At 35.9% G+C, this 72,089-nt stretch overlaps 4 non-coding genes across 4 annotated transcripts; 2 read left to right on the plus strand and 2 right to left on the minus strand.

Annotated features, from left to right (window-relative positions):
* Positions 1-11,521: 11,521 nt before the first annotated feature.
* Trnas-aga (transfer RNA serine (anticodon AGA)) lies at positions 11,522-11,603 on the minus strand. Its single transcript has one exon. It is a non-coding gene; the product is annotated as a tRNA-Ser (tRNA).
* Positions 11,604-12,795: 1,192 nt separating this feature from the next.
* On the minus strand, positions 12,796-12,877 carry Trnas-aga (transfer RNA serine (anticodon AGA)). The gene has a single exon. It is a non-coding gene; the product is annotated as a tRNA-Ser (tRNA).
* Positions 12,878-22,912: 10,035 nt separating this feature from the next.
* Positions 22,913-22,994, plus strand: Trnas-aga (transfer RNA serine (anticodon AGA)). Its single transcript has one exon. It is a non-coding gene; the product is annotated as a tRNA-Ser (tRNA).
* Positions 22,995-25,792: 2,798 nt separating this feature from the next.
* On the plus strand, positions 25,793-25,874 carry Trnas-uga (transfer RNA serine (anticodon UGA)). Its single transcript has one exon. It is a non-coding gene; the product is annotated as a tRNA-Ser (tRNA).
* The last annotated feature ends 46,215 nt before the right edge of the window (positions 25,875-72,089 follow it).

Raw genomic sequence — 72,089 nt, forward strand, 5'->3', positions numbered from 1 at the left:
ATTACTTTGGCCGACTTTGGTTTAGCATCATTTTAGGTACCATAATAATTCTATAGCATACTATTACAATTGCATAATTATTTTCTGCTAAGTAGGCATAATAGGATTGTTAGGTATCTTGCGTCCCCAACACACCCGACTCGCTATCAAAAAGGAAATACAGTCCCAGAGTCACCGTTAGGTACGACGACGAGCGTAGCGAGGAGGAGTGTTAGGTATATTGCGTCCCCAACACACCCGACTCGCTATCAAAAAATAAATACAGTCCCAGAGTCACCGTTAGATACGACGACGAGCGAAGCGAGGAGGAGTGTTAGGTATCTTGCGCCCTCAACACACCCGACTCGCTATCAAAAAATAAATACAGTCCCAGAGTCACCGTTAGGTACGACGACGAGCGAAGCTAGGAGTGTTAGGTATCTTGCGCCCTCAACACACCCGACTCGCTATCAAAAAATAAATACAGCCCCAGAGTCACCGTTAGGTACGACGAAGAGCGAAGCGAGGAGGAGTGTTAGGTATCTTGCGTTCCCAACACACCCGACTCGCTATCAAATGTTATTCGGCATGACAACTTTATGCCGCCTAAATATTATGCAAAAAAAGGATCTGCGAAAGTACTATTCGTTTAGAAGACAGTTATGCTCATAAACATTATGGCAATATAAGATTCGATATTATAAAAATCTGCGAATTGATTTATGCCAAAATTGCCAAAGCATACTCTGCCTAAGGTTTTTCTGCCAAACGTTAATTCTGCCAAGTATCATTATATTATATGTCAAAAAAGTTTCTACAAGATAACAGTGAACCTGAATATATAGGTCATACAGAGCAACTGACAAATCAAAGGTACTGGTGCGTACGCATCTACACGTGGCCCATTCCATTAGTGCGTGCTCTCAGCTATCCCGCTGGTCCAGCGTTAGGCCATCGTGTAGAGAAGGTATGAAGCGCGCAAGATTAATATTTCGGACCCACCTCAAAAAATGTCTGTTCGCCCGTTCTCGCCAAGCAAACGTGAATACATTGGTTAGAGAATTACTTGCTGAGCCAGCAAAATTCAATTCAAAATTGATATTTCTACAATAAAGTGACCTACCTGAAAAGTAACCTTAACAAAGAGTAATTAGAGGAAAGACAAACAAATCGCTTGGAGGCTTAATTACAGGTAAAAAGTCCGCGAGTAATAGTATTGTTGGTATTGTTTACCCTCTAACTCAATTAGAGGGGGGCTATTAAAAACTACTCGATATTACTTGACTTAATGTACTTAGTCCTCTAGATGGCGCAGAGGGCATCCACAGTTCGCCGCCATTTGGATCTCCCCACTTTCGAGTCGATATTAGGGGGGTACTAATACTAGAAAAAAATTAGTGGATTGTTTTCATCAGACTAATTTTTTACTAATGTAATAAACGCAAATGTAACTCAATCTATAAATCGTGTCATTCACGTATTATTATAATACTTCGCATAACAACTTATGTCATATTTTTAATTATCATAACACTTCATGCATAAAATTTGAAGTCATAAAAATCTTTAGTCAGAATTATTCCTGAGCATAACTGGTTTTTTTTTCATAAATGAGTTATGTCATAATTTTTAGTCGTAAATTTAATTCGAATAATTTTTTTGTTAGGTTCGTTAGGTATGCACAAAAAATATATGACAACTGCTATGTATGTCATCAAATATTATGGTTAAAAATGTATGACACAATATAATATGATTTTTCATTTGTATGCGCAATGATTATTATGACACAAGTTGTTATGCGTATCAAAGGCATGACTTAAACTTTTATGCAACCCAATATGGACCCATTTTAATGTTATTAAATGTTAGATTTGACATATCTGCGCGTCATCGTGATTGACACTAACTATAATATATTTTATAATTAAAATATCTATATTAATAAACTTTGGCAAGTTCAAATGTTATGTATTATTATTATTAAAGCCTTTATTATACGAACTGTTGGCAGTCTATTAAACAATTCCTTATTATATTAACAATTCCTATGAACATGTTCGTAAGGTCTTTTGACCTAGGCCTCTTCCGAATCGCCTTTTTCTATTATATTTAGGTATTTGTCCAGCATTTTCTTCCATTTTTGTCTATCTATTGCCATTTCCTTCCAGTTTTTTCCTATTGTTTCTATGAGGTCTTTTTCCCATCTTGTTTTTGGTTTGCCCTTTTTTCTTTTGCCAACTTTTGGATTCCAATTCGTAGCTATTTTTGTCCATCTGTTATTTTTCATTCTGGCTATGTGCCCTGCCCAATTGTATTTTTGCTTTAAAATATGTACTGCCGCGTCTCTAAATTTAGTTCTCCTTCTTATCTCTATGTTTCTAACTCTGTTAGTTAATTTTATGTTAAGGACACTTCTCTCTATTGACCGTTGACATACTTGAATTTGTTTGATGAGATCTCCTGTGAGTGACCATGTTTGACTGCCATATGTAAGACAGGGTAGTATGCATGAATCAAAGGCTAGTTTTTTGAGTTTCATTGGTATTTTATTCTTGAATATTTCCTTCATAGACCAATATTTCTTCCATGTCTGTCCAATTCTTCTTGCTATTTCTTTATTTGTGCAGTCTGTGAAAGATACTTGTTTCCCCAGGTAGATATACTCTGTGACATATTCCAATGATGTATTCTCTATTTGTATAGTCACTTTTTTTGAGTTAGTCATAACTTTAGTTTTTTCTTCGTTCATTTCTAAACCTACTTGTTGGCTCTGTGCATTTAGTTCTTGCAGTAGTGTCCTGAGCTCGGTTGCACTGTGGGCTAATATTACCAGGTCATCAGCAAAACGGAGATTCGATAAATATTTGTTGTTGATCTTGATGCCTTTTCGTCTTTCTTCCCAGTTAAGATTTTTAAAGATTTCTTCTAGGACAGCTATGAACAGCTTTGGCGACATTGGCGAAATGTTATGTATACGATAGACAAACAGTATTAGTAGTAGACAATTAGGCATTAGAACTATTTATAACAATTTATCGCTGTATATTTTATTTGAAATTAAATGTAACTTTTTTGTTTATCTAACTAAGTTAGTTAATCTCAAACTAAGGATTGACGACTTGCTTCTACTTTTCATATTAACAATAACTATTTTTTTTGGTCTGAAATGGCACATTACATGATAAAACAGTAATAAAATAGTTTTCGTGTCTTGAAATCGTATAATTAAGTATAAGACACACGCTTTTTACGTCATTAAACACGTCAGAAAGTAATTTTCAAAAGTTTTTTCCAAGCTTTTTAAGACATTAACGAATTTCTTAACTTTCAAATGTAACAATTTTAGATAATGTAGCTTTAATAATATTAATGTACGATTTTAATGTTATCCGAATTACTTCATAATTTTAACAAGGCATTTTTATTTATTTGTATTTGTATCCTTTTATTTTAATGTAATGTAGTTCAACTAAATAATTGTTAATTGTATATTTAATTTCACCTGACTATTTAATAAATATACTTTATTTACAATAACAGCTACTACTAGCTTAAGTATATCTAAAATAGGCCCTTGAGGCATTGTTCCAAGGATGCTGGCGGCATTTCCTCGTTGTATTGCAATACTGATACGTTGTGCGAGGAAGCCGCCAGCTCTTCGGTCACCAGTTACGTCAACCAGACGTTTCGCGATTTCTCCAAAAAACTTGTGCGCGCTGGGACCCCATGAACTTAGAGTTTCAAATATTTCAACTTTCTATTTTAATTGCTGACATGTAATATTATTTATTTACCAATAAACAAGTATGAGTATACCTTTTAAGTAATATACCTTTCTATGTGTTACCACTATCAGGGTCAAACAAAATTTTAGGAAAATATCACTTATGTATACAATACAATAAAAATTATCGACTATTTATCTCTCTCTTCACTGGCTCAGTGACCCAAACAGGATCTTGGCCTCTGACACAAGAGAGCGCCACTCTGCCCTATCCTGCGCCACTTCACGCCAGTTGGGTATTCAGAGGGCGAACAGGTCTTTTAGGACTTCGTCACTCCAGCGGTATCTGGGACGCCCAGACGGACGCTTTCCACCCGGGTGCCCCACATACGCTCTTCTCACGGCACGATCCTCTCCCATCCTCTCTAGGTGACCGAGCCAGCGGAGTCGTGTGGCTTTGATCTCGCCAATTATCGACTATATATTCTGTGGCCCTAGTGAAAAAGGGTACAAGTCTCTGGCAGCGCAGGTGTAAAGGGGTGTATGTTCCACGTAACACTTATGCCCTTATACACCTAAACTACCAGAGACTTGTACCCTTTTTCACTAGGGCCACAAATATATATTTTTATTTTTATGATAGAGGAGGCAAACGAGCAGACGGATCACCTGATGGTAAGTGATTAACGCCGCCCATGGACACCTGCAACAGCAAAGTGGGTAAAAGTCTTAAGTACTGAAAAAAATTATCCCGCCTGTAAGGGTGCAGCGTAAAAAAATGCTTTAGACTCCCTTTATATTGCGACGCGAACGACCCTAGACGCGAACAAGTTCAGCATACTGGAAAATGTATATGATTATGTCTATTTTCACTATATAGTGCAGAAATAATGTTTTGCCTTTTGCGTAGTTACACTAAATGAAAACTGTAGATATGTATATATTTTAAGGTAATTTAAGGCACTTGTTAGTATTGTGTGAATGTAAATACGCATGCATACGCTCACCCGTACATTGTTAACTTATTTACTCCTAATTCTCATGTAAGTGAATTGTAAAAAATTCTTATGAGAAATAAAAATTCTTTAAACCGATATCGAGTGCTACCCTAGTTGCCCCCCAGTTAAAGGAAACTAAACAAAGGCACCGTAACTGTCATCGGCCAGCCATGCTAATTGCACTGTTTGTAAATAGGAAGTCGAATAACTATAGAATTACACCAGCACTTAGGTCAGGTGGGGTAATTATAAGACACGGCTATATTTACCCCACCTGGCCCTACGACTTTTTGACTCCCAGCTTCAATGTCAAAGTATTGTTTGATTTATTGGTGACGAAATAGAAAAGTATTGAACAGAAATATGGTTAAATATACAACAGTGTACTAATACATTGTGGATCAGTATTAGGACCAAGTTTTTATTTGGTATCGAATTCTTTACGACAGATTTCGATATTAAAATTTAGTGGCTACCCACTGGCTATGGTGACAATAGACATGAGGAAATACGGTGAAATTGCGTTGATATAGTACAGAACAGAATTTCCATGTTGTCCCAATAAAAATTTATGAAATTTTCCACTGAATTAAGAAAATACTACTTTTTTCTTAACGCACGGGAAGATTATTTAAGACACATTGTCAAATTGCGCTTATATTGAACAGAATAGAAAACCATATCTATCCATTCATTATATCAAAATCTGTTTAAAAATTAAAATCGGTAACAATTCAAAAATTGGCACATTATACTCCATTCATTTTCATTTATCCCTAATGAATAATTGGCTACTTGACAGTTTTTTGTAAATAATGTTAATCGATCTTGATTTTCCTGAGGATCAAATGTCTATATAGGACTCATGGTATTTAAGCAACACAAACGTCAAAGATGAGAGTTAAAGTCTGACGCTCGCACTCGACGATTGAAACGCCTCTAACAAAATGATAATATGATGTGACGTCACATTATATAAGTCTGTCCTAAATGATTGGAAGATCAAGAAAATTGCTATTTTGATCCTGAAATATTGCGTTTATGTGTATAGTTGTTGTACAATTTATTTTTCAATAAAATGTAAGGAATCGAATGGTACCATTTTCTTTTCCATTTTTGAAAGACAAAAAAAATATTTTTTCAAGATAAGTTAGCAGCAGTTTTGACAGACCAGACAGTACAAGTGTTATATTAAACGTCACACTTCTATGAAATTATGACATTTACTTAACACTTGCACAGTCTCAGCTATCAAATTCGTTGCCAACTTAGCTTCGTCTGACTCTAGCCTTTGGCCTACAGTTTATCTTGCCTGTCGTAATATAATACGATAAAATATTTACCTACTAACAATATATTAACAAAATTACTAACAATATATTAAAAAGCGGTGGTGGCCGAGTGGATATGACGTCCGACTTTCAATCCGGAGGTCGCGGGTTCAAATCCTGGCTCGTACCAATGAGTTTTTCGGAACTTATGTACGAAATATCATTTGATATTTACCACTAGCTTTTCGGTGAAGGAAAACATCGTGAGGAAACCTGCATGCATCTGCGAAGAAATTCAAAGGTGTATGTGAAGTCCCCAATCCGCATTGGGCTAGCGTGGGGACTATAGCCCGAGCCCTCTCGCGCATGTAAGGAGGCCTGTGCCCAGCAGTGGGACGTATATAGGCTGAATTATTATATTATTATTTAATATATTAACTACAGCTATCTTCAGGTATGTGGGTGTGTTTGATAAAACTGGCGTTACTCATGTTAAGATAATGTAAGTATTAATTTACTACTATGTAGTTATGTATAGGTCAACGGTAATACCGGAGACGTAATACTACGATATAGAGTAATATAGATAAGCGAGAATCAGAAGCATTTTATTATCTACGTATAGAAATATAATTGTGTCACAGATAAGGCATTTACAATACGCAGTGGACTTAAGGATCTGTATTTTTTCAAACACTTTAAACACCCCATTCCTCATATTTCTCAGTGAACCTGCGCAAATAACTTTCCATTAGGGGCGCTTGTCTTGAGTGGCCGTTAGGGCATTAGGCGAAGGTTAAAATTGTAATAATCTCTGCAGCGCCCCCTAACGGGGCCGTAAATAAAGTAAATAGGCGCTGTAAGCCTAGGCGTCAAACTGTACGAGTGGGCGGGCCATGAAGTACGCGGACTCGTCGATTTTTTTTAATACTACGTCGGTGGCAAACATGCATACGGCCCTCCTGATGGTAAGCAGTCTCCGTAGCCTATGAACACCTGGAACCCTAGAGGAGTTACGTGCGCGTTGCCGACCCTAACACTCCGCACCCTCATTGAGTTCTGGCAACCTTACTCACCGGCAGGAACACAACACTATGAGTAGGATCTAGTGTTATTTGGCCGCGATTTTCTGTAAGGTGCCCATACCTCTCTTTTGGACGTAGTTTAAGGACGTACCCGGGTCCAAAATAACCAAGTAGCCGATTAAAACTATCTTTAGTAGAATCTTTATTTTGACAAAACAAAATAAAATATTAAGTACAAAACTACCTACTTAACGGATTTTCATGCGGTTATCATCTATGAATGATTCTTGAGGATAGTTTAGTTGTATAACTTGTTAAGATTTTGTGTAAATTGGTTGGAATAATGTCAATGATTGCTAATGATGTCGGAAAAAATCACGCTCTCCAGGAACTTTAATCAAAACGCTGCCTAATCCGTTTGAGATATAAAAACACAAATAACAGAACGTATCCCATGTACGTACGTAAATCCCATGGAATTGTCTTTTCTTCATTGGTCTATAAAAGAATTTGATAAAAATACATATTCCATAACCACAGCTAGTTTACTGGCCCGATTCTAAATAGCACCCTTTATTATTTGTATTTATTAGTATTGTTTTAGTTTGAACATTGTAGCGAGGCGGGTCCCACAAGGCTCTTGCGTATTTTTAACGACTATTTTTATAAGTACATGTTGTTGTGGAAACTATGTTCAGGAAACTAGCCTGGAAGTTTAAAATCATATTTAATATGTATGAGGTTTTAGTAAAAGGAAAGTTCAGCTATAAGTATTATTTTCTCTCTGTGCCTCCCATTTTGGTTGTGCCCGGCTGCCCGCTGCTACATCAGAGCTTATGGCTCGTTTTCATGTTATTTTTTGACAAAAAATAAAAAATGGCTGCCGATTCTTTTGGTGCGCTGTTGCAGGAATATGTCGAGATTTGGTAAATGTTTGTTAAGCTCATCTAACAATAAGGTAAATTTCATCTCACATTGATATTCTAATTTAAATAAAAAAATTAAAAAAAAAAACAATATTAGATGTATAAGTTACTTATTCCATTCTTAGGTAATAATTAAATGATCACAAAATTATATTACAATTTGTAACCCTGTTCTGATAATTAAAAAAAAATCCTCGTCTTTTTATTCTTAACAACATCCTCAAAGACCAGCATTTCATACCGAATCTCTTTTAAATCTCATATTAATTCATTGTTCTCACTCGGCTCTAGCATACGTTTTCAATAAATGAACATTTATTTAATTTTTAAAAATAAAACCCCTATTGACAGACACAAGTAACAAAAAAAGCGTAACTACTCATTTAACCTACCTTTTACAACGCTTTATCCTCGGCTAAGTCCGAGTATCGGTCCAATTCCAACAATGCTTATAAGATGTCACACCGATACGATACTGATCTGTCAGTATAGAAAGTGAATTTTTTTCATCCAAAAGCGTTACTTTATACACTGACAGATCGCCATCGTATCGCTGTGACATCTTATAAGGATTGTTCAAATTGTGCCGTATGTTGCGTGAGACACTCGCCATAAATAACGTCTAAGCCCGGTGGCAATTCAGTCCCAAACTTAAATTAGATAAAACTGATACTTTAATGACTTGTGGAGGTTAATATGACCTTAATACGACCAGGCTGTTTGTTTAGAAATCAGAAACGAGATGTACTCGTACTTTACTAGTCATCATCATAAATAAACTACGTCATCATCATCTTGTCTGTTTTCTAAATGCAAAATTGTACTTAAATATTTCGTGAATATGAATACATTGCTCTCACTCAGCCCAAGCACGAATACGTTTTCAATAAATGAGCATTTAAATCGTTAGACACAATGCCCCTGACAACTAAAGTTAAAATGGCGTAACTACGTATGTTTTACTTACGACATACGACGATTTCCAAAAGGTTATCCTCGCCAGAGTCCGAGTATGTTGCGTGGGACATCAGCCATAAATAACGTCTAAGCCCGGTCGGAATTCAGTTCCAAACTTGAATTAGATAAAGCTGTTAAATGACTTGTGGAGGTTAATATGACCTTAATACGTCCGGGCCGTCTGTTACGAGGTACTTTATAATGGATTACAAATACGCGGATTTTGGTACGCAATATATCATCGCTATTTATTTATTTAATCTTTATTGTACAAAAACACTTCGCTTGCGGTCACGCATAAAACGCAAACATAGTAATGATAAATTTATAATCAATATACAATATTTTATTCAATTAATATTGATAGTATTATTATTCTCCTCTCATCAATAATAGGTATTATGTCAATATTAAATCAGTAAATGACTTTTTAAATTCCTTTTTTTTGTCAACGTTACATAGGACAAATTTATATTTTACCTATTCAAAAGTAACTTACGTTTTATCTATTTATTTATTTAAGAACATGATGTTAATCAGGAGATACTGGTACTTATTTATTCCCGTACTTTGTTTTGACATAAACGATGAAATTGTTGACATAAGATTGATTCTTTTTAAGACATTTTTTGAATGATGTCCACTCATTTATTAATAGTACATTACGATACAAGTGCGAAAAATAGGAAATTCGAAACGAGTCTTCTTCTACCTCGCGTTGTCCTGGCATTTTGCCATGGCTCATGGGAGCCTGGGGTCCGCTTGACAACTAATCCCAAGATTTGACGTAGATACTAGTTTTATGACATGTATGACAATAAATATCTAAATCTATAGAACTGATCAAATATTATTAAACCGTTAATTTTAGTTGTGTCACAATCAGCATCAAAACTTGAGTATTGGACTATGCGTCAAAAATCTATACATTCTGGTATCTTATCAAAAAGTATTCGAGAGTGGTAGAGATCGTGTCATTCACGAAGACGCCAGGCCTGACTCATATTGTCAAGTTATTAAAGATTAGATTTGACAAATCCGCGCGTCGTCGCGAATGACACGAACTATTTTTACTTTTAGTGCGTTGTTTCATACGCTGCTTGAATGCCAACAACATACCAACTTGAATGACAAAACGAAAATGTGCCAAGTATATTTATCCAGCAGATGACGTTTGGAAATTCTGGTACATGAGGTATTTTTGTTCGGCCGAATCTCCGAACCTACGGTCCCAGAGGGAATCCGGTTTCTAGTCGTACACCTTAAGAGGGAACTTTACCTCGTCCATAGAAAAAGAGAAAACGTTTTTGCACTTCTAAATATATTCCATTCTCCATGATTTTTTAATAGTTATTTACGATACAAGTGCAGGAAATAGGAAAATTGCAACAAGTGGTGATTAATTAAAACACGTCCGAAGCATTTAAAATCGACACGAGTTGCGAATTACCTATTCGCACGTGTATCGTACAACGTTTTACAGTACATTATGGTTCTTTAAAGTTTCAACATATGCACGCAAAGTGCTCATTCCCGCATGCGTGCGGGAAAGTAGCACCATATGTACTGTATTAATGTATTATGCTGAAGCGATTGACTTCAAAGTCAAATTGATTTGTTAAAATTTAGTTAGTGGAAACCGTTTTCTCCTGAAATAGAATAAAATAAAAGTACCGTTATTTCGCTAGGATTGCAAAGCTATTCATACGGCCACGACGTTCCGAAATATTTTTGAATAGTAGTGGATACATTTGGTTCATGAATGAAAATAAATATACAAATAAAACCAAACCTTCCTTTTACAAAGGAAGAAAAAACATTTATTTTGGTAGATCATTTACATTATAGTCAATATTTATTACTCGAAGAATTTATTATGTTTGAGACCTATCTTAATATTTTCACCATCTTAATATACCTATTATATTTTTTAACTAAATTGAACCGCCTTAGCATAGATTCTTATCTTGAAAGTAAAAATCTATTAAAACGAAGTACCTACTTACAAGAAATAAAAATAATAATTCAAATTTTGTACAAAACCATTGGGGCCTAATATATAGACCGATTTATTTACTATTCATTATTTAAATGAATACACGATTCAAGCTTTATCGCCTCTTTAAAGTACAAAAAAATCGATGAATACAAAAAGGTGACGTAAACGCGCATGTAACTCCTCTAGAGTTGCATTCGTTCATAGGTTACGGAGACTGCTTACCATCAAGGGGTTCGTATTTTTATTTGCCACCGACGTAGTATAAAAGGTTTGTTCCTGGTTCATCGTATTCCTGGTTCATCGTATTCCTGTTTCTTGTATTCTTGTTTCGTCGGAATTATATGCATTTAATTAAATTATATGTCGTGCAGTAAACCAGTATTTATTAAATATGAAGATTTACTGCACGACATATTTAATTATATTTATATAATCCCGACGAAACAAAAATACGACGAATCAGGAATCTGACGAAACAGGAATACGACGTATAAAATATGGCTGGTCAATTTGCCATATCTAAGCGTGCCTTATAAAAGGGTTAAATCATATAGTTTAATTTTAACTGAAGAAAAAAGTGACAACGGAACATTTGTTTTCACGTCAGTTTACTTTTTATATTGGTATAAAAAAAAAGTCCGCAGTCGGTAGGATTCGAACCTACGCTCCCAGAGGGAATCTGATTTCTAGTCAGACGCCTTAACCGCTCGGCCACGACTGCTGCTTGGCGAGAGGTCGAAAATTGTGACTGCGTACCAAAGCACGTATGTGGTGAATACTTTCACTAATTAATTGTAATGATTGCTTAAATGATTTACAAAGTAAATCGACATTTAAGCCACATTTAGACGGATCAAGACCTTGCTTGCGATTTTCATTAGTTACATTGCGGTATTTGGTCGATCGACTAAATTCTATGATTTAGTTCCTTCATCATTATTCGGTCATCAAATATTTAAAACCCCATTTGCATGCAATATTTGATATTGCTAACTATACATTTAGCAATATAACTATAGAGTTAGCGAAATATCGAATATTTGCAAATATTCGATATTTATAAACAAAGAAATAAACAAACATAATAAAACTTGGCCTGGCATGGAGCGGTGGTGGCCGAGTATATCCATGACCTCCGACTTTAAATCCGGAGGTCGCGGGTTCAAATCCTGGCTCGTACCAATGAGTTTTTCGGAACTTATGTACGAAATATCATTTAATATTTACCTAGCTTTTCGGTGAAGGAAAACATCGTCAGGAAACCTGCATACATTTGCGAAGAAATTTAAAGATGTATGTGAAGTCCCCAATCCGCATTGGGCTAGCGTGGGGACTATAGCCCGAGCCCTCTCGCACATGAGAGGAGGCCTGTGCCCAGAAGTGGGACGTATATAGGCTGAATTATTATAATTATTATAATAAAACTTAGTAAGTACTAAAGATAAACTAATGATAAAAAATTTGGGCCAAATCGCCGTCTATGAGCAAGGTGCCTAGAAGGCTGGCCGTATTTCCCCGCTGTATGGCGATACTTATACGCTGTGCGAAATAGTGGCCAGCCCTCTGGTCGCCCGAGGCCTCTATTAGGCGCGCCGACAAATCTTTAAAAAACAGAATAATATTTATCTTGATATTACTGAAAGCGTCAACTTCCGGCCCGCTGCGCTCGAACAGACAAAATAATATACACGAGTCAGTAAATAAGAAAACCTCAGCTCGCATAAAATTGTCTAGTTGTGTGTTTCATTCTTCTACCGAAGCGAAGCCGAGCCATTACTTACTTGATTGCCTTGATTGAGGTAATGTAGGTATGCGATACAATATGAAATATGTTTTAGAGTGCCACAGTTTTGTTGACAACGAAAACTTCAAATTGAAGTTATTGACAGACTATGTCTCTATTTAAAAAAGTCCGCAGTCGGTAGGATTCGAACCTACGCTCCCAGAGGGAATCTGATTTCTAGTCAGACGCCTTAACCGCTCGGCCACGACTGCTACTTGCTAAGTGGACGAAATATGCGTTCAGTTAAAGTTCGTTAAAAGTACATACTTTCACCATCGGACTTCTGATGAGGCCGAACGTGACACATGTAGGTCAACTGGTCTGGTCATTACACCAGTATAACCTTGAGCAGCACAATTGATCTCATTCTTTTTTCAGCTCGCTTGCACCAATCTCTACGTACGAGCGGGATGCACTAAAATTGATATCAAAATGAGATAAAATTAGACTTAACTTGTGAAGTTCAGATCGCTTCCTTGCTATACACGACTAGCTTCAAACGTCGCTAGCTTCTTTATAACGATTCTTGAGATAAAGCCCGCTTACTGACAGAAGACAGACAAACAAACAGATGAGTAAGAAATTAACGGACGGAAGAATGTCGCAAATACAGTAGTATGGTTCCCATCGTCACCATTAGAGTACGTATGAACTCTAAAAGTATATCTTATTAATTACCTACATATACTTATATAAAGGTAATTAATAAGATATACATTTTCCGCAACCGCAAGTTGGGAGGAGCTTACGGTTCAAAGATCAGAATGGCGCAATAAGGTAAGAGAAGGTCTAGCTACTTTCGAAGAAGATCAACTTGAACACCTGGACCAAAAGCGCCTTCAACGGAAGTCTCGACCTAAGCCGTCCTACGCATACACATTACACATACTCCTCTGTGTTATAAGTGTCACCTGTATTCTAATTAGTATTTTGATGTTTCATGTCAACTCTTTCCAATTATACATGTCTAGATTGTCTAGGTTCAATATGTAATTTCACAGTGCTTTAGTTTTAACTGTTATACTGTGTTAATTAAAATGAATAAAAAAAAAAAAAATATAACGACCAAGGGCAGCTTTATTGTGCACAGTGCGACCGGGCATTTAAGACTAAGTTCGGTTTTGCGAGCCATATACGTGCTCATCAGAGGAAATTGTAAAGGTCGCCGTTGTCGGATACGACATGGAGGACTATTAAGTAAGTATAGTATTTCCTGTTTTTGAATTTCGTGATATTTAAGAGAACGAAAAACATATTATAAATCAAAAACGCTCAGCGGTCTCCTCGCCTAGGACCGTCATATTTGTTCGCTGATTGCCCTGTGTCGCTGTGTGGCTTCCCTTACAATGTACCAAGTAGTGTGGTGACCGCAAACAAGCATACGGCCCGAATCAGAATCAGAATCAGAATCAGAATCAGAATCAGAATCAGATTGATTCTGATTCTGATTCTGATTCATACGGCCCGCCTGATGGTAAGCAGTCACCGTAGCCTATGGACGCCTGCAACTCTAGGAGTGTTACATGCGCGTTGCCAACCCTTTAAAAACCTGTACACTCCTTTTTTGAAGAACCCCATACTGTAGACCCTCGGGAAAACCTCGGAAGGGAGCTCATTCCACAGCCGGAGCGTCCGCGGGAAGAAATTCCTCTTGAACCGCACAGTACGCGACCATTTAGGTTCTAAGGTGTGAGGATGAACACCCTGCCGACGGCGAGCTAAAATTTGGGAGATTAGAGCGAAAAATAGATATGTGCAAAGTACAGTCATGTCTGAAAACATCGACACGATCGAAGTGCCCAAAAATATGACATGACCTTATGGCCCATATATTAGGGTAGTGTGTACATATTTTTGGCACTTTGTCCGTATAGATATTTTCAGACGTGACCGTACAAATATGTCCAGCGAACTCCTCATCTACTAGTACCGTACGAGTGGCACGGCAATGTTTGTTCGCTGATTGCGCTGTTTCGCCGCAATCAATCAAGTTGCAGTGGTCACGGGGCCACACAACTCGTCAATTCTTTTCAGCTTTTCAAAAAAAACGGCCAAGTGCGAGTCGGACTCGCCCATGCAGGGTTCCGTACCATTTATGACGTATTAAAAAACTACTTACTTGATCTCGTTCAAACTAATTTTCGGTGGAAGTTTGCATGGTAATGTATATCATATATTTTTTTTAGGTTTATCATTCTCTTATTTTAGAAGTTACAGGGGGAGGGGACACATTTTACCACTTTGGAAGTGTCTCTCGCGCAAACTATTCAGTTTAGAAAATAAATATATTACAATCTTCAATATCATTTTTGAAGACCTATCCATAGATACCCCACACGTATGGGTTTGATGAAAAAAGATTATTTGAGTTTCAGTTCTAAGTATGGGAAACCCCCAAAATTTATTGTTTTTATTTTTCTATTTTTGTGTAAAAATCTTAATGCGGTTCATAGAATACATCTACTTACCAAGTTTGAACAGTATAGCTCTTATAGTTTCGGAAAAAAGTGGCTGTGACATAATCGGACAGACAGACGGACATGACGAATCTATAAGGGTTCCGTTTTTTGCCATTTGACTACGGAACCCTAAAAATGGCGAGTTTTAGGCAGTCGTCGCTTGTTAAATAAGAAAATATGGTACACACGAAAGAGGTTGCTACAGAGTTTTGATTTAAGAGGCCTTATTCCTACAGACGAGCGTATTTTGTAAAATGCTTCCTTTTTCATTCAAGATTACGACGTAACTATTAGTATTTATTCAAAAACTGATAACGTAATTAAATAATCGTTTCCTAAACTAGGGGCTCCAACAGTTCAAATTTTCATTTTCTCTTTTAAACCTCTTTTTTAATGAGGTTTTTTGGGAGTCTTTTCCAAATTTTGCAGTGAGATGTGGCGTTTCGGTTCTCAATTTTGCTATAAACTAGAATCATTTGGTACATGAATGACTACAATTTGATTCAACATATCTCGTACGAGGGGCTGGAATGATTAACAATCGAAGATTCATTTGAAAAAACTGATAAAATACCTTCCGAGTTTTCTTCATTTTTTTGGCGAAAACAGGGTTTTATTATATTTTATTTCTGCAAATTGTACGCATATTTTGCTTTAAAAATAATATTATAGCAAACTGTAACTTTATGTTAACCTATAAAAAAAAAATCGTAACTATGGGACCTACATTGCCGTAAATTTATATTTTTTTAAAACACGTATAAATCACGCAGCAGCGACGCCCCGCTCTCAGTCCGCGCGGAGCGCGCTTAGAGGACGGACCTGTGCTCGATTGTCAGGCATTCGTTGCGATCGTAATCAGCTACGGAGTTCCGAGAAGTGCTATATACTGCGATTAGAAAATCTTAATACAAGTTCATTTTTTACAGTATGCCTAACAGACTCGCTTATTGATGGATTTTCAGTGTTACTTTTTTTTTTATACTAAGTCGGTGGCAAACAAGCATATGGCCCGCATATGTACGCCTGCAACTCCAGAGGAGTTACATGCGCGTTGCCGACCCTAACCCCCTCCCACCCCTCGTTGAGCTCTGGCAACCTTACTCACCGGCAGGAACACAACACTATGAGTAAGGTATTCTTTTATTGTTATTTGGCTGCGATTTTCTGAAAAACGCATTTTCACTTGAAATTACGTTAGGGTTTGCATTATTATTTTTGACCCGGATGAAGTCCAAGTTCTCATGATGGAGTCAGGAGTTGGTCACCAGAACTCCTAATCTTCTAATTATAATCCCATCGTGTTTGGGCTCAAAAGATTTGCCCTGACGAACACCATCGATCTAGATGAGGTCCAGGGTCTCATGATGGAGTCAGGAGTTGGTCACTAGAACTCCTAATCTACTCATTATAATTCCATCGTGTTTGGGCTCAACAGAGTTGCCCTAACGAGCACCTTCAATCTAGATGAGGTCCAGGGTCTCATGATGGAGTCAGGAGCTGGTCACCAGAACTCCTAATCTACTCATCATAACTCCATCGTGTTTGGGTTCAATAGAGTTGCCCTGACGAGCACCATCAATCTAGATGAGGTCCAGGGTCTCATGATGGAGTCAGGAGCTGGTCACCAGAACTCCTAATCTACTCATCATAACTCCATCGTGTTTGGGCTCAATAGATTTGCCCTGATGAACACCATCGATCTAGATGAGGCCCAGGGTCTCATGATGGAGTCAGGAGTTGGTCACCAGAACTCCTAATCTACTCATCATAACCTCATCGTGTTCGGGCTCAATAGATTTGCCCTGACGAGCATCATCAATCTAGATAAAGTCCAGGATCTCATGATGGAGTCAGGAGTTGGTCACTAGAACTCCTAATCTACTCATTATAATTCCAACGTGTTTGGGCTCAAAAGATTTGCCCTGATGAGCACCATCGATCTAGATGAGGTCCAGGGTCTCATGATAGAGTCAGGAGTTGGTCACCAGAACTCCTAATCTACTCATCATAACTCCATCGTGTTTGGGCTCAATAGATTTGCCCTGATGAACGCCATCGATCTAGATGAGGTCCAGGGTCTCATGATGGAGTCAGGAGTTGGTCACCAGAACTCCTAAACTACTCATCATAACCTCATCGTGTTTGGGCTCAATAGATTTGCCCTGACGAGCATCATCAATCTAGATAAAGTCCAGGGTCTTATGATGGAGTCAGGAGTTGGTCACTAGAACTCCTAATCTACTCATTATAATTCCAACGTGTTTGGGCTCAAAAGATTTGCCCTGACGAGCACCATCGATCTAGATGAGGTCCAGGGTCTCATGATGGAGTCAGGAGTTGGTCACCAGAACTCCTAATCTACTCATCATAACTCCATCGTGTTTGGGTTCAATAGAGTTGCCCTGACGAGCACCATCAATCTAGATCAGGTTCAGGGTCTCATGATGGACTCAGGAGTTGATCACCAGAACTCCTAGTCTATTCATCATAACTCCATCGTGTTTGGGCCCAAAAGATTTGCCCTGACGAGTACCATCGATCTAGATTAAGTCGAGGGTCTCATGATGGACTCAGTAGTTGGTCACCAGAACTCCTAATCTATTCATCATAATGGTAATTTGATGGTGCTTGTCGGAGTAAATCTATTGAGCCCAAACACGATGGAGTTATGATAAATAGATTACGAGTTCTGGTGACCAACTCCTGACTCCATCATGAGACCCTGGACTTCATCTAGATCGATGGTACTCGTCAGGGCAAATCTTTTGAGCCCAAACACGATGGAATTATAATGAGTAGATTAGGAGTTCTAGTGTACAACTCCTGACTCCATCATGAGACCCTGAACATCATCTAGATTGATGGTGCTCGTGAGGGCAAATCTATTGAGCCCAAACACGATGGAGTTATGATGAGTAGATTAGGAATTATGGTGACCAACTCCTGACTCCATCATGAGACCCTGGACTTCATCTAGATCGATGGTACTCGTCAGGGCAAATCTTTTGAGCCCAAACACGATGGAATTATAATGAGTAGATTAGGAGTTCTGGTGACCAACTCCTGACTCCATCATGAGACCCTGAACTTCATTTAGATCGATGGTACTCGTCAGGGCAAATCTATTGAGCTCAAATACGATGGAATTATAATGAGTAGATTAGGAGTTCTAGTGACCTACTCCTGACTCCATCATGAGACCCTGGACTTCATCTAGATTGATGGTGCTCATCAGGGTAAATCTATTGAGCCCAAACTCGATGGAATTATGATGAGTAAATTAGGAGTTCTGGGGAGTTCTGGTGACCAACTCCTGACTCCGTCATGAGACCCTGGACCTCATCTAGATCGATGGTGTTCGTCAGGGCAAATCTTTTGAGCCCAAGCACGATGGAATTATAATGAGTAGATTAGGAGTTCTGGTGACCAACTCCTGACTCCATCATAAGAACCTGGACTGGACTTCATTCGGGTCAAAAATAATAATACAAACCCTAACGTGATTTCAAATAACACTGAAACTCTATAGCACTAATGTGCGCAAACGATTGGCATCTTGACTAGGCAGCATGGGTGCGTAGCCACCATGCCAATCGATACGACAACGAAACACTATCTGTCTCTCTCTCGTACTAATATGCACAAACGATTGGCATCTTGGCTGGGCAGCATGGGTGCGTAGCCAACATGCCAAACGTTTACGATACGACAAGGAAACACTATGTGTCTCTCTATCGCACTAATATGCGCAATCGATTGGCTTCTTGGCTAGGTATCATGGGTGCGTAGCCAACATGCCAATCGTTTACGATACGACAACGAAACACTACTCTCTCTCTATCGCACTAATATACGCAAACGATTGGTATTTTGGCTAGGCACTAAGCAAGTGTGTGGCCAACATGCCAATCGTTTACGATACGACAACGAAACACTACTGTCTCTCTATCGCACTAATATACGCAAACGATTGGTATTTTGGCTAGGCACTAAGCAAGTGTGTGGCCAACATGCCAATCGTTTACGATACCACAACGAAACACTATCTGTCTCTCTATCGCACTAATATACTTTATTTATACCTGCCGTCATTTACTAACTTCTTCATTTTCCATTGGTGTGAAAGAGACAGAATAAAGAGCAAGGGTTATAGTACACTCTGTAGTCTGTACACTTAGTAGTAGTGTACATAAAAAAAAAAACTAATGTGCATATACAATAAAATAAAGAGTGCCCATATGATATCATATGACACTAAAATTAATGTTGCTTGAAATTATATTGAAAACTATCAAGATTATTCTAGTCTGCATTGAAACGCGCGTCGCGTTGCCGGCGCTCGCGTACCGAGCGCCAACGCCATCTATCGAGCGTTATTTCGTGAAATCGGAGAACGCTCCAAGGATTAAGGGCTCTTAATTCTTTGGACGACATGGCTATCGTGTGATTATGCACCTTGTTAGAATGCACGAAGATTGATATTGGGTTGTAGCCACGCGCGTCAGTTGGCGCCTTTGGCGGTCAAATGTTTAACAATCTTTACGTTAGGTATAATATTATACTTGAAACTAATTTTCAAGAGTTTCTTTACGAAACCGAAAAATAAGGAATATTGGCCCTAGCAGGTAAAGATCGGAAAGTAACAATTCGATCTTTACCCATTTAAAATACAGCAGTGATTGTCTAACTTTAATTTTCTATGACCGTATAATTCTGTTTTTAATGTAATTTTTTTAGTTCTATTATTTTTATTCGACAATAATTGAAGTAGTCATTGAAAAGGAAGAGATTTTAGCAGTGTATGTAGGTACATAATATTAATCTATTATGAATGGATGTATTACTTAGGAAACTGTTTCTATTGACATATCAAAATGTGAGAGTTGCAGATTTATCAAATTTTCGTATTTAGGTCAAGATCGGATGCAAAAATACAAAAAAAATGGAGGCGGTTTAACATAGGATGTATCCTATTTTTCTCCGTCCGATCTTATTATTATTGTAGTTTGTGGGCCTTTCATTGCCACGTCGACCAGGCATTGGTCTATTGTGACAGCCCTTTAAAGTTCATTACTGATGCCCGTTGAATCCAGGAAATACCAGATTCTTTGGGCCGTAATGTTCTGTACCTCATAGGGTTGCAATACGTGCCGCCCTAAGTGGGTACTTCCTTTTGACATTAGTGGTCCACAGGAGCAGAGAATGTGCATTGCAGTCTCCTCTGACTCATGGCAGAACCTGCATGTCGCGTCTTGTTTCTTTCCAATTTGAAACATGTGTTTGTTCAGTCCGATCTTAACCCGTGATGACAAATTCTTCGATACCCTCGAAAATTTCTCATATTTACACTGGTACAAATCGGAAACTGTTGAATATTGAAGGTTGCCAATATTCAGGCCTGTATTTAAATTTGCACCATATTTCTAGCATCTGACACATACCGAGATCGAAAAAAAAATCTTCTTCTTCGCTAGGTCTCTCATTAGTCCCAAATTTGTCCGGTACCCAACATACCTTATACCATGACAATATTAAACTAAGTATCCTAAATATTGATGTTTCCTTAAAGTATTTTTCAATGTTTCTAAGAATATTTCAAATGTAATGTAATAAACAATATGTACAGTATATTTATGTAACATAATTTTATAAAAATATATCCGTTCCCGTAACATTTACGAAAACAGATATTTAATAATAACGGAATTATTGAATAACGTAATTTACATACGTCACGATACATGACGTCAAACCTGCACCATTTTGCACACAGTATTAAACAAACAATCATTGACACCATTTAATAAACATATTCACTTTATTTATCGAAATGATGAGACAGCTTTATAGATAGGTATATGTAGTAAATGATACACCTGTATCAACAAAATTAACTCATATTGTTTTACATTTCAGCATTTAACATAGTTTGCAAGACAAGACGAAATAAAAATTACTTCGCAATTCTTTAAAGCGTAAATATTGAGTTAGATATTAAGGATATCTCGAACGATTTTTAATTTTTATTTTGTCAAGTGTTTGACAAGTGACAGATAGTTTTGCCGCGGTTTTGGTAAAATGTGACATTGACAGTTAGATTACGACTGAGAGGAAAAACTCAAGCGATTGAATAAAAAATTTGTATTGTTTTAATTGTAGAACACTCAAATATAAATAAACTATTGTAAACTAATTCAGTATTTCAGTGAGAGATCTATCAATTAAGAAACTTATATATCTAAATTTAATAGCTATGGACCTATTTCATATGTGATAATATTTTAATATTTTTACAGTACATCTTTTTTTACTTTTTACTTATTAATTATTTAATTAATCATAAACATAACTGATTAAATCAATTAAAAGAACCCCTAGTGTAAATTTATTCGAAAGCGTGACGCGACGCACGAGCTTGCGTTAAGTCTCATTTTGTGTGGGATTTAGAAACAGCGCGCCAAGCGGGACGTTTTGGAAACTCAAAATCCCATACAAAAAGAGAAGGCAAACGCCACCGTCACGTTACGATATGGCGCTAATTTACCGCCCTAGTGCTGTAACTAGCACTATACATGCGCATGTCGAAAATTTAAAGAGCCATATCTACTGTAAAACGTTGTACAATACACGTACCTACCTACTTTTCGCACTTGCATCATAATGTACTATTATTATCTTTCTTTTATCTTGTAATCAGAACTTATATTATGTGCGGGAATGAGCACTTTCCGTGCATACGTCGAAACTTTAAAGAGCCATATGGACTGTAAAACGTTGTACGATACACGTGCGAATAGGTAATTCGCAGCTCGTATCGATTTAAAACATCACAACTCGTAGTGAATTTCCTGTTTTCTGCACTTGTATCGTAAACAACTATTTCCTACCAATAAAGTAATGAACAAGTTAAGTGATCTTATTCAATTAAGATAGCTTCATATTTCGAGGTCATTTATATTTAATCATTTATTTGCAAGTATTTTGTATGAATAAAAAAGAATATATATCCAAACTATACGACCATGAAATCGATATTTTGAATACATTGACAACTGATTTGAATATATTTATATAGGATACAGAAAATACTTAAAATAAAACCGGCTCCGGGCCAGTAGAGCAAAATGTCCCTTAGGACGAAAGTGGGTCCTGCAAAAGCGAAATAGCCTATTCATATTAAATATTTTGACACAATTTGTTGTGCATCAACCACAGCTATGCTACGTTTGAGTTAGTTTGGAATTTTTAAGTATTATAACAAATAAAAGCAATTAATTTTTTTAATGAAATATGTTTTCACTCCGAATTTTTACAATAATAAAAAAACACACGTAGAAGCATAGCTATAGTCAATATACATCAAATTATGTAACAATATTTTCCATAATGTCAATATGCAGAGGGGAAAATGGGGACTACGTTTGTATGGAGAAACAGCCGTCCCCTTTCCTCTTAAGAGAAAGGCGGCCCGAATCAAACTTTAAGATACGTCAAACATTTGCTATAGAATTTAGATCTTTTAAATTTTGTCCCTTTCTAAGAAACACGACATGTCATATAAGGACAAACGATTATCAAGTGTTTATGAATAAAGCCATTTATGTTCATATATAATTTCTATATCCTTACTATTCTTATCGGTAAGTACAACATGTAATTCCATTCATAATTCGGTCATCATTAATCTAAATGTCTAAATTGTTATCAATTACAATTTATTAGTGAAAGTATTCATCACATACATGCTTTGGCACGCAGTCGCAATTTTCGACCTCTCGCCAAGCAGCAGTCGTGGCCGAGCGGTTAAGGCGTCTGACTAGAAATCAGATTCCCTCTGGGAGCGTAGGTTCGAATCCTACCGACTGCGAAACTTTTTGTATTTTTTTATGAGTTATTTACCTCAACTGGAACACGCCAAGCCAATTGCGAGCAAAATTAAATTACCTTATGTATATATAAATATTTTTAAATAATTTTAATTCTTAAATATTTTTTTTACACTTGACAGGCCGATTCGAACATACACTGATATTAGAATGACATCGGAATGATGTCATCCAGATGTCTGCATTTCGTTCGTACGTCTCGCACAGACGCACGATATTTAAAAAAAATATCATTCAAATATCATTCTGATATTAGTGTACGTTCGAATTAGCATGTGAGTCTTAATCTACATCCGCAATTTTCCAGTTAAAATGAACTGAGATTTCGCAATTACTTAGGCCTGAGGAAGTGTCCTTAGTTCCTAGGAGCTTGGGACAGATGTGGTGTGTAATGCCACCTGCGTAGAGACAATGGCACCATCCCACCTCCAACGGACTAATGTAAAAGCGGGCAAAGCGGCGGAAACCTCGGACGACGGAAAGAACCTCGGTAGAGAGTACCATTTTGTACCACTTGGCGTTGAAACAGCTTTTTGGGGACATCGCGAAGCGTCTGGTTGACGCACCTGGTGACCGAAGATCTGGTGGCTTCCTCGCACAACGTATCAACATTCGATACAACGAAGAAATTCCGCTAGCATACTTAGTACAATGCCTCAAGGGCCAATTTTAGATTTTTGCTGCTTATAGTAACACCACTGTATATATCTATTATGTATCCTGTTATTAACAATTACGTCATCTATATTTACCAAAACCTACATCCGTACCTCCTCACATAAATCAGTAATCAGGTAGTTAATAACTGTTTGATTAATTAATTATTAATCGCGTGATGCGCTTACCTGTCATTAATTACCGCGGAGCAATAAATACGATTATCGTTTCATCATATTAAGCGATCGGTCTTCCGTTTGTACGGAGAATAGTTATATGGATTAATAATTATGTTTGGTGTATATTCCATTACTCACTGCCTTAGATCGTACATACTTTATTGTGTGGAATTTATTAATAATAACATAATATATAGCCCAATATTTAATTCATCAATTTCACCTAATGGACCAGTTCATTTTAGATTCCATCAACTCTCAAATAGTCTTTACACCTCTGGTGCTGCCTATACGTGCATCCCATGACAGGGGCAACTTACTCCTTACATTTCATTAAAGTATGAAAAGGGCATCTATGTGTTGGCTTCGGCTCTGCCCACGCCTCCCAGAGGTCCGGATCACCGTTGTTTCGTGATGGAAAAGGCATGTTATGCATCAAATTTAATAATTAATTTGAAAAATGGTCATCGTACTTTTCATTTTTTACAGTTTCATGAATTTGAATGCTATATAACAACTGAATAATGCCTCACGCAGCGGCTTACGTGAGCGAATAACTCGCGATGCGACTAGCTTAAATCTTTAAGGCATTGTACCATTATATGATTAGGTGTGAGTTATTTTATATTAGATCTCTTACTTCACTGCGGGGGATATGAAACAAGTCTAAAATGTAGCAGCAGCTGTTTTTGATTTTAAGGAACATTGTAACAACTAAGAAAAGGTAGCTACCTCACACAGGTTACTTTGCAAAGTCAAATAAGCCCTCTGGCCGTGGACAATAAAATACAAAACGCATATTTACAGTTCGAATGTACCGGATGACAGCTGGACAGACCTTAACCTAACAATATGGGAGAAAGTAAAGCTCACAGACTCCGTTTGTTTGGCCACCTTGAATAGATAAAGATCGGATCGTGAAAAGAGCGTACCTGGGTCACCTAGCAGGAGGACGTCCTATCGGACGCCCTAGGTATCGCTGGAGCGACATAGTGGAGGCGGGTCTGCGCGAACTTCGAGTCAACAAATTGGTGAAAAGTCGCACAGGACCGAGAATAGTGGCGCTGTCTTGTGTTGGAGGCCAAGACTCATTTTGGCTCGCTAAGCCAACGGAGTAAGTATATTTACATTTTAAACGTCTTTAATAATAAAAATGCAGTAAAAATCTAACAATAGATGAAATAAAATCGTATCAATAATTACAAGTCGTAATTTTCCTTGTCTTGAGCCAAACGAAAACTGACTGTATGTCATTACATCAAAGTATATATTTGTTTAAGTATATAAATACTTGATGAGACAATAAGTTTTAATTACTGCTACAGATTACTTACAAGTAGAAGGAACATATAAGTCGATTCGTAGTCACCATGCATTGGTGCTCCCGAACTAATTTAGTATAAGATAATGACCGCTAATTTTAACAATCAGGGTGTCGATACTATAGAAAATATATTTTTAACGAAACCTCACTGCTATGAACACGTAATCACCCTTTTCCTGTAAGAGGTGAGTTTATTGCAACAAATCAAAACATACCTTTTTTTTGACGAAACGTGAAGTGGATGAGTTTTTTGTAATGCCTGCCTGTGGGTCTAATGGTATTCTAATTTTTTTTTGTTAATAAGGGTTAATTTTTAATAAATATGGTTTTTTAAAAGATGTTAACAGATAAGTCTAGTACAGGTCTAGTCTAAAAAATATCGAATAAACCACAGTTCTAAGAGTAAGGTTGTTATATTTCTATAACTGAGAGACTGACTGAACTCAAGATGTAAACATTTTTGTCGGCTTTCTCTTTGCGTCGTAATCTACAAGCATAGAGAGCTTAAATGTGACCACGCAGTCTTGGTAACTATTTTAAAAAGCGGTATCTATTGTAAGTAGTCTGTGATCACAGCATTTGTCATTAAATAATGGCGGTTTTCGTGCAGTCGTCAACAGCTGAGGTGTCCGAGTGGTTAAGGAGTTGGACTTGAAATCCAATGGGTTATACCCGCGCAGGTTCGAATCCTGTCCTCAGCGGCATTTTTTGAATCTTAATTGAATTTTTATTAAAATCTTTCGATATCACAATCATGTAAAAAAAATCACTCTTAACTAGAATAAGTTCAACTTAAAAAAAAAACGGCCCCTTTTTTTCGGGCTAAGGATAAGGATGGACGATCATTCGTACAATATGCAGATCTCTACCTTATACTTAGTCCGAAAAAAAATGGCCGGTTCTTTTTTTAAATTGAACTTCTTCAAGTTGAGACTAACAAACAAAAAACTGTTTAAGCAAAAAGGTGTATTTCCGCGGTACTTGCGTCCTTCTATTTAACTATTGGCTCTGTGAGCTATTCACTTTGCAAGTATATCTAAAAACTACATAAATATAATTATAATTCTACCATAAAAAAAAACTATAATTAAATCGACAAAAAATCATCAAACCTGTTCACAATATTTCATAAGAATCGCTTGTAAATTGGAGCTATTTTTACCCACGGACATACGAAAATAATTTTAACGCCCGATCAAAAAGAAGTTTTTGAAGCAAACTAAATAATGGCTCTACCCATTTTTGCTACGGAACCCTAAATAAATCTGCATTATAAAGATGACAATCTGACAACTGGTACCGAGTAAGGTGTAAATGCATTTGATTTATGTCGCGAAGGTTCATTTAAAGTTATAATGCTGTTTTCATGCTCGACAACATTATGAACGGCGACAGAATGAACTTCATGCACAGAGGGACAGGTCTGGGTTTATATTTAGGTACTGAATATCAGACAAATAAGCAGGTACGTAAATATTACGCACGGAGATTAGGTGTATAGAATTAAAATATTTAATTAAATAATGTAACCCTACAAAACTTTAAATGATTGGTAATTCAATTCTGTTTTAGCATTATATGAAGCTAATTTCTGTCAAAATTTTAAGCCGTAAACGTCTGTATTCTTTAATATTTTTATCTGTAGTTTTTTCATATGACGACAACGTACTAACTTAATTAGTAATTATCTACTAACCCAAACTCAAGCAAAAATTGATAGATAAAATTGATATATTTTTATCTAATCGCATTCGATTTTCAAAATGTTATACCTACAAAGAGTTTTCGCCAGTCAGAATAATGCAAATTTTAAATTTTAGTTTCATCTACCTATCTATTTTAATTTATGGGACGATCTGCTTTTTATTTAGTATAAAAATTTGGATTTATTATATAGGTTTTCCTATTTTGCCACCTATGACCCCCATCATACCATCATCATTATAAAATAAAACTATTTACGTCGGGATGTATAATAAATTCATTATACGCGATATAATATAAATATAAACAATATATTAAAAATTTCATTGTAATTACTTTTTGTATACGAGTAGGTGCTAACATAATTTAAGGAATTGTAACTAACATTTTTCTTTATGGGCCCCGGCCTAAATTAAACGGATATTTAATTTAATTTATAATCCGTTTACATAGTTTTATTTCAAAAGTAACTATCGCGGTAACCGACGAATTATTAAGATTAACTTCAGTTATAACTATTAATGAATTCTTATACCTACTATTTCAGCTTGGTAACGTACGAAAAAATTAGCTTAATATTACAAATTCAGCTAATAAGCATATAAATCAAAGTCCCCACGAAGTTTACTAGTAGTGCGGACTTATGTCATCTAAAACAAAACGACCAATAAAATAAAAAAAAACATCAAAAATATGTATACTATCTTACATCTTATCACATAGATAATAAGGTAAAAAAATGTGTAGATATTTGTTACCATGACTATGTCAAGCTTTTTCGTCGTTAAGGCGTTCTTCTTTGGGGAGCAATGTGCCTTCGCGAGCAAGATTTATGTACAGCGTATTCACAGAGCCGGTAAGTTTTGATTTGTTGCAATAAACTCACCTCTTACAGGGAAAGGGTGACTACGTGTGCATAGAAGTGAAATGAAAAGTTTTAGAGGTTTTAAATATATTTAACACCACCAGTTCGACGACCAGTTTGGCCTAGTGGGTAGTGACCCTGCCTACGAAGCCGATGGTCCCGGGTTCAAATCCTGGTAAGGGCATTTATTCGTGAGGTGAGCATGGATATTTGTCCCTGAGTCATGGGTGTTTTCTATGTATTTAAGTATTTATAAATATTTATATATTATATATATCGTTGTCTAAGTTCCCTCAACACAAGCCTTATTGAGCTTACTGTGGGACTTAGTCAATTTGTGTAATAATGTCCTATAATATTTATTTATTTAACTTGTATAATTTGGCTCTAATTGTATTAATCTTTCATCAATGCTTATTCATATTAGATTCTCTTACTTTTCTTCTTGCAACGTTTTTACGTCATTGTAAACAATGACGGCTTATGATTGAGGGGTAAGGAATGCCCAAGTCCGCCATTTGTATATTATTATTTATTTAGTGCAATAAAGTTTAAATAAATAAATAAACTTATTCATCTTGTACATTATGTATGTACATAATACATTATACATAATACACTTTAGAAATTAGAATACATAAGATAGGTGGAAATTAAAATAAAACAAATATATGCAATGTACGCCTTTCGCCTTCGGCTCTAGCTCCTCAACCTCGAGTCCGCGAGTTAGCCTTTGTACATTGTATATTTTTTTTTTAATTGTGTCTTATCCTGTCTTATGTACAATAAAATGTTTACATACATACATACATATATATGCGATGTGTTAAGGCGAACTTATAGGGATAAGTCGGCTTCTCAGGGTGATCAGAGGGCTAAGCCAAAAGGGATAAGGGATCTCTTCCGGTTAGTGCAAGATTATTAGGTATGTTGTAGTTTCAAACCTTAGCATTTTAAATGGGTTATGTTACTGCTTTATTTATTATGAACCAAAAACAATAAGTAGTTTTGATCCATAATGTTGGACTCAGAAAGAGCGGGTAAGAGAGAATTTTTCAACCCCAATAGGCACGCGCTATGTTCAAAATATCAAAGCACAAAGAAAATATTTAATAATGTTTACTAGCTGACTAGAATATAAAACAAATGGAAAATAATAACAAACAATTTCCACATAAGCGGTTTTTAGTATTTCAACTGCTCTGTTTGTATTCTCATACATTCAACTGATTGAATTTGTGTTATGACTTTAGTGTACGGTCCTAAAAGCCCATTGGATAGTGCATATTTTTTTCTGAAATATGATTAAGTGATAAATAGATACATACATACATTATTAGGTTTTTTTTGCTAGCAGAATGAAAAATTCATAATGTATGTGTAAGCTCTATATGTTTTGCCGTTATTTATGTATATATTATGTATAAGTATGTTAACGGTACCAATGATGGGACATTTAAGAGAAAATCTGGAGTATCTTTGATATTTCACCGACATCTGTAAAATTTTACCGCTGCTTTAAAAGTTGAATGTCCGATTCGTCCTTTATGTTTTCTATGTAAGTATTGAATGAAAGCTACTGCAATTGGTTTCAATATTATCAACCAGTTAAAACTATGTTTTTTTGCTCCAGTCATGAGATGTATGGCGCCATTAATTTTCAAACTAACAAATATCAATGTAAAATTAAACTGTTTAAATTGACTTGTTTATGGTAAAATGTTGCCAGCGATTAAAAACTGATGGTAAATACTTGTTTTATAGGATTTTTCTATACCATCCCATTACTGGTGTCTGTTCCATTATAGAGGTGTTTACATGATTTCGTTGAATATATTTTATATTTTATTTATTTAACCCTTTCATTTTGCTATTAATTTATAATTAAACTTACCTAATCTATAATTTCTAAACATGTTTCTGATTGTAGGTATTAAGCAAATTAAACCTCTATTTCTTTACCAAATCGATGTTTCCCAAAGATTTTATGTTGGTACTTATTTGTTCAGAAACAGGTTTCAAAATATCCTTCTATATGCTTACGACAGAGTCACCCTAATCATATAAATCGGAACATTTTTCTAACTCCTGTAAGTTTAAAAGTTGAGCGCTGACACATGGAGCATTAAAGCAGACAGCGCTTTATTTTACTGAAGTACCGAAGTACCCGTATTGACGGATCTAGTGTGTAGAGTTCAGAACTTTATTCCGATAGGTTATACGGGAAGTTTTATAAGATAAGACCAGGGTTACATTGGTGATGGTGACCCAGGTTACGAGTGTCCTTGTGAGTTAAGATTCGTATTATCAACATTTTTTATACCTAACGTTGTTTACATGAATGATGTGATGAAGCCGATGGTCCCGGGTTCAAATCCTGGTAAGGGCATTTATTCGTGTGATGAGCAATGGATATTTGTTCCTGAGTCATGGGTGTTTTCTATGTATTTAAGTATTTATAAATATTTATATATTATATATATCGTTGTCTAAGTACCCTCAACACAAGCCTTATTGAGCTTACTGTGGGACTTAGTCAATTTGTGTAATAATGTCCTATAATATTTATTTATTTATTTTATTTTTATTTATGACTTCGAGCAGGTTCGATTCCCGGTTATGTATGAGAGATGTAAAAAAAGATTGAATGTCATTATTATTAAATTTAAAATCGAAGCCATGTTTCCTAAGAACAGATGTAGCTATATCACATAGTTTCTGACTTCTCCATACTGACCGTTTTGGATTGATTATTAATTAAAGCGTCTTTAATGCCTAAAGCAGCCCACTGACTACCAGTTCGCCGGACGATATCGGCCTGTCAGTTATTCGTGATATTCAGCTTTTTTCGAATTACTGACAAGCTGATATCGTCCGGCGAACTTGTATATAGTTAACTAGTCGTTCTGTGATCAGTACCCCTAGTGTAAATAAATTCGATTTCGAAACGTAACATACGCGTTTGCGTTTAGTCTCATTTTGTATTGGATTTAGAAAGAGCGCGCCAAGCGGGACGTTTTGGAAACTCAAAATCCTATACAAAATGAGACTTAACGCAAACGCGTTCGTCACGTTATGATGTCGATCAAATTTACACTAGGGGTACTGTAGACCTCACGATAAGCTTAAATATGTTAAAATTAAAAAAAAAATATACCTCGTTGAATCATTATAACAACCAACTCACAATAGGCTTAAGCGCCATAGACTCTACTGGTGCGTTAATCCTATATGACAATTTTTGCCAATTCGAACATTTTCAAAAAAGAAATGACAGAAAAAGCCTGTGGAACTATGGAACCTGCCCACAAAATTTATCTAGAATCGAGTTAGAAATGCGACCTGGAGAAAAAAAAAAATCAGACATACTTACTACATTTTTATTTGTAAATTTTTAATTTTAATTTTATTTTGATATTGTTTAAAGTAATATAATGTAAACGTTTATTGCAGACACACAGTCCATAATATACACAGCAAATTACAAATGAAATAAAAAAAAAATTAATTATAAAATCACATACACCAAGTCAAATAAGTTAAATTAACATTTAGATAATCACAAATAATTCAAAAATTCACATGAAAACATTACAAATTGAAAATCAACATTAAATAATAACAAAATCCAATCCAGAATAGCATTGCACCACATGTGACCAAAACCACTGCCGTAACGGATGTACAGAATAGATTTACGCATCAATATAATAACGCTATTTATAATTAAACCAAGCCTATGCATCAATTTCCCTTACTCCAGTATCTGTGCTGTAGCAGGCCTGGTGAAGGCTTTTGAGTTATATCCGCCATCGTTGCGAGGACTGATTCATCATCGGTGTAAATTATGTGTTAGGACAAATACCGGCCACCGCACAAACTTTTATATTCGTTTCCTTTGATGAAACTTCACTTATTCACACCGCGATCAGTTTAAGTAAATTAGGTATATAGAGTTAAAATATTCTTAAAAAAATATGCCCCACCACATATTCGTTTGTAAAATTATTAAATTTAAATAAAAAATAATGACTTGGCCTCGATAACCATTGTTTTTGTTTAAATGTAAATATTTTTGTTTCATATGAAAAAGAGAAAATAAGCATACATTCAATTCAAAAACTCGATGACAGGTTAGAATGCCACTTTTTTTAGAATTACTCTTACACTCGTATTCTATTATCTTCAAGGGAGTAAGCTAAAAGTTTAAAGAATTTATTTAATTTTACAAACTCTATTCGACAAAAGAAATATTAAACCCAATATAAGATAAAAAATACTGTGTCATATTGTACTTATTAAATTATTTCTTATAAACATAAACTCGTCAAAACCCGTTTAGCCTAACCTAACCTAAGCTAGGCTAGTAAGCACTACGAACGAGGAAAATTTAACCAGAAAACTAATTTTGAAACCTTAGCTGTTTATCTAAATTTCATAAAAATGATTTGCGCGTTATATTTAATCAAATTATATACTCAGCCTTTTTATATCGCGGTTAATGTACTTACGTGTTTTGTTTTTATTATTTGGCATGACTGAATATCATGTTTTGAACGTGTTTTTTTTATTATTTGGCACGACTAAATATCATGTATTTAAGCCATCGCCATCTGCATTAAGAATTCCGTTTTCATAAACATTGTCGTCAAAAATTCTATGAGGAAGCGGTGTTGAAGGCTCCACGGTAACATTAGGGCCTTCGCGAGCGTCCGATAAAACCAACTTATTGATGACCGCGTCAAGCGGGCCGCGTCTGACGCTTTATTTTAACACCAGTGTCTACGTAACGAGTTCCTAAATATGTGTGCGGCCCTGATATGAAAGCACCCGTTTTTCAACAACTACAATTTATGATTATCAATATTTCTTATAGGGTGCCACGTACGGCTCAGATGGGGTTGAATTTCTTAGAAATCACGTAGGTATCTTTAGATACTTATGCTTTCGACTTTTCGACTAGACTACACTCGTTTAGTTTTAGTCTCGAAAGTTATATATAAAATATGATACGAGTATTACGATGTGGACATTTTCAGACTAAAGTGTACCCTATACTTTCTTTTTATACCTAAATTTTTTAGCCTGTTTCTGCACAGAACCACGAGCGCTATCGATTTTAAAAATAAAAAAATGGGACACTTTTAATTGTCTCTTTTAATTCATAAGATCCTTATTGCTCATATATTACAATGAATACAGACCCTGCAAGGTCAGACCAATATATTCTTATACAAAAAGTATTTATACTTAACATTAATCTTATTAAGTACATTGCACAGCTATGTTATTAAAAACAATTCTTAAAAAAATCTAACATTCTACTTTTTCGGAAAGATTTCATCAAAAAACTCCTGCAAAGAATTATAACTTTTATCTAATAAATAATTATTTAAGACGGTTTCAAATGATTTATTTAGGTTTTGCTATTGATTTTATTGCTTGTGGAATTTTGTTATATATTTTAATGCACATCATGTAAGATCCTGAATGACGATGATGATGTGATAATGTTGGGTTGGATGGATATGTATGGACCGTTACAAAACTGACTAATACGTTTTGTACGGAAAATTAAGAAGTAAGGCAAAACGGTTTTTTTTTCCGAGATGCCATGTACACATTGCTCTTATGAGGAAACTGTGATCAGTGAAGAATTTCAAATCTACACATAGAAATTCACTGTGAGCTAGTGGATGGAGGTTTGGCCCAATGGGGAAAGGCTTGTACCCAGCAGTGGGTAAAAACGGAAATTATACTGTTATAAGAATCAGATAAATCTGGCATGGCATTAGTAACGCCAGTTAGCTGAAAACTTGAGCTAGCTAAAAATGATATAAGGATAACCGGGAGCTCAGAGCATCTTTAATGATTTGGCCAAACGGCTGGTTGACATTATAGGGGACAAAAGAGCTGGCAGCTTCCTCGCTCAACGAATAAGCGTTGCGATTCAGCGAGGAAATGCTGCCAGTATCTTTGGCACTATGCCCCAGGGGCTCTCTTTAGATATCGATTTTTAGTTTTTAATTAGTTTGTATTGTACCTTTATTTACATTTTACTGTAATTCTTATTAATTGTTAATTTTTTAAATAAATTAGCATCTCAAAACGATATTGATTTGAAATTGATCGAGTATTAGACTTATTGAATTCTCTGATACCAAATACATACAAATATAAGCGATATCCACTAAGGCGTGTATCAAAGGAATAGAAAATCAAAATCATAGTTTAAATTGAAATGCGCCTTTAGGGGAAAATTGCTTTTTGTCGACGCAGGCCGAAATCCGCTTTGAACCATTGATCTTAGAGCAAGTAAAGCAATATTTTCCAGAACCCTAGCTTAACTAGCCGCTTTAACAGGCCAAATAAATATTAAACTCCAAATTAAACTCGTATCACCTAAGTTGGATATAATAGGTTTAATAACGAGCCTACTTGTTATAACTAAATGCGTAAACTTGTAGTCATAATTCGTGGCCCTAAATTTAGCGTAAGTTGCAAATAACAAGTTAATCACGATCACATCTTAAATTAGCGTCTTCAGTTCCGTTCGCGTTAATTGCGTGTTTTAGTGTGAACGACGTACGGAGGTGACACGACACGGTTACGGATTGGGCACGAGTTGCATTCGAATCATACACATTTTCTAGTATGCTTAACTCGTCTAAAGCTATTTTTTATGCTGTGAAAAATGATATACGTGTATGTAAATACCAGTCGCTAACTTTTATTGTATTGCCTACAGACTACTGTAGGTGTCGTGTCACCTCCGTACGTCGTTCACACTAAAACACGCAATTAACGCAAACGGACGGAAACACATTTTATTTACTAAAATGTGTTTGACCAATTTTTTTTTTTTTTTTTTAGTTTATTTATTCACTATTAATTTTTGAAAACCTCTAGGGTTTATGTAATAGTTGGCGAGATCGCGCGGACCGATCCGCGTTTCCTTAATACTATTATTACATACTTAGTTATATTTTCCTGTCGAAGCTGTTATTGTATCTATCGTTGTATCTATTGTTAATTCGGAAGAGTATTTGTTATTTTTAGGCGGGGTAGGGGTTTTTCATCTGTACTGTAGGACTAGCAGACCCAAAGCGCCAAATTTTGATGAGCTATTACAATGATCAGATCACATGAAGCGATGCCGCAATATTAAGCCCCCTGAATGAGAAGCTCAAGCAGGAAAGCATCCGAGGTAAAGGCAGTAGGTTAAAGTTGCAAACTTCGAAGAGCGACGGATTTAGTTGATCAGAGTTGTAATTGACGATATGCTCTAATGTACCTTTCGTCACCTACCTAACTTAGAATAGAATAGAATAGAATTTCTTTATTTGCCAGAATACGTATGGTACAAGATGATAACAGAAAAGGTTTTACATGTTAGTATCAATATTCAGTCGAAGACACGACATGCAAATAATTAACATAAAAAAAATCAATATAGAAAAATTAAGAAAATAAAACAGTGGCTAAATGTTTCATAGTAAAAATAAATAAATAATAACATCCACTTGTAACAATTTGAAAATGAAATAATAGAATGTCCAAGAATAAATAAAAGTTAGAATTAAAATTTCATATTAAAAGTCGAATTACGAAATGGATGTCGTGTATAATTTATTTAAAAGTTATCATTATTAAGATGAAGTCCTCACGTGCCCTCAATGTAATCTGCCTTAACTCGTCATTTTGCAGGAGTCTTGACATGGATTAGTCAGCAATACTACTGTACGGTACTGTAGATTGTCCCCATATTGGGGCCCACTGATTTCCAGTTCGCCGGACGATATCGGCCTGTCAGTTATTGGCGAATGTCAGTTTTTGCGATAACTGCCGATATCGTCTGGCGAACTGGTAATCAGTGGGCCCCTTAAGGATATTCAAGCAAGCGGACCAGCTTTCTTAGGTCTGTCAACTAAATAAAAATAGTTATTTGTTTAACCGCTCGTGCTATTTAATATTGATACTAGAGTAAGCGAAAATTCCTAAATAGAACCACTAGCGTAGTGAATCTGGATAATCGAAAAGTAGAATCTTGAGCGTTGCGAGAGTTTTAAGGCACGAAGGTCAAACAAATTTTGCCACCGAGTGAAACAAATTTTTCACCACACCAACACGAGTGTAAGACATCAAACGCAATCATACCAAATCATATCCTAATGAACGTTATCAAATATTTATCATTTAAAAGTCAATTCAACCAGCCAAATTACTTTGCCACACATGTGAATAAAATGCAAGTTTCTGATCTGTTTTTGAACAATCAAGAGAGCCTTACCAACTGGTCTGGTGAAAAAGCAATTTCTGTAACCATTAAGAGTCTAGAAGAAATGGTCAGTGTAAATATTTTAAACTATACCTAATCTAACCTCATGGACATTCGCATTCTCTATGCTCATCTAAGGAGCACAGACTTCGTCTTTGACAAAAGTCAAGAAATGCAAATTAAATGCTTGTTGTCGAGCAATAGAGCGTAGTGTTTTGAGCGTGAAGTTAACCGATCGTTTAACAAATACTGGTGGGAGACTTCACTCCAGTATGTACCCCTTACTTCTCTCTCTCTCTCTCTCTCTCTCTCTCTATCTCTCTCTCTCTCTCTCATCTTAGCGTTTATCCCGGTGGTATCATCAGCCCAGGTTCCGCTATCCTGTTTTTTTCCCCACTTTGCACGGTCTTCGGCATCCTCGTTAGTAAGACTATTGGAACGCATGAGTATCCCATATTTTACTATTTATTTACTTTACTATACGTGAATGAAAAGAGAGTAAGTCTTTATCCAGGTTCTTAAATAAATAATAATAGTTTGTTATTGACCTTGGGGAATGAACTGCCTGCGGTATTTCCGGAACGATACAAGCTTCAAACCTTCATAAAAGATCGTACTTTTAAGGCCGGCAACGCACAAACAAAAAAAATACAATTTATAACAGCAGCCTCATCTCCGAACCGTCTAAATCCCATAAATCGGGACTTACGTTAGCACTTCACATCAGCAGCACAGTTTAGAGTAAGAGTAATTAAAGCCGACTCCGAACCCCGCGCTAAGCTCAAGATAATTGGCCAGATTGTCTCCATTGCCGAAGTTTAAAGAATCGACTACAGACTGTGTTGATTGTTTGTTGAACGGAGGCGAGTCGAGAGGTAGGGAAAACCAGAATAACTGATATCTAGATCTCGCGCCCTGTGGGCGTATTATAGACGGTTTTATCCACAATTTTGTTGATTGTTTGTTGAACGGAGGCGAGTCGAGAGGTAGGGTAAACCAGTATAACTGATATCTCGATCTCGCGCCCTGTGGGCGTATTATAGACGGTTTTATCCACGTGATAAATTGGGTGACACTTTTGTTGTTTGTTTGTTGAACGGAGGCGAGTCGAGAGGTAGGGTAAACCAGTATAACTGATATGTCGATCTCGCGCCCTGTGGGCGTATTATAGACGGTTTTATCCACGTGATAAATTGGGTGACACTACACCACAAGGACAGACACAGTCTCTTTCAACCTCGTGTAGGGTGTAGCATGCAGGTTGCTGACCCTTTGAATCCATACACTTATTTTTTAAGAACCCATACTGTCGTTCAGGAAAACCTCTTTCTCTTCTTCCGCTTCTCCTGTCCCTCCTACTTCTCCTTACCTCTTCTGCATCCGCCTCCTCCTCGTCCTCATGATATAAGGCGCGTTATTAAAAACAAAAACACCTTTATTCGTTCTATTTTTAACCGACTTCAAGATTTCAAAAGAAGGTTATAAATTCGGTGTGTATGTTTTTTCAATGCTTGTTACTTCATAACTCCGTCATTTCGAACCGATTTTGAAAGTTATTTTTTTTACTTGAATCTATATATATACAGATTGGTCCCGTTTTTGTGAAAACTCAGTTCTGATGATGGGATCCATGAGGAATCGAGGGAACTCTTCAAATATGAAAAGCATACATAGTGATTTTTGTATTTTCATCAACAAATCAAGAATGGAACTCTTCAACGACGCATTGTTCACGTTTGGCGATTTGTCCTCTTCTTATTCTTATTTTTTCTTTCACCGGTGAGGGATCATTGAAGTCGGTTTCTTTTTTCTTAAATTTTTTTTATAAGGATCAATATCACCTGATCGTTTTCTACAAGCAATCGGAATAACAACCGCAGTTATCTCGATTCGAATTTGGCAAGGGTTGGATAATTAAAGTTGGTTATCCCGTCGATCCCGGATCCGGATTTTTAAATGACTTCTCGGCGGACTAAGCCCGGTCTGGAGAGTTCGAATCTGCGGGTGCTGTGTGCAATTTAAGAGGATCAGAGGTTAAAGCTCGGGGTCTGGTAATGATTTTCGTATCTATTTACTTAATTGGCGTTTGCGGATCGTTCTTAAGTGGTACCTGCAACCAAGAGGAAGCAACAAGGAAAGGCTCAAGAGTAGTAGTCCGTTCAGTATTGCAAGGAAACTATAGGAGTAACTGGCATCCAGAACAGACTCATTCATATCTATACATTCTAGTAAAGTAAAGTTGTTTATTTGCGTTTAGTCTGTTCGAGTCGCTCAGTGACTTGCGTGCTATGCGAGCGGTGGCCCACGCGACTTATCAAAATATATACCTAGGTTTAGGTTTAAGATGTTTATTTCTCAAAAGATTACAAATAATCACTTACTGAGAAATACATATTTCAACTTAACATAACACAAAGGAGAGGGTAATTATGCAACTTTCAAAGCCAATTTTAAACTAAATATACAACTATGTAAACTATACTACTACATATTAAAACTAAAGTGGGTAGATATAAGCAACGAAAATACGCATGCGCTTCTACTAAGTTGTATTATACCAGGTTCGGTTAAACAAGATCTGTACCTAGTGGTTAACCGCCGGTTAAGTACGGTAAGTTAATTACATATTTAAAGTACATTAACATTTTAGTTTTATATAAACATAATATTATTTATACACATTTATTATTGTTATATTATATTATTGTGTTTTATTTTGCATAAAGTTAAAAGTTTTTAGTGTTAGATAAGTATATTTATTTTTAGATTTTTACAAATTATAAATTAAAAATCAAGGTAAGTCTTAAGAATATATTGTTTAAGTGCCTTTTTGAATATTTTCAGGGATTTAGCGTCTTTAATGTCTTTTGGCAGGTTATTATACAGCTGTGCCCCTTCATAAACAATACTTTTTTTGCCGTAGTTAGTTCTTGGGGGCCGAAGTAATAAATTATTTGCCTGACGTGTAATCCTTTTTTGCACCTGCACTCGTTTCGTAAACGTAATATGACTATGTACGTCCTTATTTATTAGTTTTCTTACTAAAATACATGTGTAATATACGTATGTCTGTGATATGTTTAATATTTTTGTTTCATTATATATTTTTCCTGTTGGAGTCCTGTGATGGTACTTAAATAACATTTTAATCAATTTATTTTGGGATATCTGAAGCGCACGTAAGTTAGTCTTACAGGCCGAGCCCCATACTTCTATTAGGTAATCTATATGTGGCTTCACCAGAGAATTATATATGGTATAACAAACATTTCGTGGGAGACAGTGGGCAATACTTCGCAAAGCACCAGTGAGTGAAGTAACTTTAGATTGTATTTTCTCTACGTGGGGTTTCCAGGACAAGCGATTATCAAGAAGAAGACCGAGGTATTTTTCCTGGTCGGTGGTAAGCAGTTTCACATTATTTACTGTTAAAGGGAGGTGGTCGGGTATGATTTTGTTCTTTGCAGCAAATATCATAAACCTAGTTTTTGATTCATTTATTGTGAGTAAATTTGACACTAACCATTCCTGAAAGATATTAAGGTCAGTTTGGGCTTCTGTTATTATGGTAGTTATGTCTCTGCCAAAATAAAATAAGCATGTATCATCTGCATAAAGTGTTATATCGGCTTTTAAATTGATTTCGTGAACACTGTTTATATAAACAAGAAAAAGCAATGGCCCTAAAATGGATCCCTGAGGAATGCCGCATGTTATTAATTTAGGACTGCTTTTATTTTCTCCAATTTTTGTCACTTGTACTCGGTTGGTTAGGTAGGATTTGAATATATCTAGAGCACTTCCTACTACACCTATTCTGTATAATTTCGATATTAGTAGCGTATGACTTACAGTGTCGAACGCTTTTTTTAAATCAATGAAAATACCGAGAGCTATGTTTTTTTCGTCAATACCAACTTTAATTCTTGTTAGCAAATCAATTGTAGCGGATAACGTGTTAGATTTTGAACGGAAACCATACTGTTTATTATAAAGAAAGTTTATACTACTTAAATGTTCTGCAAGACGTTGATGGAGAATCTTCTCAAATATTTTGGACATAATCGGGAGAACAGATATAGGTCGGTAGTTTCCAGGATCCGATGTTTCACCTGCTTTATAAATAGGACTTACTTTTGCTACTTTTAGGGAGTCTGGAAACATTCCTACCTCTAGACACTTGTTGATGCAGTTTGTTATATCATTAGAAACTAAATGTTTGACACTTTTTATCACTTTAGTGCTAATACCGTCCAGTCCTGCACTGGTATTCGTGTTAAGTTGGTCGATTATTTTCAAAACTTCTCTTGCAGTTGCGGGTCTAAATCCTGATATTTCATTTGTTTTTCTTTCTTGAGTCTCCAACTGACTAATCTTTTGGGCTATAGGAAATCTACTTGCTAACATTGTTCCTACGGTAGCAAAATAGTTATTAAAACATTCACAAATAGCTTGTTCGCCCGATATTAAGTCTGTTCCCATTTTAAGAGTCGTTGGTAATGGATTTGATCCCGTTTTGTTTCCGGTAAGGTCATTAATTAATGTCCACATTTTTTGTGGTTTTCCTTTACATACTTGGAAAGCATTTTGATAATATTTATTCTTCGTTGTCCGTATTAATTGTGCAGTTACTTTCCTATGCTCAGTTAGTTCTTGCTTTGAAGATGTGTCCTCTGGCTTCAATATCGTTTTCTTCCACAGTGCATTTCTTCTATTGATTGCATCAATTACTTGTTTACTAATCCAGTCTTTATTAGGGGGATTGTGTATCTTTGTTTTCCTTTGTTTGTCTTTGTTTATGTTGTTTATTAAAAATGATTCCAGGTTTGTGTAGTCATTATCTATGTTGCATGTTTTTATCGATTCTATAGATTTGTACAAGTTTTCATAATTTATAGCTTCATATGTGACTCGTTGTACAGGGGCTTTCTGAAGTTTCTTTACTTCGAAATATATTTGTTTGTGGTCGGAAATATTGGATTGTATAATTGCCATGTGAAAGGGGTGACCTTTTATATTTGTAATTACATGATCAAGAATTGACTTAGTATCGATGGTTTCTCGTGTGCAATATTTTTTATCAATCTTGTTCAGAATATGATATCCAGCTTCCCGTAACATTATCTTGTACTCTTTTGTGGTTAAAGCGTCGTCTAAAAGATTGAAATTAAAGTCTCCAAATAAGAGTGCTCGTTTTCTTTCTTGTAGTTGTTTATTAAGTGTTTCTAAGAAATGTTCTGTGTTTGTGCGTCCGGGTTTGTATATAACTCCTATGTCAATACAGAATTTTCCTATATGAATCCAGAGGTAGTGGTTTTCATCATCGCATTTTTCCTCTATAATGCTGTGTTTTAAATCATTGTGAACGTATATTGAAACGCCTCCACCCCTGCGTTGTGTCCGGTAGTTGTAATAATGGGTATAGTTTGGGAGTATAAGCATTTTTGCCTCATGGTCCGATTTGATCCAAGTTTCCGATAATGCAATTATGTGAACTTTTTGTATAGCTTCTATGATGCACCTTAATTCGTCTAACTTCCCTGGCTTCACTAGGCTGCGAATATTGACATACAAAATCGACAGGGACTTCTTGTGAGTCGCAAGGTCATCGTAATTTTCAACAATTTGGTATGTGGTCTTTGCCCGGGTGCTTTGGTGACATAGTTGTGGTGTGGCTAGTTTTTTGGCTCCATTGTGACGATCTTTGGTACACCTTTTATATACTTAATGCAGAGGTTAGTTTCTCCATTCTTATATACCTAGAAACGTCCAGTCGGCGTTGCAGCCGACGCAGTGCATATTTGCGAGCTGTGGAAACCTTACCATGTGGAAAGATTAAATATCAACAAAATAAGAAGTGGTGCTATTATAACTATGGTCATCTCCAGGATAGACAAATTTTCCCAGCAAAGTCTAGAGACGACTCATAGACCGCGAGCCAGGAAAAATTTCCATGACGAATCGCCTCCCGGGTGAAAACTCGTGTAGTGGTTAACGGGTAGGTATGATAAACCCCCGTGGACGTCAGCTGCCGCTCCATTGGTGGTTGAGGAATGGCAGCCACTGAAACACGTAAAACAAAACAAAAATTGTCATCGCCTCCCATTTGATACAATATCAAACGATAGTTCAGATATTGTTGTTAATTAAAAAGTCAGCCGGTTATATCGCGGTGGTAAGAACATCAGCTGGTCGCATGAACATGTAAAAAATAAGCGCTATACCTTTTATGATAGCAATAACAAATCATGAAACTATGCATATAGCATTTCATAAGGCGTAAACGCCTGAAAAGTCATCAACGGATTATGCAATTTACACATTACTAAAGGTTGTCTGGAAGAGATCGGTTTTTAGCGATAAGACCGCCTGTTGTTACCTGGTTCTATTTTCCTTTAAAAATTATTTGTAGTTTTACATATATGTAAAATGTATATTAAATTTGTTGGTGCAATAAAGAATATTTACTTACCTTAAGGCGCATTTTTTTATGTTCATTTTACAGCTGACGGTCATTCCACCGCGATAGAGCTGGCTGACGGTTTTTAGTTTAAAACAGCATCTAAACTATCATCAGAAACAGTATCAGCCGGGAGGCGATGACTGACGAAATATACTCCTGGCTCGCGGTCTGTCAGGCGAGATAATATATAGCCCATAATATATAGCTTTTGATGGCCCAGACGGTACAAGTGTCAAGTAAACGTCATAATTTCATAGAAGTTTGACGTTTAATATAAATAGCTAATAGCTAATAGCTTAGTATGTAAATTAACTAACCTAGTCTTTTTAAGTTTTTTTTTTTAAGTTTTACTAATACTTATATGGACACATGTCTGAAATAAACAATTTTTTTTTTTATAACCCGTGCATCGACTCTTGACTCTATGTTATGGGGTAGTTTGCATATGTTGTGTGTATATCGTTACCTTTCATACCACAGCGACATATTTTTAGTATTAAATAGCTAGTAATACAACCAAGAAATCTAATCAGCAAAATTTTAACAGAAGTATATTTTCAGAGGAAATAATTAAGTTTAAAGGTAAAAATCACCGCGATGGTCATTTCTTCCGTCGAATATTTTGCGCTGTGTATCAAATATTTAATATCCATCTAATTTCCTGACTTTATACCCCCTCTTAAAAAGAAGCTCGCAAGATACATTATAATTATTATGCTCGTTAATTTAAAATATAATGGAAATGGCATTTTTATGACAAACGGCATATTTGTCCATTCGTTTCCCTTATTACTTTATGATCCCGTCTGTTATACAATATTATTTTTGTCATTTGTTTCTGAATCTATGATTATTTCGAGAGAAATGAGTTTTGCAACTATAAAGACAAAAAGCTCATTTCTTTCACGGGTTTTCCTCTAACAGCGAGATTATATTTAATACACGGCAGCCATTTTGACTCCGCCATTTTCAATTATCCAACGTGACTACAGATTAATAAATACCATAAGCAGATACGTAACTTAAAAAATAAAAAATATACGAAAACAGAAGTGGGTCTTGATAAGAATACAATTATTAATTTTTATGTTCGACATTCACATAATAGTCATATACTTAATCTAAACATTTTGTAAATAAAAAATATAAGTAAAAGTAAGTTTAGTAGAAAAACGTAAAAATCTATTTGTACAAGTAACTACTAAGTAATGAATGTATCAAATATTATGATTTCTACGACAGTTAAACAAACATAACGGACATAATTTTTAATTACGTTACATAAAAACGTGTATTTGGTTAATTCTGGAATGGGACTCTTATTATGATGGAATTTTGGGGGATCCATCTAATTTTCGGAATCGGATTTTGGAAAGTTAAAAAATGAATACAAATGAGCACTTCTCCAAAATATGGTTTAGGTAAGTTGATTATTTAAAAATGTTATCACTTCAACCATATACAAAGACGCTAGTTATGTAAACTTATTTCAATTGCAGTTGATTTAAAATGCTATAACAACAAAGAATACCGGAAAAGCGTCTTGTTTTAAATAAGCAATTTTTTTATTGCGAAATTTGACAACATAAATTTTACATGAGAAAATATTAGAAGTCTCTTGACTTGTTAAGAGCAATTCCTAGCTGAGCAACTTTTCAAATCTCGAATTTTTGAAGTTATGTTTCTGTCGCGCTGCGGTGGGCGGGAGCGGGAGCTATCTAAGTGTGAGTGCGCACACACAGACGCGAGACGTGAGCGCTCACTCATTGCGCGCCGTTGCGTCGACATGTCGACGTCGCCCGCGAGCCGGACGGAATTCACCCTGCGCTGCCCGAAGCAAGTTGTTTTTGGTCTCATATCACAGATCTCATATTTTGATCACATAATATTGTTTTTCATTTTTATATTATACTGTATCTATTAATTACCATATAGGTAAAAACTGCAAAAAAGAATGATGTCCCTGCTTCGGTCGTCGTCGTACAGTCAAGTGCAAAAATATGTATCGAAAGAATCTTCTCATAAATATGGTACTACGCTCTTATTACACTGGTATAAGATGCTATGAGACATATTTTTGAGTAAGATGTGTACACCCATATTTTTACACTTGACTGTACCTATCCGTGACAGTAAGTTGGGTGTGATCACGGTGTGTTGTGAAATTTTGTAAGTAGGTATAAATATATGGTTAAACTACAATCTATTTTACTTGTAGTACGATGGGGCTAAACTTGGGTAGCCTTATTGAAGAACGTATCGCAATGACAATCTGAGTAAAGTATGTTGGGGTAATGCCGGACAATTTTGGGACCAATTGAGAGAACTCGTGAAAAAACGTTTTTCAAGATCTCAGCACATGATAGATTCTTGAAGTACGGAGCAAATCGTTAAATAATAACCGTAGATTCGGCCTGAATTTTGGTAATTTTCAATATAGAACGGTTTCAGTTTTGTACCTGTGTAAAGATGAGACATACTTTTTTTAGGGTAACGAGTGTTTTGCCATCAAGGGAGAACATAGGATGGTGAAAAAAAGTTGCTTCTAATGGAAAGAGAATAAGATATCACAAAAAAATAGGTCCGGTTTCTACCCTTCTCGAATGTATATAAATTGCAGCCACCAATAATTACAAACTTAAAAGTTGTCATCGAAAGTTTTTAATTCGTATTTTTGAATCCGATCTTAACCCTGATACAAAAATTGGTAAAATTGTGGCTCTCAAACTTTGATACCTATGTCAGAAGGAAATTGTGGCTCTCAAACTTTGATACCTAATATAAGGCAATTTGATATGTAAGCAATGTGCTAAGAAACCTCTTATTGTAAGGTTTACCCGAAGTAATAAAATAAGAAAAACGACTAAAATAATAGATAGGTTTCGAAGTTTTGACAATTTAAGATCTCGTGAACTGTACAGGTTTAGTGAAAGTGTAAATGTATTGTTTATTGAAAGGAATGTACTGGAAGATATTACGTGCTTAAGTAGGAGGGACAAAAATCGAAATAAAAAAATAATCGTGCCCAGTCATTTTTAATGAAGGTCGCCAAAAAAATAAGAATCAAACTTAGAAATCAAAAAGACTAAGTAGTTCTTTAAAAAGGTCAAAGTCATTGAGAGCCCATCTTGAAGTATGGAAAATAAGTAAAATTGCGATTTTATTGGTATAATTTTGAAATTATATATATAGTTGATATACAATCTTTTTTTTTTATAAAATGTAAGGATCGTATGTAAAGAGTAAAGTAAATATATAGGAAAAGGGAGCCCTCTTGAAGCATTTTAAGGAAACTAATTTCGAAGCCCTATCTCTATTTTGTATCCGAAACTAGCTATGTATGTATGCGTGCACATCTACATATGCATCTGTATGTGTAGGTACTTTATTGCAAAAAATTGCTCATATGCTATCTATTTTACTCGATTTTGTTATAAAATTCAACATGTATCATCATCTCTATACAATATAAATACTCTTTATTGCACACCTCAATAAAAGAAAACAATACAAAAGGCATCTTACACAATGTTGCCAACATTAAAAAAATAAAGCCAAATTAGGGAGACATGAATGTCCTACGTTCTTCACCCGCATCCGGTATTTACCCAACATACCTACCTTAATCGTTGAACCGCCGCATTTCAAAATGGCCCTTATTTTGATATCGGCTAGCCGTATTGTAATACGGTGGATTATACAATACGACTGCGATACTTATATATAAATCCCCTCGTTAATGTAATTTCATTTTTGCTATCTAGTGGCAAACATGAAAGTAGTTATCTTTTACTTGTGACGCACAAGTGTGAGCAATGTAAAATACTATAAGTATTTCTAAAAAAAATTGCCTTGTTTATTGTGATTAATTGATTATTAAATTCGCAAAATGCTGTCGTTTTATTTAAAATAATGAAATAATTAGACCAGTTCCGAAAGTACCGGGAAATCCCTGTTCCTATTTCCACCAGTACCGAAAATCCCGGTTCTTTAAAACAGTACCGGTTCTGCAATCCCTAATAAGGATGTTATGCCCATCACTAATCCTTCTGTGTACGTATATTTATAAACTGTCTCCGCCTCCAATTCGTGCGATAAGGACAACTGCAGCTCGGACTAAAATTCACTCGCAAAAAACTCAAAAATCGAGGTTTCGCTCTCGACTGTTTCCTCCTCCAAAACGCAACCAATCATTATGAAATTTTGGAAATTGCAAGAGGAAGAAATAATCTATGCCGCTATGTTTTGATTTTTTGGATATTTATTGTCATATTTGTATACTGTGCCTTTTTTTACAGCCAATTCAATTGAGCCGTTTTTGCGATTTTTGAGGCGCTGTAAGTTTCTTCAAAATAAAATAATCCAAAAAAGCAAAACATAGCGGCACAGATATTGATGATATTGATCTTATTTGAAAAAATCATTGCTCTAGGTTCAAAATCCAGGGAGGAAATAGTCGAGAGCGTTTGTATGGAAAAATCACCACTAGGAATTCCTCTTAATGCAAATTAAGTGAAATAATTTATTGTGCATTCTGCAACAAACAATTAAGTTCTTTAAGTATTTTAAGTTGTTATTGCTACAATCAAGAAAAAACATATTATCTGAATTATATGAAAAATAATTACAGCGAAAACTCCTCCATTTGTCAATTTCCCATTCCGTCTCCTTTTGTACTCTGTTTTTGTTACATTGTGCAATAATACTTTAAACAAATAAAAAAATATAGGTAAACTTAAAAAAATATGTGTTTATTCAATAGGTATCTAACAATAATCATCACTTCACAAAACAATGGCGTGGTTAGGTTGTGTCGGAATACACCATCCTTTAGCAAGATTTCTCGAATCATAAAATAAACGTAAGGTACTTGCATTCGGCTGCGTGACTTTATTAAATTAAGTTGAAAACCTAATTTAAGTGTTGGATCTGTACCTTTATGATGTAATCTGTGACGCGACGGCGAACGTAACAAACCTAAACAAAAACTTAACAAATGGATTTTTCAAGAGAGCGATTTCGAGTTTTTTCGCTTTAAATACCTAAACGATATTATTGTTTGTCTTTAAAGAATGAACTGAGTTTTTCTTGTACCGAATCAATTATTAACACCTGTAAACAACGACTTAGTTAAATTAAATTGCAATGTGAAATTTAAAAATAACTTACTTGGTACTTTTAAATCTGCATTTTTTTATTTAATATTTTAATTTCGTGTACAGTATAAAACCATTGTTGAGCTTTAATTTAAATAAATTGTTTCATCTTTTAAATATATTTACATCGAGAAAAAAAACAAGGCCTACTTACCTCTTATTTGACTTTTAAGTATTTCAAGTAAGTATAAAAATAATAAAGAATGCGACAATTTGACTAAGATTGGCATTATCATGCCAATTTAAACATACACTGATATCCAAATGACATGTATGGTCACATCTGAAAATGTGACATTATCTATGAAAAGGGACCTTATTGTCGATGGCGCTCACGCCGCACTGCGTAGCGCGGCGTTGTTTATAATATGGGAGCATCGTTGATAACGGCGTAAGCGCCACCGACAATAAGGTCCCTTTTCATAGATAATGTCACAAATATCGATACGGACAAGGTCCCAAAAATATGTAAACACTACCTAATATAATGGGCAATAAAGTCGTATATAAATATTTTTGGCTTCGATCGAGTCGATGTTTTCAGACGTGACTGTACATGATGTCATTCTATTATTGTACATTCGCACCGATGTACAATATAAGCGTAAGTGTTATTTCTCTAATAAATAAATAAATAGTCTTAAATATTATTTTTTACTTAATTTTAACATGAGTGGCACCGTCTAACAGTGTCAATTTAGTTTAGTTTTTTTTATTTTTTAAATTAGTAGTAATTTAATTCTGTATTCACTATGGATACTAACTGACTGAAATAAAAGCTTTTTAATTGGCTCCATGTTAGCACATTATTGCATTGTCATCAAAATTACAGATTTACTCCAAATTTCAACTGTATCAGACACTGGAAAGTGGTTAAATTTAAGTTAAAAGATTTAAAGCACACATATACAGTGTGTAAATTCAATACGGGCGAATATTTAATCAATGGTTAGCATACGACCTAAGAAGTATATCGTGATATATTTTGCTCAGAAATACAATGAAAATATTAACCATGTAAATCCAATAAGGCGAATATTTAATCAATGGTTAGCATAGGACCTAAGAAGTATATCGTGATATATTTTTCTCAGAAATACAATGAAAATATTAACCATACAAAATATTAACCATGTAAATCCAATAAGGGAATATTTAATCAATGGTTAGCATAGGACCTAAGAAGTATATCGTGATATATTTTTCTCAGAAATACAATGAAAATATTAACCATAAAAAATATTAACCATGTAAATCCAATAAAAATATCGTATCTTGTAATGTCATGTCATGTGTAATGTTTACGGACATTGCTGATCGGTAAACTAAAAAAAAATATTGGGTCATAATTAAGCGTAACTTAAAAAAACCTTCTTAATTAATGAGTATATACGAATAAATTCTATATCTGGTTTAATCTATTGCCCGTATTGGAATTACACACTGTACATGTTACATGTATAATGATCAAGGATCGGAAACCGATTAAACTTCCAAACCGTTATCATGTACTTATCGCAAAACCTTTTGATTTCGGTTTCTGTCGAAAAACCGTTATTTTTCAATCGGTTTATATGAGAACAGTTCTTGACAATTTTACCGGTTAGAACAATAAAAACCGGTTTCTTCCTATGTCGGTATCTATGTTTACCTGGCACCGGCCGGCCGTTTCACCGCTCGTCAAATAAACCGGTTTTTGTAGGTAACACTAAAGGTCTTAAAACGTTAGCGTTCTTATAAAAGTTCGGAGGAAAACCAAAATAAACCGATATTTACCGGTATTTTGTTAACCGGTTCCGAGCTTCGATAAAGATAGTTTGGATATACGGGGTCAAGCTAAATAAAAGTGCTTAAAAACCGATGCAATGTCACAAGTCAAACACAACAGCAATATGAATCCTGAACGTTCAGTTCATTATTTCGTCAGTTGATGAGTCCTTTTGACGCTTCACGGACATACCGCCGTAATTAGTACAAGCCGAGCCAATTATGCTCGATTCCGTCCGTTCTGGCTCCGTTCATGTCGCTATACGAGCCTGGCGACCAAGACCAAGCGACCTTAACAATGACAAAGTGTAGTAATGTCTTCATTAATATCAAATTTTTATGAAAGTTACGATGTAGCGTTTCATTTGCCTCCATTTTTTCGAACTAATGAAAGTCAACCTAATTAAAAATACTACTAGATTCAAACTTGGCCGGGACGCGGTTAAAAAACTGTGGAATAGGTTTAATACATTTTAATCACATCCGTAGGTTTTTTTCATCTACTTACATGGCACAAGACCTTAACCTTGCTTGATAGGGTGACATGTAGAATAGTAGATATTGTTAACCAAGGGATGAAATACACCCATATTTATCTGTCGAGGGAATTTGGCGCTCGAACGCAGTGAGTCTGAAATGCTGAATACTTCTTGAGGGTACTTTCAATTAACAATTTAAGTAAAAGTATAGTTAATTATGGAATGGGAAATTAAATATCAGAATAGAAACTGCCCAACAAATCCATTTAAAACCAATTTTTTACTGCTTCTCATAAAAAAATCGTACTTGGAATGCAAAATGTTCTAGTGCAGAAACGTATCACTTTGGTACACCTTGTAAAACAACAATAAGTAACAACCCACTTTCAAAGCATGTGAACTGAAAAAGCAATACATTACATTTTGTATTAAGAGCGGTAAACAATAATTTACGAACGAGTGTGAATTGAAGCACGAAGCCTAAGGAGAGTTTATAATTCCTGTACAGTCAGCATCAAAAGTAGCGGATGAAACAACGCGCCAAAAGTATCTGATATTCGGGATAACTTTTCCAAGATAAATTTCTAGAATTCGCGTTCCAAAGTATATCTTTTACAGTCTTTGTTGTTCTATATTAAAGACATCACTTTTTATTAAGCTGTTACAGAATGGTAGATACTTATGAAGCGTTATTTGATCCGCTACTTTTGATGCTGACTGTACCGCCCGTGACATACACAATGTTTTTCATCATACTTGTGAGGGAAAAACGGAAAAAAATAAAACTATAGCCTGATTTCGCACATTTATTACAGCCCTAGGTCGAAATTTAGAATTTACGGACCGCATCGCCAAGCAAATGTGATAAAATAGAACATTACGATTACAAGTGCGAATCACGCACGTGTATAGTACAACGTTTTACAGTACATATGGCCCTTTAAATTTTCGACATACGCACGTATAGTACTAGTTACCGCACTAGGGCGGTAAATTAGTTAATCTAAAAATACATTACAACCCTAGTTCGGAATTTAGGATTTATGGACCGCATCGCCTACGTATATTAACACCTTTTACGAGCAAGTGTGATGAAAATTTAAATATATTGACGGCTGCTCGCTCGAGGTCTGCAGGCAAAAGGAATTACAGTTTAGCGTTCGATGAATTACAAGCTGGACGTCATTCACATTTGTCACAGACATATTATATAGACGTCAAATATAATCAAACGTGCCAATGTACACATGTCATGTTTAGGTTATTTTACATTTATTTTATGTAACAAAAAATTGTCTACAGAGACGGAATGAACTGCTAGGTGTCCAAAAAGATTATAAAATAGGTAGTAACATCACCAGTTTCTGGAATTCTAAAACGCTGCAAATATATACCTTATTCATTCATCTCAATGTTTAATATAGAGCTGTCTCTACAGCCAAATGCTTAGGGCTTATGCACAAATCACGCGAGGTCTTTTTGGCTACTTTTAGAACCTCTCCCCCTCCCCTCCCATGGTGATATTTGGTAAGGTTCTTGGCTACTCCCCTCCTCCCCACATAACCTCATGTGTTTTTTTATTGTTTTCATTCGACCTAATTTTAAGATAAATAGTATTTTGTATAGTAAATCTTGTTCATTTTTTATTTTTGTTATGAATGTGATGATTAAATTTTTTTCTTACTTTCGTTCACTGTAGGAAAACACGTGAGATCTCCTTATACCCCCCTCCTCCAACGTGATCTTTTGTGATTTTTTCGTGATCCCCCCCCCCCCCCCACACCCCCCTTACCGAACCTCGCGTGATTTTTGCAGAACCAAAATTCTTCGTATAGAGTCCAGGAGGGAACAGTGGCTTATTAGAAAATACACAGTTACAGTGGCTCAAATGTCCGGCAATTTTCTACCGAGCCAGTATCCTCGACCCTGCAATTTAATTATGGCCTTATCTTATTATATGTATAAATGTCCATTTCACCAACATCGTTCGAATCGAATGCGTAAAACTCGGTGAAACGTATCTTCCCAGAAACAATACCTACTTCGTTTAATGGATTTTTCGCTTCTGTAAGCCCATATGTCGATAATTCCATCGAAATCGTTAAGAGTCCTTACCGAGAACCGTCCATATAAATAAAAATAAAACACATCGTATTTTAAAAGAATCTGTTTTAGGGTTCCGTAGTCAACTAGGAACCCTTATAGTTTCGCCATGTCCGTCTGTCTGTCTGTCTGTCCGAGGCTTTGCTCCGTGGTCGTTAGTGCTAGAAAGCTGAAATTTGGCATGGATATATAAATCAATAAAGCCGACTAAGTCGTACAATAAAACCTAAAAATTTAATTTTTTTTAGGGTACCTCCCCTACACGTAAAGTGGGGGTGAAATTTTTTTTTCGCTTCAACCCTAGAGTGTGGGGTATCGTTGGAAAGGTCTTTCAAAACTAATAGGGGTTTTAAAAAAAACATTTTTTGATAAAGTGAATATATTCGGAGATAATCGCTTCGAAAGAAAAAAAAAATGTGTCCCCCCCCCTCTAACTTTTGAACCATAGGTTCAAAAAATATGAAAAAAATCGTGGAAGTAGAGCTTAAGAAAGACATTAAATGAAAACTATAGCGGATATGATCACTTTAGCTGTTTTTGAGTTATCGCAAAAAGTTTTCCCTTCATAGTAAAAAGACTTACTTTAATTAGGTACCTACTGATTATGCAAATTTGCCTATTTGTTTAACTCGGGTGAAAGGTACCGTTTCATCCCTTGGTTAACAATTTACTATACTTTAAGCTCCAGTTTAGCTTATTGTGACGGAAGAGTAACTACGGAACCCTACACTGAGCGTGGCCCGACATGCTCTTGGCCGGTTATTTAGATTACGGCAAGTTTACACTGTGTTTTAAGTATTTACATACAAATTTTTAGGCGCAAAATATTTATTACAATACTAATTTTATAATCATACATTTTACAGTAGGTACAACAAAAAGTGACATACAATTAGAAACAAATACACACAAAACAATAATATATAAATAAACTACGAGTACAATGCTAAATAAACTATCTTATTCTAAAAGACCTCCGTGAGCTGCACCGGGTGCAAAGGTGCCCATCACACTTTCCGCGTTACCGCGCTGGATAGCGATGGCCAACCTCTGCACCAGGTACGAACCCGCGCGGGCATCAGAGGTCTTCTCCCTAATCCTACGACATTTATTGGTGTGATACAAATTAAAAACTTAAATTAAGCATTCCGTAAGTAGTCGACAGCGTCGCTCGTGAGATCTTTAAAATCCATGGGTGACCCGTAATACTTGGTTATGGGGCATTCGAAAACCATGTGGTGCACAGTTTGTCCAGGGTCTCCGCAGTCGCATTTCTCCGCGGCAGTCCAGCCCCAGTTCTTCGCAGGTAAGCGCAGCCGGTTCCTATACATTTTAAGGAATTGATCTAATTGACTTTTATTAATTCTTAAAACACCGGTCCTAACATATTTAACAGCCAATTCATTTCAATAAAAATTAAAAACAGTTTTCCACATTCCCATGATAGTTAAAACTACACACAACTGTTCATTACACATTCGCTGCATAAAACAAATTAATATCGGTATTGACAGAAGCGAAAGAAATTACCAGAGCAAACAAACAACTGAACAGCAAATTGAAAATTGGACCGGCCGAGTAAATAAAGACATAGTTGCAATAATTCAATTTGACACCTAACGCACACAGAATGATTTATCCGTGCTATAACGTGGTAGATGGATATTTAAATTTATCACACTTGGTCAGCAATAATGTTCAAACAAGCGTATCTAGGAGTTTATCCTGAAAACGCCTTTTTGCAATTACTGTTTCTTAAGGATAGCACAGTATTACATTTAAAATAAATAAAGAACTTGACAACCGGTCTGGCCTAGTGGGTAGTGGGTAGTGACTAGTGACGCTGCCTATGAGACCGATAGTTCTTGGTTTAAATACCGGTAAGGGCATTTATTGGTGTGATGAACACAGATATTTGTTCCTGAGTCATGGATGTTCTCTATGTATTTAAGTATTTGTATATTACATATTCGTTGTCTAAGTATCCGCAACACAAGCCTTCTTGAGCTTACTGCGGAACTCTGTCAATCTGTCTAAGAATGTCCTATAATATTTATTTATATTGCACAGGATAGCAATAAAAAAACTAGGTTTTTTAATAATCGCTATTTACAAGATTTATTCATAGGTATATATTTTTATTTAAAATCAAGTAATTCATTAGCGCGTCGCAATAGCACACGGTTTTGCGCTAATTTATTGTCATATTAGAACCTAACTATGACATTGTCGCAATTAATATCAGATCATCTATTATTAATGTAAAAACATCAAAATATCATATACGACGTTCGAACAGCCACGTCGGCGAACCGCTAAAATGTGCCGCGGGACAATCAAGCGGCAAATTCGTCGCCGCGCGGCAAAACAAATGAATGTATGTAAATGAACGCGTGATTAGTGCGACCATCGAGTTACGGCCGCTCTGATTATGGCCACGTCACTGCTGTTTACATATAGGCGGCACAATTAACAGGGGGTCAACTTAGTGCTCATGAAAGGAAAATGCCATGACGAAATTCACAGGGAAACTAGACTACATTTTCAAGTACACTCCAACCATAAGGCTCGATAGAAAACAACACGAACATTTCTCAATTTTCATTTATTTTTAGTTATATATCGTTACTCTGCATACACTTACTGTATAATTTTCGTATAAATTAATGATATAAGTAGCCGAAGGGTGTGACGAGCAAAATTTTAAACATAATAGAAAAAGGTAATCTTGGGTTTGGTGGCGCACCAAATTATTATTTTTTTTCCCCTCTTAACTGACAGGTGTAAAACTTATTGGAATGGCACAAGGCCCAATGGCCCCTGCTCCACACAAATATAGTCTATATTGTCCTCCCTTGGGACTACGTTTTTATTTATTATTTTATTAGTAAAAAACTCTTGCGGGCTTACAGGTGACCCCAAAACGCTCACAAGATAATACAATACAAACAATGTCTATGTAAATAAATTAAATAACACAATTACACGAAGTAAAATTAAATTTCGTCACATTACAATTAGATCAAAATTAAGTTCCAATTAAATTTAATCATCACCGCATTCGTGAAGTTATCCGGTACAAACTAATTAAGCCTACTCAAAACAAGCGGATTGTCCACCTTACGGCGCAAAAGCAAGCAGTAGTGGCTTACTATTGCAATTTTTCGGCGTAGCTCGAGGGTATCTAAACTGACCATACCATTAATAAAAAGTGATGGAAATAGAGTCGGGTAGTACCCATAGTACAGTCAGCAAAAGTAGCGGATTCAAAAGTATCTACCATTCTGTAACAGCTTAAAAAAGCGGCCAAGTGCGAGTCGGACTCGCGCATGAAGGGTTCCGTACCATTTAAGACGTATTAAAAAAAATCTACTTGCTAGATCTTGTTCAACATTTTACCACTTTGGACACACATTTTACCACTTTGGAACTGTCTCTCGCGCAAACTATTCAGTTTAGAAAAAAATGATGTTAGGAACCTAAATATCATTTTTGAAGACCTATCCATAGATACCCCACACGTATGGGTTTGATGAAAAAATTTTTTTTTTAATTTATTGACGTATTAAAAAAAAACTATTCACTAGATCTCGTTCAAACCAATTTTCGGTGGAAGTTTGCATGGTAATGTATATCATATATTTTTTTTAGATTTTTCATTCTGTTATTTTAGAAGTTACAGGGGGGGGGACACATTTTTTCACTTTGGAAGTGTCTCTCGCGCAAACTATTCAGTTTAGAAAAAAATTATATTAGAAACCTAAATATCATTTTTGAAGACCTATCCATAGATACCCCACACGTATGGGTTTGATGAAAAAAAATTTTTTTTTTAATTTTTATGACGTATTAAAAAAAAACTACTTACTAGATCTCGTTCGAACCAATTTTCGGTGGAAGTTTGCATGGCAATGTATATCATATATTTTTTTTAGATTTTTCATTCTGTTATTTTAGAAGTTACAGGGGGGGGGACACACATTTTTTCACTTTGGAAGTGTCTCTCGCGCAAACTATTCAGTTTAGAAAAAAATGATATTAGAAACCTAAATATCATTTTTGAAGACCTATCCATAGATACCCCACACGTATGGGTTTGATGAAAAAATTTTTTTTTTTAAATTTTTATGACGTATTAAAAAAAAACTACTTACTAGATCTCGTTCGAACCAATTTTCGGTGGAAGTTTGCATGGCAATGTATATCATATATTTTTTTTAGATTTTTCATTCTGTTATTTTAGAAGTTACGGGGGGGGGGGACACACTTTTTACCACTTTGGAAGTGTCTCTCGCGCAAACTTTTCAGTTTAGAAAAAAATGATATTAGAAACCTCAATATCATTTTTAAAGACCTATCCATAGATACCCCACACGTATGAGTTTGATGAAAAAAGATTTTTTGAGTTTCAGTTCTAAGTATGGGGAACCCCCAAAATTTATTGTTTTTTTTCTATTTTTGTGTGAACATCATAATGCGGTTCATAGAATACATCTACTTACCAAGTTTGAACAGTATAGCTTTTATAGTTTCGGAAAAAAGTGGCTGTGACAGAATCGGACAGACAGACGGACATGACGAATCTATAAGGGTTCCGTTTTTTGCCATTTGGCTACGGAACCCTAAAAACAGGTATGGTTCTATATGACAACAATTAGGACTGTAAAAGATGTACTTTTAAACGTGAATTTTAGAGATTTATCTATATTCGGTTATCCGGAATATCAGATACTTTTGGCGCGTTGTTTCATCCGTTACTATTGATGCTGACTGTACCTCTTGTATAGGAACCGTGCGAATTTGCGTTGTACCCTTTCTATCATCAACACGTATTTCTTTTCGGACGGATCCCACATGCATTATAAAAGACACTGCACCTACTTAGTCTTTCTGGTTTAACCCATTAGTTGACTGGTAGAGAATGCCTCAAGGCATTAAGTCCGCCATTTGTACCTTCATGTGTTGTGCAATAAAGATTAAATAAATAAATAAATTATACTTCAATTTGCTTCTGACGTATGCATTATACAATAGTAGGGCAATTTTCACGTCGCTAAATTGTGCGACAGTTCGAATAATGAATCCTAGTTTCTTCTTAGCATTCTTGCAAATGCTTGTGATGTGATCGTGCATGCCCAGTATCCAACCCAATACCTAGATCCTGAATTGCGGAAACATGCTCCAGCATAACGCTAGGAAGATGGTAGATCGCTGTGATCGGGTTTTTCGACCTTGTAAATGGAATGGCCTTACATTTCTTAGCGTTTAGCTCCAGTTTGCTCTTAGCACTCCACTGCGACACTGAATCCACTACCCGTTGAAGAGATTCGCAGTCCACGAGATCATCTATCGGCAGCATTAACTTGAGATCGTCAGCCTATGGAGCCAGTTTATGGAGACACAGATACAACAAAATAAGTAATATTTTTCAAACCATTCGATGGTAAGCGGTAATTAACGGTTATTTTACTTGACACGTTGTACCTATTTAAATCCATCTAAGTCAAAAATGTTTTGAATTTGGAATCTTCTTTTGTTCCATTATAGTTCAAATTCGATTTGATTTTGTCCCTTTAAAGGAACTCGAAACTTATAAGATTATAGATTGTGTCTTTCACGATGACGCGAGCCTATTCGTACTGTCATGTTATTAAGGATTAGATTTGAGAAATCTGCGCCTCATCGTCGATGACACGAATTATAAAACTACTTACATAAAAACAATACAACATACGTCTTCACTAGTTACTTTGAAGAAATCTCGTATCCCAAACTGCTACTCAAAGTTTATCCCATCCCATACATAAGCCTCACTAATCCTGTCCCCGTGAAAATCAGCTGCCTGCGTCGTGTCCATCAGAATAAAGGCACATTATTAAAACGCGACGCCACCCGATGATATGTGTCACGTGTTGAATCGAATCAAATTGTAACGTTCCAAACATTCGCGTATCGAACACACCAGTACCCCTAGTGTAAATTTGATCGACATCATAACGTGACGAACGCGTTTGCGTTAAGTCTCATTTTGTATAGGATTTTGAGTTTCCAAAACGTCCCGCTTGGCGCGCTCTTTCTAAATCCAATAAAAAATGAGACTAAACGCAAACGCGTACGTCACGTTTCGAAATCGAATTTATTTACACTAGGGGTACAGGTCTACCAGTGAAACCTACGTCGAAACGTCGGAAATAAAGGTAACATAATAAATACGCGATATAGAGGTGAGGCGAGGGGTACAAGTCTCGCGCAGCTTATGTTTGTATAAAAGGGTATAAGTGGAACTTACACTCTTTTACACCTGCCCGAGACTTATTCACTAGATCTAGGGTCACAGTATGTTTTAATGTGTATCGAATCAAACTGTTGGCTCAGGCTCTTTATCAAAACGCGACGCGACGCCACGTCTCGTCGGGTGTTCATAGTATGCTGCTTACTATGGATATTTCCAATCGATTATTACGCAGGGTGTAGATCTCTGGGGGCCTACCGCGAAAACCGAATTTCGCAAATTGCGGGGATCTTCCTCTTTTACTCCCACTAAGACGTAATTAGAGTGACAAAGAAAAATGCCCGCAATTGACGAACTTCGATTTTCGCGGTTTAAACACCTGGTGCACAGCGGCAGACCGCGACAGAGTGTTTAAAATGCAGAAACGAAACCTTTAGACCATCCTGCTCAGTCGTTGTTTAAAAAACATAAAATCTTAACGTTACCGTCAATATACATATTGACTGTGTGCATGCATGTAAGGTCAAATATACATAATTATAAATCTAGCGCAAAACTTTGCGACACCACGGCGCGAAGGCGACCACGGTTGCAAATCCCAAAGCAACGACTCGCTAAGTCTCGACGATCGCTTGACGTCATGGGACCCATTGCCTACAATTTCGTACCTAATGTCATCAAAGACTCTACCAGCGATACGATATATCAGGCATACTATCGTATTGCCGACTTTATGAGTACGCCGGTGAGTTATTGACCCAGCAGCGTTTGGAAAACAGGTTTTAGTATCTTGTCATGATTTCTTAATAATAATACTAAATAGTGTAAGCAAATATGAATTTTACGTTGGCAACATTCCGAAAATACCTTAATTAATGTGAGAGTAATGGGTAATGTTTCATGACTTACCTGGCAACACGTTAGTTAGGAAGTGGTAGGGGTAAGCGGAAGCTAAGGAGAGTGTTGTACAGACTCGTTCACTGGATTGGGGAAGTCAAAGAGACGACATCTTGATGGTAACGGGTTGAGCAAAGTTAAAGAGGCACTTCCATTTTATAATTAGAGCAATCGGTTATATTTATAATATTCTAACCTACCTACAAATGTTACTTGTTTCCTTGTTTGTTACTTATATCTAATGATAAGGACATAGTTAAGTACTCAATAGTTTTAAATTTATGACGTGTAAAATGTACTGTTTATATTTACCAATAAAGTCTGTATTCTGTATTCTGTATGGTTTTGGTCTTATAAATGATCTCTGGATTCTTAGGGGATTGAATTAGCAAGACTTTACCTTACAGTCCCTGGCCGGTAAGAAGTACATTTTGTCCGTTATGAATTGACCCTTCTATATATGACACTAAGGCTATCTGTTAAACGGGAGGTCTTACCTTCGTAAATATAAGGCTCAATTCATAGCTGTCGAAATTAACTTTTTAATTTACATTGACTATAGTCACCTACTCAGAATGGGGGAGGATCGCGTAGTCAAGAAAGCGTACTTGGGGCGACCAACCGGCCGTCGACCGATCGGGCGCCCCAGGTCCCGCTGGTGTGATGTCGTGGAGGCGGACCTGCGTCGGTTGAATGCCAATTCATGGCAGGAAATCGCGCTGGATCGGGACAGATGGCGTTCTCTCGTTTCGGAGGCCAAGATTCTTTTTGGATCGCTGAGCCAAAGCAGTTAGTTTATAGTTACAATGTTATTCTTCTGATTGACAATACAAATATTTTTAATATGTTTCTAAGCGTCGTGCCATTTCGTTAATTATTAATTATCGCCGTTAATCATTATTTCACGATATACATTCATTACGATACTCGTAACCCCAATTATCTGACTGCCAGTTTTCCGTGAAAGCATTTAGTAAAAGGCGTATTTTTACTGACATTAATAATTCATTTGGAAATAATTCACTGCCGAGAGCGGCCGTAATTGCTCCAAATGGGTTTTTTATCGATTCTGTTAATTATGGGAGGAATCTTCACTTTGGACATGCTGTTTCTTAATAAATGGGACAATTTTAGATACAATTTTTACTCGACTGCTTCAAAACAGAAGGGAGGATAATATATCCTATCAAAAACATATATTACATATATACTATTTATAGTATCACTGAAATTGATAACTTATATATTTATTATAAAGAAATCATGTACCCAATTCTCAAGTTCAGCTCGATCGAAAAAAGAAATCTAGTTCCTCAAATTCTGCATGCAATAGGTATTTGCACTAACCTAAACAAGCAAAAAAGATTATAAGTTACTTAAAAGCTTGCACAAAATAGCAATATCTTTTCTGTAAAAAAAAGAACCTAATTATCTAATTCTATATTGATGAGCAATTAAATTACCTAAGCAGTCGTCGGCGCTCGACCATTGTCCCGCCGACTAATGGAACGACTAATGGACCTTCCGCGCGATTTGTCGGTCTATTCGCTAGGTCGACCAATGCGCTAACAAAACCATCCCGATATTTTAAGCTAATTTTACGGTTTCACTCACGTATTTGAATCAATCACGTGACATGTTTTGGAGAGCCTAATGACATTATTCATAAACAGGTTACTGACCTGAATTAGCTATGAATCGTTTGTCTTTATCTGTCATTTTGACGTATGTATTTGTAAGAAGGGGATAAAATATAATTTAACTAAATCAGGCCCGTAAAGTTTTATGAATAAAGGGGGTAAGTCCTTATTTTCAAGCACTAACAGTGCATGAGAAGTATTCAGTCTTTTTTTATGTCATATCTAATTTAGGATACGTCAAAAATTTCCTAAACATACGATATGGATTGGATATGTCAGTGTAAAAAGAAACATTTTTTTTATACTACGTCGGTGGCAAACAAGCATACGGTCCGCCTGATGGTAAGCCGTCTCCGTAGTCTTTGTACGCCTGCAACTGCAGAGGAGTTACATGCGCGTTGCCGACCCTAACCCTTATTTCAAATCATTTTCAAAATCAGAAACCGTTCATTCAAACCATTCAAGAAAGGAGCGTACTCCCATGTTAAAGGCTAGCAACGCACTTACAACATTTTATGTCAAGATTCCTCAATTTAATAGATTTTGTTGTCGATCCAGACGGCCTAGCCAAGGTGACAATCGCTATCTTCCATATTAGTGCGACAGTGAGAGTTGCGTTTCGATCGCTACGGAGCTTAAGCGATTTGCATGGTGGCTACGCGGCCTGATTAGGGAGTTTTTAAAAAGAGGAAATTGGCATAAAGGACATAAGCGCCAATAGGGACTAAGACCATTGTGAGTTCACTGTGATAATAACTCGACGAACTGTTTTTCACTTTTATATTTTCTAATCTCATCGCAAGGTATACAGCTCACAGTGCTACTAGTACATACATTATATGTATATTGTTGTCTGAATACCAACAATACAAGCCTTCTTGAGCTTACTGTGGACCTTAGTTAATTCGTGTAAGAATGTCCTATAATATCCATCGCCTATCGTTTAAAACCATTATAGGTACCGTTTTTAAAGTACGTAAATCTGTAAGCCTGTTTCTCTTGTAAGTCTGTTTGCTTAAGGAGATCCAACGAGTCCAACTTGCAGGCAATTCAAGACCTCATTGAACAGTGCATCTAGATAGTAAAAGAGCTCTCATATACTGGTTATCTAGGCAAGTCGACTGCGTTTTTATCTTCAGTAATACCCTCTCGGACTGACGTCTTGGAATCGAAGCCATTACTCGTGTCCGGAGTCCATTTGTCCGCCAGCTCTGTTTATTTCTCAACATATAAAATGGGCCATAAGGACTGGAAAAAGGACATTTCCAGTTAGTAAATAGGTTACATTGAAGGGCACTTTGAGACGGGCCTTCTATTTTATACCACGCCTTAAATGGTTTAACTTTTCAGTCCTTTTTTGTCCCTTTAGGTTTTTACAGCTGTTTTAGGATTGTGTTGAAAAAAGGTATTTACGAAAATAATATTGATTTCAAATTCTTCAGCTGTACGCAACACCATAATATAGTTTTTTTATATATATATATATATATATATATATATATATATATATATATATATATATATATAACGATAGGCAGGCGTTCGACCACGATCTCACCTGATGGTAAGTGATGATGCGGTCTACGGTGGAGCACGCTTACCTATGAGATACCTATTTACCCAAGCCTTGAAGAGACCCAGATTGTACTCATGCAGAAACACAGACTCGGACAGGGCATTCCACTCCTTGGCAGTTCGCATAAGAAATGTTGAAGCAAAACGCTTCGTGCGTATTTGTGGAATACCTACCATGAAGCGATGCCGGAGTGCCGATTGTCTGGTAGTCCGATGGTGAAATGGGGACGGAGGAATAAGGTTGTGCAGTTCCTCGGCACACTCTCCGAAATGTACACAGTAGGTACATATGGTGCTACTTTACCGCACTAGTGCGAATTACGCATATTACGTTACTGTGTCGAACATTTAAAACGTTGTACGATACATGTGCGAATAGGTAATTCGCAACTCGTGTCGATTTAAAACACTCCCTTCAGTCGTGTTTTAATTTATCGCCACTCGTTTCGAATTTCCTATTTTTCACACTTGTATCGTAATGTACTATTATACGCGTCAGCAATGGATTATCTTAAAAATTCCTATTCTTGGCTTTCAGGAGGTATTGCTGGCTCGTGCAATTTAAACATCCTCGCGTCATATGCCCGTTCTTGTGACGATCAGCCGATAATGTCTTACTATCGCGGCCTATATGTACCTGCCAGAACATATGTTAGTTTCTTTTAACCAACTGTCGCAAAATGAGGGGTGTTCGAAGTTGTTTTTTTCCGAACTGCTTTATGTTTGTCAGTCTATGTGCCTGTTGGGGAACCGTAGCTTTTAACCAGCAGCAGCAGCATTCAGCTTTTTTTTAATTAAAAGCTGGTTTTCACGTTTTCTATCCATGGTAAAAAAAACAATTCTTTTGTTTTTTTTTTCATTTTTAATTGAATATATAAGTTATGTTTTATTTAATTAAAATACATCAAAACAATCCTAAACGCATATATAAGTTAATGCAGGCTACCAGCAGTGAATCTGGATTACCATACTTCGCACTACCTGTAAACTATGCGGGAACAGTTAAGGCAGAGACACACAGGGCACTAGCTAACAGGACAGATGACTTGTGCAAAATACAGTTTAAAAGAAATAAGTTTCTGGCAAAAAAACACACTTAAGTATTGCCGCCTGTACTTTGTACCATTTTTTTGTATTATGCCAACTATATTACTTATATATATATATATTGTAAAGTATTAAAATATAATTAGATTTAAACTGACTTGAACCTTCGTAGTCGAGGATTTTTTCAACGTACTCTTTAGAGCAGGAATGACCGTAATATAAGTTATTGTGAAAAACACTGCCGAAGTGCAATTCTGTCTCATGCGCCATAGGTTTTGTAATATCACACATTTTCCACAAAGTTTTAACTAAAAGAAAAAAAAATTAAAGGCCGGCAACGCAGTTACAACCCCTCTGGTATGTTGCGAGTGTCTATGGGCGACGTTAATTACTTATTTATTGCTTTCTATATCATAAAAAAAACTGAGAGCGAACGCTTAGTAAGCTTAGTAGTTCTGCGGTCTCCGACGCATGACGTGACATATAGGTTGTTTATGTAGTCACCAGCAATAATTTACGGGGTGAATATATAGGTCACATTGAGCAACTTTTACTTTGGGACCAACCCCGAAATCAAAAAAAAATAATTGGTTGTTTCATACATTTTGACTGTCTGTCACCTATGGTACAGTAAATTTATTTATCGCGATTTCGGGGTTGGTCTCATAGTAAAAGTTGCTCAGTATGACCTATTTATTGAGTCCGTAAACGATTGCAGGTGACTAAATAACACCTTGTATAATTTTAGGCCTATGAATGGCAGACGTGCTCGGGGTGGGGCACGTATGAGATGGGCGAACGCTGTGAAGAGGTCGGCTGGGGACAGTCTGCACCATGCAGTCCACACGTCTATGACCACACAAAATGGAGACAAAGTACTTATAGTTGCGATCCTCAGCAATGAGGGAAAGAGGAAGAAGAATCTTCCGATTGTCATCCTTCGTACGGATCCTTAATAATGAATAACAAATAGCTTGTCATCACTGTGTGCCTCCATCAGAGCGTGGAAAAACTTGATTCGTAGTGGCAGACGTGAGTTTTCAGAGAACCAAATGGCGCTTAAGAGCTATAGCTTCTTTTATATACCTTGCGCTTAGTTTGTTATATACACGGTGTTGCACAATAAACCCGAAAGATTTTAACCACGCATTTCTGAGGCGAAAACTAGGAAAAAACGTTATATAAGCTTTCGCCAAAAAACATTTTTAGGTTGATTTTTTAATGTATTTCTACATCCAAATCAAATGTTATTAGTAAACCAGTCACTTATAATGAATTTTCACTTTTTATTTTTCGTAAAATTTAACAAATTGGTATTTGTCAACTTTTTAAATCTATCAATGAGGATATTTAGACTACGTCCCATAAAAGCAAAGCAACATCGGCATTTAAGAGGCGTTTAACACTAAGAAACAATAATAATATGTTTTTTTTTTTTCAGTTGGTATTAACTCTGAAACTAGGAGAATTGCAGAAAATTTTGTAAGATATTTTAATCTTATAATACACTTTTATAATCTTTGGGGTTTCTCGTGAAATAAATATCATCGTCTAGCACAGCACAAGCCTTATTGAGCTCACCGTGGGACTAGCTCGGTTTTTGTAAGATTACCATACCTACCATATTTATTTTATTTATTTGACACCACTGTGTGCCCCCGTCAGAGCGTAGATAAACTTTTGATTTGTAGTGGCAGGCGTGCGTTCAGACAATGGCACTTTGGAGTTAGCGTCTTTTATGCACCTTGCGCTGAGTTCATGCTAAATTATAGGGCGTGGCTAACTTGCAGATGATAAAATAAATAACTACAATCTTATAATTATAAACTGAAATAAATGTCATATACGAAGAAAAAGTGACCAAGGCCTCCAAGGCCAGACCAATATTTTCTGAAAATAATTTAATTTGTTCTAATACTTCTAATAGTAATCTTATAATTGTTGCCTCAAGAGGTATGTGGATGACCGCTTCTCCATACAAATGTAGATCCCATTAGCCCCTCTGGATATGGGCATTCGGTATTCCACAAAAAGGTCTACTTTGTCGGGGAGGTGAAGCGTATGGCAGCTACCTTGATATAAACTAGAACATGGAAATGGGTACTACATTTTTATGACAAAGCGGTCGTTGACTTTCTTCTTAGATAACTCAATTATTTGGTAGGACCTGAAGCGGAATCGGAAATAAAAAAAATAATAAATAAATAAATACAAATTGACTAAGTCCCACGGTAAGCCAAGAAGGCTTGTGTTGTGGGTACTCAGACAACTACTAATTAACATACAATGGGTAATATACAAATACTATATAATACATAGGAAATATCAGTGACTCAGAAATAAATATCTGTGCTCATCACACAAATTAATTCCCTTACCGGAATTCAAGGTCAAGACCATCGGCTTCATATGCAGGGTCACTATCCACTAGGCCAGACCGGTCAAATCTAAAAATCTAGGTAAACATACATATTTTAACTTAGCTGTAGTTATTTTTAAATTATACTATATAATACGGAGAATTTTCGACCCAAGTTTTGCGACAGACTGTTAGAAAATATGATAAATATAATTTAATGTCAAAATTACATAATGCTTTAGGGTGTGTACAAGTGGAAAGCGTTGAGATGACACTAGTTTGAAATTAAACTATAATATTTTTTCTTTCTCAATGACCCGAAGTCAAGACTATAAAGTGGGCAAAGAGCGAGTTCTTTGCCCATTTTGATCTTTGATCTTGATCCAAAAAAACATTTTCTAAAGAAAACTCAATGTGAAAGTATCGCCAACTAGAAAGGGGTAAAAACTAGAGATGCTACGAATATTCGGCAACTCTTCGGTATCCAGTTTATTCGATCACTTTCCTTAACATTCGTTATTAGGTTCGAATATTAAATACCATTTATAAATAAAACACACACAGTTAAAATGTACCGCAAATCCTTAAACTTGGCGTTGAAACTGTATTATTGGAATTTTTAATTGAAGAATTTTTTTAGCTGTTGTTGATTGTTTTGAATAATTCTGTTTTTTTTTTTGTATATTCATATTCACAAACATCTTTATTTTTGTAGGCCAGTTTTCACATATACTTACCACGGTGACGTGATGACCAAAAGTCAGTCTAGGCCTCCGACACCAGATCATGCCACGCATCTCGGTCTGACCATAGCTCATGCCAGTCATAGCGACTGACATAGCTGAGGTTTAATAGGGCCTGAGGGTATTTACATACAATTTTTGTATAACTGACTCAAAACGTACACACATTTTGCTGAAATGGCCGAAAGAGTGAGGAGACCCGAACGTAAATAATGGGAACAGGAGCCCAATTCAGATTTAAAAACTTCTTACGGCTTTCAGCTGGTTTGATATGTCCTTGACGATCCTCTTGGTAATTGGCATGTATCTCGCGCGGCTTTCACTTTATTTCGCAAATGTATTAAAATTTCGCATGCACCAATCAACGCGAGCGATCTTCGAGGTCGTATGTATTAAAAATAAGATCAAAACCGTAACATGTTGATAATCTGACTCCAGGACAAAGAAGATTCGGCTCTTCGGCCAAAACTTGGGCCGAATAATAATAACTCCTTGGCCGAATTCAGCCACGGCGACTGCTGTCATCTCTGTTTCTGTCGCAGGAGTGCTCGCAAGTGGCTGACGTAGCCAAATTTTAGATAAAAGTGGCCGAATATTCGGTATTTGCTCTCATGGCAACTCTAGTAAAAACCCGTCCTTGAGCCGGCAATCGCACGAAATCAGTGTAAATTGGTCCACAAAGGATTGAATAATATCGTGACCCCTTGGGCCCGAGATTTATTATTACGCCCCTCGTTTGCCTGAGCAATGGAAAATTTATTTAAGATTTTTCTTTACATTTTGGTCGGAACGTGGATAAACTTCTAAAATGTTGAGTGAAATAAAGATTTTTTAGACAAATTGCGGTATAATACAACACAATACAATTTTTTTTATTGCACACCTCAATTTAAAAAAAATAACACAGAAAAAAACAGCAACACAAACAGAGCTTAAGGCGCGGTGTATAGTAAAATGCGCTATTTTTAAATCGATATTTACAGGCTTGTACAAGGATTTCATCGATTATTTTCTAGTATGTATAACTTCAGTCTTTGAACTAGCCGTATGCTTGTCAGAAACACGATGGCTCATCTTTTTCTCGATAGATTTTTGCTTTGAAAATATGTTTAAAACTGTATTTATTTCGATATTTTAGAAGTACTATGATGAATATCAATATGAAATTTACTTCATTCAATAGCTTTTAAGTTACTCTAACATTTTGCTTGTCAGTTTATCGATGCGTTAAATTTTTCATTCATAATTATGAATTCAACATTTTGTCTACTAAACGTTACCCTGCGCGGCAATACCGTCAGTACCCCAGTACGCCCGTGACCACTGTCAGCGTCGGACCTGTGCTAGTTTAGCGGACGTTACATAAAATGGATAATCACACTATAAATACACAAATATGTTATACACACAATGTTTTCATCACTCTTACGAAGAAAAAACTAATTTTTAAGCTAATTGATTCTTAAATACGGTGACATTTCAGACATCCATCCGTCATATATATTATCTTTTTTGACAAGTTTTACACACGCACCTGTCCGGCATACAGCCACGATCCAAATGATGAAATGGTGCCTTGCACCCGAGTTAAACACTCTACTTTTCATTTTTAATACGAGGAAGGTAAAATACATGTACATTTTAAAAAACACTTCTAAGTATAAAATTCAGTAGTACTTATTTCGTGAGGGGTACCTACTTTTAATTATCAATTTAGGTAAAATAATATTTTAAATGGCTATTACAGTAATAATCAAATTGAATACCTATTTTTAAACGTAAACAAATAAAATTAATCCGCTTGTTTAATTTATATAAGTCATTATATTGGAACAGCTTCATTTTTAACACATACAGGATGCAGGAGATATACTGGATTTAAATATGTGGGATTTAAATAGTGCTTAGTGAAAGGTACCATTTCACGTTTTTGTGGAAGTGCTCAAATGGCTGTAATAGTTTATGTTATAAGTGTGGAATTTGTTTGGTATTTCTGGTTTATTAACTTTCATATCAACTATTTTATTTTGTAAGGTGAGCAGGAGTGATATTTACCCTTCAAATTCCATTCAAAATTTTGCAAGTACTCGGTTCGGAAGTTCGTATATATTTGTACTTCTCGCCAATATTTTTATTTCACTGGTTAATTATTCTGTAAATTGAAGAATGTCACTAAATTCCATTTTTGATAATGTTAAACATAAAGTCCTTTGTAAAAGTTTGGTATAATACTTTTATACCATGCTATTTCTGTTTTGTATGAAATGAAAACTGGTGACATTTTATTTCTTTTTTCAAGTATAAATTTCGATGACACTCTGCCGTCAATTTCAGGTCTCAGCCAATTTTACCTTCTTCTTTAAAACCTTGGACCTTGTTATGTCTTTGTGATATGCTTTTACTATTTTTCCTGCCAATACAAAATATAAGTGGAAAAAACCGATCGAAAGATTTGCAAAATATATTTTCTTCATTTTTGCATTAGGGTGCTTATGTGTAATATGTATATATTAAAATAGTTTATTTTGAAATGAATCACTAGTCAAGGCCTATAGTATATCCCTTCAAGTGGTAGAAGCCAAAACGTAAAAAGTAGTCACGAGGCGGGGCCCCGTCGGGTTTTCAGCGCGGATTTAGAGAATATTACAAATCCAACTATTTCAGCTTATCTATGTATAAAAGTATATATTGAAGCATATATCGTTAGAATAAGCACTAAATACGCTATTCGAATAGAACAATTAAATTATTGTCTTCTTCTTCTTGGTCCCTCAATGCTGAGGATCGTGACATCATGTCCTTCTGTTGAAGTTGTCCTTGTTGTTGTTAAATTATTGTAATGTTTATGCATTTCGCCACATGCACCTAACTAATCAAACCTAGCAACAGTGACATTTTTACAGTTTCCTTATTAAACATGACTACCACCACAAAACAAAGTTATGATTGGAGGTAATTGTTAAGAGGAATTCCTAGTTGCGATTTTTCCATACAAACGCTCTCGACTGATTCCTCCCTGGATTTTTAACCTAGAGCAGTGATTTTTTCAAATAAGATCAATATCATCAATATCTGTGCCGCTATGTTTTGGTTTTTTGGATTATTTTATTTTGAAGAAAGATACAGCGCCTCGAAAATCGCAAAAACGGCTAAATTGAATTGGCTGTAAAAAAAGGCACAGTATACAAATATGACAAAAAATATCCAAAAAATCAAAACATAGCGGCATAGATTATTTCTTCCTCTTGCAATTTCCAAAATTTCATAATGATTAGTTGCGTTTTGGAGGAGGAAACAGTCGAGAGCGAAACCTCGATTTTTGAGTTTTTTGCGAGTGAATTTCGGTCCGAGCTGCAGTTGTCCTTATCGCACGAATTGGAGGCGGAGACAGTTTATAAATATACGTACACAGAAGGAATAGTGATGGGCATAACATCCTTATTAGGGATTGCAGAACCGGTACTGTTTTAAAGAACCGGGATTTCTCGGTACTTTCGGAACTGGTCTAATTCTTTCATTATTTTAAATAAAACGACAGCATTTTGCGATTTGACTACCTTTCGTATTATAATTTAATAATCACATTTTCTTTTATTAGGTAGTAGGCAATTTTTTTTAGAAATATAGTATTTTACATTGCTCACACTTGTGCGTCACAAGTAAAAGATAACTACTTTGATGTTTGCCACTAGATAGCAAATTTAATGAAATTACATTGACGAGGGGATTTATATATAAGTATCGCAGTCGTATTGTATAATCCGCCGTATTACATTACGGCTAGCCGATATCAAAATAAGGGCCATTTTGAAATGCGGCGGTTCAACGATTAAGGTATGTTGGGTAAATACCGGATGCGGGTGAAGAACGTAGGACATTCATTTCCCCCTAATTTGGCTTTATTTTTTAATGTTGGCAACATTGTTTAAGACGCCATTTCATTGCGCCTCGACTGTCAGTGTCCCCGCGTCGCTCAGGGAGTCGGGCTTGTGCTATGTGCAATCACAGAGAGCAAGGTAAATTTCGCGAATTCTTCCTTCTATCCGATCTTCGCTCTGTAATTTATTTTGCGTATTGTGATGAAACTGTGTTTGTTTTTGTAATTGTGTTAACAGACCTAGCACTGCTGTAGACCGATATCCGATCTTGACCCTTCCAGGTAAAGATCGGACCAGAAACAATCAGATCTTTACCTATTTAAAAAACAGCAGTGATTATCAAACTTTAAATTTTCTTCAATTTACCTACTGACCTTAATTATCACATTTATTGTTTTTTTGATCACACTTTCGTACCATTATTTTTATCCAGTACCACTACCAGCGCGACGGTTACTGACAATGTAATTTTTTTAATTTCCGCAACCCAAAGGTTGCCTTTTAGCGATAAGACCGCATGTTGTTTACCTGTGCTTATGTGTATGTTTTCTTTTATTGAGGTGTGCAATAAAGAGTATTTATATTGTATAGGGATGATGATACATGTTGAAATTTATAACAAAATCGAGTAAAATAGATAGCAAATGAGCAATTTTTCGCAATAAAGTACCTACACATACGGATGCATATGTAGATGTGCACGCATACATACATTGCTAGTTTCGGATACAAAATAGAGATAGGGCTTCGAAATTAGTTTCCTTAAAATGCTTCAAGAGGGCTCTCTTTTCCTATATATTTAATTATTTACTTTACTCTTTACATACGATCCTTACATTTTATAAAAAAAAAAAGATTGTATATCAACTATATATTGCAAAATTAAACCAACAAAATCGCAATTTTAATTATTTTCCATACTTCAAGATGGGCTCTCAGTGACCATGACCTTTTTAAAGAACTACTTAGTCTTTTTGATTTCTAAGTTTGATTCTTATTTTTTTGGCGACCTTCATTAAAAATGACTGGGCACGATTATTTTTTATTTTGATTTTTGTCCCTCCTACTTAAGTACTTAATATCTTCCAGTACATTCCATTTAATAAACAATACATTTACACTTTCCCTAAACCTGTACAGTTCACGAAATCTTAAATTGTCAAAACTACGCAACGTATCTATTATTTTAGTGGTTTTTTTTTTTTATTACTTCGGGTAAACCTTACAATCTAGAGGTTTCTTAGCACATTGTTTACTTATCAAATTGCCTTATGACATAAGTATCAAAGTTTGAGAGCCACAATTTTACCAATTTTTGTATCCGGGTTAAGATCGGATACAAAAGGGTAGACACCGAACCTATTTCTTTGTGATACCTTATTCTTTTTCCATTAGAAGCAACTTTTTTTCACCATCCAATGTTCTCCCTTGATGGCAAAACACTCGTTACCCTAAAAAAAAGGATGTCTCATCTTACACAGGTACAAAACTAAAACCGTTCTATATTGAAGATTACCAAAATTCAGGCCGAATCTACGGTTATTATTTAACGATTCGCTACGTACTTCAAGAATCTGTCACGTGTTGAGATCTCGAAAAATAATTTTTTCACGAGTTCTCTCAATTGGTCCCAAAATTGTCCGGCATTATCCCAACATACTTTACCCAGATTGTCATTGCGATATAAACGTTCTTCAATAAGGCGGCCCAAGTTTAGCCCCATCGTACTA

The sequence above is a fragment of the Cydia pomonella genome, chromosome 5 (assembly GCF_033807575.1).
Source record: "Cydia pomonella isolate Wapato2018A chromosome 5, ilCydPomo1, whole genome shotgun sequence".
NCBI classification, from domain to species: Eukaryota; Metazoa; Arthropoda; class Insecta; order Lepidoptera; family Tortricidae; genus Cydia; species Cydia pomonella.